Below are 72,089 nucleotides of genomic sequence, written 5' to 3' on the forward strand. Positions count from 1 at the left end.
GACATTATTTCTCACTAATTTAAATTTATGTCACCTGGTGTTTAATTTGAAATTATGTTCTGCTTTTGCCTGACCTATAGCATTTAATATTTTCTTTAACATGATGAGGTTCTCCCTTAGCTTGCTTTCCATTCTGCACAGCTGAAGTTTCTCCAGGACAAGGCAGCCCGCTTGATTGGCACCACATCCACAAACGTTCACTCCCTCCACCAACAAAGAACAGTAGCAGCAGTGTGTACCATCTACAAGATGCACTGCAGGAATTCACCAAGGCTCCTTCGACAGCACCTTTCAAACCCACGACCACTACCATCTAGAAGGACAAGGGTAACAGTTAGATGGGAATGCCACCACCTGGGAATTCCCCTCCAAGCCACTCACCATCCTAATTTGGAAATATATCGCTGTTCCTTCACTGTTGCTGGGTCAAAATCCAGGAACTCCCTTCCTAACAGCATACCTATACCATATGGACTGCAGCGGTTCAAGAAGGCAGCTCATCACCACCTTTTCCTGAGCAACTAGGGATGGGCAATAAATGCTGGCCCAGCCAGCAAAGCCCACATCCCGTGAATGATTAAAAAATCTTCCAGGCAGCAGCAATGCTGCATTGGATCAGGGGATTAGTCGGGTGGTCGGAAGGTGTGGGTGTGGGGAGAGGGGGCATGGTTGGGTGGTTGGATCTGGTTGGAGGCGTAGTCAGGTGGTTAGTGGGCAGTTGAGACCAGTCAGGGGGTTAGTCGAGTTTGGTTGTTGAGGTGGTGGGGTGGTCAAGGGGGTGATTGGGTTGAGGGGTAGTCAGGTAGTTGGAGGGTTTGTTGGGTCAGGTTAGAGGTAGCCAAGTGGTCTTGGGGGAGTGGTATTTGGTTCAGTGGAGTAGTCTCGTAGTCAGGGGTTGTAGTCAAAAGGGCAGTCGGGTCTAATCAGGGTGGTAGTCAGTTTGGGTCGGGTCAGGGGGGTGGCTGGGTGGTCATGGGGGCAGTCGGGTGGTCAGTGGTCGGGAGGTGTGGCTGGGTCTAATCAGTGGAGGTGATTGGGGAAGTCAGTTGTCATGTTCAGTTGAGTTACCTGGGGTTATCCGCTGAGTTAGACGAAGTATTAAACCGTCTAACATTTTCAGGGTAAGTATGCAGGCAAGTCCCACGTATCTGGCCCAAATCTCCGCCCTAAGTTCATGGTGAGAAATATTCATGAAGGGTCCCGAGCACCAGGGAATCAGCCCATTGGAAGTTTAAACTTCCCAGGCAATTTTCATGTACATCTGTGTGTTAGGAAGAACAAGGAGGGATAGCATGTCCTTGTCATAGTCACATGGGATGCCATTTGTGATTTTGCTAAGAGCCATTTTGGTACTGTGACCGTGGCAGAATCCTGATTAGAGAGGTTTAAACATGGGCCACGCTGTGGCGTGTCTCCCCCGACGAGCCATTTAAATCTCCATTCAGTTTGGCAGGACCACAATATCCCGCCGGGCAGCTGGGGCCATAAAACCCTGGCTATGGAGTTCTGGGAAAGATAAACATGGATTTGGGAGGTGACAACACCTTCAAGAGCCTTGGAGAGAAAAGGGAAGTTGGAGGTGGGGTGGCAATTCGCAAGGATATGGGGGGGTCAAGTTTTTTTTTAGGAGAGGGGAGATGATGACAGATTTAAAGGAGACAAGGACAACAAAATAGGGGCCAGGAGGGGAAGTTAGATGGTCAGCAGTTTAGTGGGAATAGGGTCAGGAAGGGTGTCATGAGAAGATGAGCTCAGAGAGCGCATTAGGGAGATAGGAAAGAAACTAGAGAAAGATTAAAATTCAAGGGGATCTTTAGAGTAAGTTTGACCCAGTGGGTTAGGGGAAGGGATGGAAATGGCAGCAGCAGCTGATTGGATGATCCCAATCTCAGTGACAAAGTTCATGAGCTGCTTGCACTTTTGTTGGAGCTGAGAGTGGAGGAGATATGGGAAAGTGATTTAAGAAATTCAAGGGATTTAAAAGGAAGGATTAAACTGCAGTGTTACTGTTGGATCCTGTACCCTGGTTTGTTGGGACTTAAGGATCCAGGTTACACACTTGTTTCGAGATGACCGAGTTGGCACCATAGACAGAGAAGATCAGTAGATTGTTCTTAGAAGAAACACATTCTGTTTATTTACAAAAGGAACTCAGCAGCTACACTTGTATGCTTACAACTCAAAACTCTGTCTTTACACTTCAGACTCTAACTCAAGACTACTGACTACAGAGGTAGCCCGCACAACTCTGCTCTTGGATACCAGGATCATGTGACCATCCATTACAACATTTGTCTTAAAGGTATATTACGCGTCAGATTACTACAGTTACACTCAATCCATTTGTCAGGCGTTCTTGATTAACTACTGAATGAATCAAGGAATTATTTGTTATTGAATTTATAACTATAGCCTGGGAAGTTGGAATAAGAGGTTTTTAAAAATTTTATTGCTCTGACGTTTAGGGTGTAAAGACATAATTCACGAAGCATAGATTATCTGATTATACAAAGCAATACAATTGATGAACTTAAAATACTGCAGAAATTAGCAATGCCGAAGAATGTCTCTTTGATTCTCCAGTGCTGCTGGAGAGTTGCTGAGTGTTAATATACAGTTGCCTCTCAAAATCAAAACACCAAGACTAAAGAAATTGTTTTGGACATTGCTGACTGACTGATGACCTTGGTTGCTTTGGGTTGTTTTGGCAGTCACTGCATTAATGGAGACAGGTGACGTCAGCACTGCAGTCACCTTGAACGGTCTAATCTGTGAAGCCAACACTCTAAATGCTTATGTAATTTACAGAATTTCTGTTATTAAGTTTAACAATGAGAGCTGCAGTCGGTGACCTATGCTCCCATTGTCACCACCATCCCTGACTGTCTTCCCCAATCATCCCCAATCACTCCCCGATCATCTCTACTCACTCTCCCAATCATCGCCACTCACTCCCCAGTTTCCATCCACTCCCTCAATCCTCTCCCACTCCCTCGATCCCCTCCCACTCCCCTGGACCCCTCCCACTTCCCGATCCCCACCAATTCCCCTATTCCTCACCCACTCCCCTGATTCCCACTCAATCCCCAGATCCCCATTCACTCCCCTGATCTCCATCCACTCCCCCGATCTCCACTGCGACCTTGCCACAATCACCAACATATCTTTTTTTCATTCTTTCATGGGATGTCGGCATTGCTGGCTAGGCCGGTACTTTTGTTGCTAATCCCTAATTACCCTTGAGAAGGTGGTGGTGAGCTGCCTTCTTGAACTGCTGCAGTCCATCTGGTGTAGGTACACCCACAGTGCTGTGAGGGAGGGAGTTCCAGGAATTTGACCTAGCGACAATGAAGGAATGGAGATGTATTTCAAAGTCAGGATGATGTGTGGCTTGGAAGGGAATTTGCAGGTGGTGGTGTTCCCATGTATCTATTGCCCCTATCCTTCTAGATGGTAGAGGTCGTGGGTTTGGAATACAATTGCTCCCATGCTCCGCAATTGTCGCACTGCCACAGTGCTGAATGTCAACTTGATTACATACTGATTTGTAAACAAAATGATGATCAGTTTGTATTGTTATATCTTGTATAATAAATAGATCAGCAGTAGAGCTGTGAAGTCATTCACTGTGACTTGCAGATTTCAGCAAGGCTACCCGAGAGGAAAAGGCAGAAACATAGTTGAGAAGAAAACAAAAGAAATTTGGATATTAATATGGGCCTTTTTGAGTCTGTTTTATGATAACGTTAGGAAGCATTCAGCAGCAGATTGAGGGACAAACGGATAAGAAAGAAATTTGGCACTTTCTCTTCACGCTCAACGCATGTCTTCGGAATATTTTTTGCCACTTCGAACACCACCTAAGTCAGAGGACAACAAAACAGTTGATCCAAGGGGTGAAACTTTAATGATTAATATCTCTGAGAAAAATAGCCAGGTGGCACAGAGTCCTGGGTAAGGATGCTACCAAGCCTGTGAGAAATGTAACTCATGTTGGCTAGAGGGAGCCAAACCCCTCACCTCTAGGGCCACTGATATTCCATAAAAAGTTTACCAACCTCGCCAGGACTGACAAGCTAACAAACTGGGCATTCTCCCCTTTTCTTCCTTGCCCATCCTGCCCCAGCACAATCTTCATGTTGTCAAATCAGCACTTCCACAATACACTATGGTAAAGGGTGACTCTAATTCTGATCCTGCACTATGACTACATAGCTCCCATAAATACTAATAACTGGCATGCACAACCCAAATCCCTTCCTTCACTAGGTGAGTCTTATAATCGACATCTCTGAGTCTACTTCCCTCATTCCCTTTTGCGCACACTCACTACTAACCTTACCTTCATTTGCTCAATCTTCTTGCAGGTCAAATTGTCACAGTCTGCCTGCCAAAAGCAGGCTACCAGAGGGGACCTCCCCTCCTCTATACCTTTTACCGCTTTCAAGGAAAAAGTTGGTGAAATATAGCTTCTTTGTTATCATATGACAATGATGATGAGGAAGAGGAGTTTGAGAACTGAGAACACTTTCTATGTGCAGCTATTGTATTCTGCCCTGTTCCCCTCTGTCTCAACCACTGCCCAGCTCCCACCTCATGGCGTTACTTCCTCACCCTGATTCACCAGCGCAGGTTATTTTCCGTGGGCAAATTAGTGATAGTGAAGATGTGACACTGGATCATTCACAGAATACAAGCGATTGGCTGAGTATGAGCTACCTTCCCAGTGAAGGCTGAGGGCAAAGCTGCATACAGATTTGGCATTATGGGACACAGAGCTCATGTAAACTTGCCCTAAAAGTAGGATCTTTGAGGAACATTATGTCTCCAAGCAAGCTCTGAGATCAGTCACTGAGGATGTGCAGAAATTCAGAATTGTACAGTTATCCTGTATGGCAACATCACGGAAACTTTGTCTTCCTTGCAGGCCCCAAGTGAGTGGCAGCTTCATTGGAACCCGCAACAGACGCCCAGCTATGAAGCAGTTGGTCGCCTACACCTCCATAGAAGCACAAGCTGCAACTCCAGAGGCAATAGGGGACAGATATGGAGTGCAGAACATGGTGAGAACTGTCTCTCAGGGCTTTCAAGTTCTGAAAACTTCTTATACACCAACTATTGTGCTGATTAGTGGGGACACAAATCCAGGGCCCAATGAAATGGTGGCCACTGGAGTCCACTTGCATGATACTACCATCATTTGGGATAGTGGTATCCCATCCTGTTCATGTAACTGAATTGTTGTTCTGTGGGTTCTACCATCAAAGCAATGTGGAAGCTTTGATTGCACCCTGAGCTTTGGGGAAGTCAGCTGCAGCTAATTTCTCTGCTGTCTTGCTGGAATTCTTTCTGGGCTACTATTCTGAACAGGACACCAGTGACCTGACAAACTTATGTGCATACTGATCCCTGGCTGAAACTCTTTCGAGTTATCAGCAGTCACAGATTGCAACTCTTTCGAGTACAATCACAGTTCTTGGTTTCCGGGATTGGGACATGAACCCACAACCCTCTGATTCAAAGGCGAGGGTGCTATGAACTGAGCCACAGCTGACACCTCGATCCCTGGCTGAAGTTGCACTGTCAGTTGTAGCTTTGAAAATGACCCTGTACAACAGAAGCTGAGAAGAGACAGAAATGTCTTTCACCTGAATTTCAAAAGTTTCCCATGTCAATTCTGCATAGTAATTGCATGAAAGTGGTGAGAAATGTCACCTCATATAAGTGTTGATTTGTGTTCCAAGACTCAGTTTGTTCAAGTAAATTCAGGTTTGTAGGGGTATATCCAGGGTTTTTCAGGGATTTTTCAGAAGAGTATTGCATAGCTGTAAACTTCAACTAGTTACGTACCTGCATGTTACAATGTACTACAGTATAGTGGAATAACTGATCACAGCTCATATGCTGCCACCTTCAGGATTATGTAATACTTGCTGTGGCATTTTTAGTCTGTGTCATCATTGCAATGTTTGAAGAATTGCTAATTGACCAATGAAGATCAAAGAGAGCTAGTTTGGCAGGAAAAACTGTAGCTGAACACTGGGCTACCTTCAAAGAAGAAATGGTTCAGACCGAGTCAAGGTATATTCCCTCAAAAGGAAGGGCAAACAAATCCAGAGCTCCCTGGATAATAAAGGAGATAGAAATTAAGTTAAAGAAGAAAAAATGTTCTTATGACAGGTGTCAGATAGAAAATACACTTGTGAACCAAACAGAATACAGAAGGTTCAGAGGGGAGGTGAAAAAGCAACTAAGAGAAGCAAAGAGGGATTATGAGAAAAGACTGACAGCCAACATAAGGGGAATCTCAAAGTCTTCTATCGGTACACAAATAGTAAGAGGCTGGTAAAAGGAGGCGTAGGGCCAATTAGGAACCAAAAAGGGGTTTACACATGAAGGCAGGAGGCATGACTGAGGTGTTAAATGAATGCTTTGAATCTGTCTTTACCAAGGAAGCAGATGCTACCGAGGTCACAGTGACAGAGAAGGAAAATCGGCCACTAGAAGGGTTCAAAATTAATAAGGAGCAAGTGTTGGATAAACTGTCAGTACTTAAAGTTGACAAGGCATTGAGGCCGGATGAGATGCATCCAAGTATTTTGAAGAAAGTAAGAGTGGAAATTGCAGGGGAACTGGCCATAATCTTTTAGTCTTCCTTTATCTCAGGGGAGGTGCCAGAGGTCTTGAGAATTGCAAACATTATGCCCTCGTTCAAAAAAGATTGTAAGGATAAGCCCAGCAATTACAGACCAGTCAGTTTAACTTCAGTGGTGGGGAAGCTTCTAGAGACAATTATTCGGGATAGAATTAGTAGTTACATGGAAAAATGTGGGTTGATAGGGAAGAGCCAGCATGGATTTCTAAAGGGGAAATTGTGTTTAACTAACCTGCTGGAGTTTTTTGAAGAAGTAACAGAAAAGGTCAATGAGGGTAATGCTGTTGATGTGCTGTACATGGACTTTCAAAAGGCATTCGATAACAGTGCCGCATAACAGACTTGTGAGAAAAGTTATAGCTCATGGAATAAAAGGGACAGTAGCAACATGGATACAGAATTTACTGAGTAATAGGAAACAGAGGATAATGGTCAATAGATATTTTTCGTGCTGGAGGAAGGTTTGTAGTGGAGTTTCCCAGGGTCGATATTGAGACCCTTGCTTTTCCTGATATATATTAATGATCTAGGTCTTGGTGTGCAGGGAACAATTCCAAAGTTTGTGGATAATATGAAACTTGGAAGCATTGTAAACTGTGAAGAGGACAGTATAGAACTTCAGAAGTTCTTCATTCCTGGAATCATTCTAGTAATCTCTTCTGTACCATCTCCAAAACCTTCACATCCTTCCCAAAGGATTCGATAACTCAACAGTCATGGGTAAAGTGGTCATGTATCAGCTGCAGAGAAAACATAAGAAATGCTACTGCAGATCCACTGTACTAATATACAGACATTGGAGACTGGAGGCTGGAGGACAGATAGGCCCTTGCTCTATCCTTGTCTGTCCAGGAACACAAGAGAATAAAAATAATCAACATCTATTTCCACTGATTTCAATTAGGTTGAATACAATGCTGTTAACTTTAGGTTGATCAAATGAGTGAATGAATGTGTTATCAGCCATATCTTCAGTAACACTGAACTCTAATCATTGCTATGGAAACCATGGGTTGCAAATCAGAAAATAAAATGCTTGAAATGAAGGAATTTCCTCATTAGTGTACAATTATGCAATACCATATTTACATTGGAATAAGAAATCATTCAGCTACTTATTCAGTGTTCCCTCTTGGTCTCCACTGAGCACTGACGTACAGAGCAGAATTAATGAAAGATTTAGAATGTGGAAATAGATGATGAAGATTTTATTACGGTATCTGGGGGAAGTCAGAATGGCACTACGCAGGCACCTGTTCGACAAGGTGAAGGAAATTAATGAAGAAAAATTCAACATTTTTTTCAGTAGAAAAAACAGGGACATTGGAACAGGAGTAGGTCATTTAGCCATTTGAACCTGTTCCACAATTCAATGGGATCACCGTTGATTTGGGACCTAACTCAATATACCTGCCTTTTCCCCGTATCCCTTAATACCGTTAGTTAAAAAAAATCTATTAATCTTAGTTTTAAAATTTACAATTGAACTGGCATCAATTACCGTTTTTGGAAGAAAGTTCCAAACTTCAACCACCTTTAGCTCGTAGAAGTGTTTCCTAAATTTCACTCCTGAAAAGTTTAGCTCTAACTTTTAGACTAAGTCCTCTAGTCCTAGACCAACAATTCTGCTCTCTCTACCCTATCTGTTTTTCTTAATGTCTTGAAAACACCAATCAAATCACTTCTTAACTTCCAAATTCCATCCTCATGATGAAACCCTTGGAGTCCTGCTATCATTCTGGTCATTTTATGCTGCACTTCATCCAAGGCCAGTATGGTGCTCAGAACTGCTCTTAATATTCTAGATGTGGTCTAACCAGGGCTTAATATAGCCTTAGCATAACTTCTACCCGACCACCCCCGACCATCCACCACCACACCCCCCCAACCCTACCAGCCCCTTGTATACTAGCCCTCCACATACAAAGGTCAGCTTTTATCTTTTTGATCATTTTATGTACCTGTTCATGATATTTTAATGATCTACAGATATGGACCTCTAAAAGTCTCTTTGGATTTCTGCTGTTTCTAGCTTTTTACCGTTTCGAATGTACTCTGCTTTCAGCTTCTTAGGAAACAGCCATAGGTGACCAAAAAAGTAAAGTACAACATAAAAGTAAAAGAAAAAGCAAACAAAAGTATACATTTGGGGAAGGGGTAACACAGTGGTCATGTCACTGAACTAGTAATCCAGTGGCCCAGGCTAATGCCTTGGGGACATGGGTCCAAATCCCACTGCAGCAGCTGGTGGAATTTAAATTCAATTAATAAAAAACACCTGGAATTGAAAGCTAGTCTCAGTAATGGTGACCATGAAACTATCATTGGTTGTTGTAAAAGACTTATCTGGTTCACTAATGTCCTTTAGGGAAGAAAATCTGCTGTCCTTACTTGGTCTGCCCTACATGTGACTCCAGACCCACAACAATCTGGTTAACTCTTAACTGCCCTCTGAAATGGCCTAGCAAGCCACTCAATTCAAAGGCATTAGGGATGGACAACAAATGCTGGCATTTGAGACCTGACTTTGAATCTAATCCTGAGGTGAACATCCTAGTTTTTTTTCCACAGATGCAAGGGGTTACTAGCAATGCCCACATCCCATGAAAGAATAAAGAAAAAAACAACAAAAATGCAAAAAATAGCACAGGTCCTGAGGACTGGAAGAAATACAAAGAACAGCAAAGGGTGACTAAATAGATAGCAAGAACTACAAACACAGAATGAAAGGAAACTTAGACATATCAAAATCAACACAAACATTTTCACAATTTTATTAGGAAAAAGACAGTGGTAAGAGAAGTGTGGGCCGCTTGAAAACTGATCAGTGATATTTTCAATGAAAATAAGCAAACAGCAGATGTGTTGAGTAATTATGTGTGTCAATATTTACATTATAGGAGCAGGATAGCATGCTGGGCATCCCAAGGAAAATAATACTGAATCTGGGTTAGGGTCTCATCAAAATTGATATACACAAAATAACAGAACGAAGAAAATAATGAGAGCTAATGGGCTGCAGAGCTGCCTGTCCTGTAATTGGGCCAGCAACATCGGGAAATGCCAGAGGTGGCCACTTAGGAGGCAGCCTTCAGGAAGGCTCTGCTGGTTTGGTTCCCAGCACCTTCGACCAAATGAACCCAACAACAAACACACCTCTAAAACTGACCAAACTGAACAGTCCTTTTTTTCTATTCATTCATGGCGTGTGGGTATCACGAGCTGGGCCAGCATTTATTGACTATCCATAATTGCCTTTGAGAAGGTGATGGTGAGCTGCCTTCTTGAATCGCTGCAGTCCATGTGGTGTTGTTACACCTACAGTGCTGTTAGGGAGGGAGTTCCAGGGTTTTGACCTAGCGACAGTGAAGGAACGGTGATATATTTCCAAGTCAGGATGGTGAGTTGCTTGTAGGGGAGCTTCCAGGTGGTAGTGCTCCCAAGCGTCTGCTGCCCTTGTCCTTCTAGATGTCAGCGGTTGTGGGTTTGGAAGGTGTTGTCTAAGGAGCCTTGGTGAGTTTCTGCCGTGCATCTTGTAGATAGTACACACTGCTGTGATTGTGCTTAGTGGTGGAAGGTGTGAATGTTTGTGGATAGGGTGCCAATCATGTGGGCTGCTTTGTCCTGGATGGTGTCAAGCTTGTTGAGAGTTGTTAGAGCTGCACTTTTCCAGACAAGTGGAGAGTATTCCATCACACTCCTGACTTGTGCCTTGTAGATGGTGTTCAGGCTTTAGGGAGTCAGGAGGTGAGTTACTCGCCACATGATTCCTAGCCTCTGACCTGCTCTAGTAGCCACTGTATTTATATGGCTAGTCCAGTTCAGTTTCTGGTCAAGGGTAACCCCCAGGCTGGTCAAGGGTAACCCCCAGGATGTTGGTAGTGGGGGATTCAGCAATGGTAATGCCACTGAACGTCAAAGGGTGATGGTTAGACTCTCTCTTGTTGGAGATGGTAATTGCCAGCCCCTTTATGGCACAAATGTTACTTGCTAATTGTCAACCCAAGCCTGGACATTGTCCAGGTCTTGCTGCATTTGGACATGGACTGCTGCAGTATCTGATGAGTCACGAATAGTGCTGAACATTGTGCAATCATCAGCAAACATCCCCACTTCTGATCTTATGATGGCAAGTCATTGATGAAGCAGCTGAAGATGGTTGGGCCGAGGACTCTACCCTGCAATGATGTCCTGGGACTGAGATGATTGACCTCTAACAATCACCTTCCTTTTAGCTATCTATGACTCCAAATAGCTGAGAGTTTTCCCTACCATTCCCAATTACTCCAGTTTTGCTAGGGCTCCTTGATACCACACTCGGTCAGATGCTACCTTGATGTCAAGGGCAGGCACTCTCACCTCAGCTCTGGAGTTCAGCTCTTTTGTCGATGTTTGAACCAAGGCTCTAATGAGGTCAGGAGCTAAGTGACCCTCGAGGAACCCAAACTGAGCTTCAGTGAGCTGGTTATTGCTAAGCAGGTGCCACTTGATAGCAATGTTGGTGACTCCTTCCATCACCTTACTAATGATTGAGAGTAGACTGATGGAACAGTAATTGGCCGGGTTGGATTTGTCCTGCTTTTTGTGTACAGGACATACCTGGGCAATTTTCCACATAGCTGGGTAGATGCCAGTACTGTAGCTGAACCGGAAAAGCTTGGCTAGGGACAGGCAAGTTCTGGAGCACAAGTCTTCAGTGCTATTGCTGGAATATTGTCAGGGCCCATAAACTTTGCAGTGTCCAGTGCCTTCAGCTGTTTCTTATTATCATGTGGAGTGAATCAAATTGGCTGAAGACTGGCATCTGTGATGCTGGGGACCTCAGGAGGAGGAGACAGTCTGGACAGACAAGAACTAAATATTGTTATTACAGATTTTTTAATAGTACACATTAGTTTTGTAGCACCTTCCTTTAAGTTTTCATCCAGACAAGAGCATAATATTACATATCCTCAAAAATTTGTCTGACAATAAAGTTAGGGATGAAAATAATCTGTAAATGCAATAATTTGAATTGACTCAAATTATGGCTCGAGTCTTTTTTATAAACAAATATTCTTCAGAACTGAAACATTTTCATAATTTTAATACCTTAAGTGGTAAAAGATATATGATAAGCTTGCAGGGCTATGGGGAGCCAGCATGGGCTGAATGGGCCAAATGGTCTCCTTCTGTGGTGTAAATGACCCTGATTCTAAGCAAATTAGCCTTAGTGGTAAACTGAAAACTCAATTTTGCACATACTTGAATTTCAGACATTATTAAAAATAGAACAAATCAAGAAGTATAATTTATCATCTTAAATGGAAAATATATAACCCTGTCCATACATCTACAGTAAGTCATCACTTAAAGTTGCATTTACATTCCTGAAACATGCAACTTTAAGAAACAACTTTAAACAGATCAGATTTTCCCATTAAAATCAATGTAAAAGTTGTAGTTAGGTTCTATAGGACCTTTCGCATCAGAACAAATCATTAAAACGTTTAAGTTGAAATACTTACATAGCTAAATTCCTATATTGGTAAATGAAATAACTTTTAAACTAAATTAAAAATTATAAAGGAACTATGCCAACTTTCTACTTAAATATGCTAACTTTCTACTTGCTGCCTCTTCCGCTCGCCAAACCTCCAGCTTACTGCACATCCCCCTCCCTGACCCTCCTGGTTGCTGCAGACCATTCCTCTCAGCAAACCTCCTGATGCCCACCTCTCCCGCTTGTCACTTCCGTCTCTTGAACCCTCGCTGTGAGAGAGGGCTCTAGAGATATGCAGTGAGAGGCAGGAAGAGCAGCTTTGACTTGCAGGGGGTAAGCCGCAAGCCGGAGGGTCAGCAGCAAGGGGCGGGAAGCAGCAGAGACTGAACCTGGAAGGTTGGCAGTGAGGAGAAGGGTCAGTGAGCAGCAGAGGCCGCTCCAAAAATGATGCCGATGGAGTCATGTGACCCCACGTCAGACCTGGCACGAAATGACTTTAAAATGTAATTCTCAATGCTAAATACGAATACTGACCCCGTCAACTGACCAATGTTAAAATGGAACAACTTAAATAGGACAACTGAAAACGGAGACTTACTGTATCAATATTTTGAGCTATATAATACCCCAAACTTTGAAGAGACCCTCATGCATTCTAACTAAACTTTTGCACCATTCTTTTTGTGGTGTGTGACCAAAGAGTACAAGAATATTTGGGTAGAATGCAGGCATCCTAGGGTATCGTGCAAAAGGCTCCCACTGCTTTTAAAAAGCAGAATTCGCATTGAGCTCACATTACTTATTCATCACTGCATCTGACAAAATGTTAGAATTCAATACAGCTGTTGTTTTGTCTTATGCTCTGCAAGATGACGAGCAGTGCACTTTGTTACAAGTGGAACTGACCTCAGCTTATGTTCCCTTGCCTAGCTTTGGTTCACATTCTGTGAGGAAAGAGCAAGAACAGTTCCATTTATAATCAAAACATGATTTTCAGTATCTTAATTTAAATTGGAAAATATAAACTCTGACATTTGAAACATTTTTTGGTATAAACACGTATTTTCAAAAACAATTATTGGGAATGCAGCTTTAAGAATGTGCTCCAAAAATGCTATTTGATTCAGATAAAATATTGTTGATAATTTGATACATTTTAAACAAAGCATTAGTTGCAACTCATCCCAGTGCATATCATGTACATCAGCATAATAACATCAGTGTTTCAATTTCATTCCAATCAGGGCAAACTGACAAAAGTTTAGCAAAAGTCAATGAATAGCGAAATACCTAGCAGCAATAGAGCGGGTGAAAAGAGGAAAAAAAAAATAAAAACAAAAAAAACTGCGGATGCTGGAAATCCAAAACAAAAAATAAAAAATACCTGGAAAAACTCAGCAGGTCTGGCAGCATCGGCGGAGAAGAGTACAGTTGATGTTTCGAGTCCTCATGACCCTTCAACAGAACTAAGTAAAAATAGGAGAGGGGTGAAATATAAGCTGGTTTGGGGGGGTGGGAAGAGAGGACCCAAAGGCAGTAACCAGCACCGAAAAGAGTGGGCAAAAAGAGGTCCCAGGGGCAGTAACCAGCACCTAGAAAAGTGGGCAAAAAAAGGACCTGGAGGCAGTCAGCAGCACATGGAAGAGCAGGCGAAAAGGGGACCCAGAGCCAGTAACCACCTTCAGAAGAGCGGGCAAAAGGAAGACCCAGAACTGTGTTTATTCCTCTGACTATACTGTCCTCAACTAGCACTACCTTCCTATTAACACCCCTGCCTGAATGGCTCTCTGTAACATGGTGCCACGGTCAGTTTACTTATCCACCCTGCAGCCGCCACTTTCACCCATACAGGTTGCAAGAACCTCAAGCCTGTTGGACAATTGCAAAGGCTGAGGCTCTTCCACTTCTACCTCTGGGTCCCCATACCTGCCTCACTCGCATACACAACCTCCTGTCCCTGACCACTGACCAAATCAGAAGACTCCATCCTAAGGGCTTTGACTGCCTCCTGGTATAAAGTGTCCAGGTAACTTTCCCCCTCCTTGATGCATCGGAGTGCTGGGACGAGTATTCAGGCGAGTCATATAACTAGAGCAGCAAAGAGAGCTTTAAACTAAATAGATCGGGAAAGGGATCAAGTTTGGGAAGGTGCTATAAATTAAATAGAGAAAACAAAGCAAAACAGCAAGATAGGAAAAAGGGAAATGATGATCAGAGCATGGCAGGGACAAACGAACATAAGAAATAGGAGAAGTAGGCCATTCATCTCTCGATCCTGCTCCACCACTCATTAAGATCATGGCTGATCTGTTTCTGTTTCAAATTCCACATTCCTATCTACCCCCAATAACCTTTGATTCCCTTGCCTAACGAGAATCTATCTACCTCCACCTTAAAAATATTCAATGACCCTGCTTCCACCGCCTTCAGAGGCAGAGTTCTAAAGTTGCACAACCCTCAGAGAAAACTTTCTCCTCATCTGTCCTAAAAGCACAATCAAATTTTAAAACAGTGCCCCCTAGTTCTGGACTCACCCACAAGATGTCACATCCTTTCCATTTTCATCTTCTCAATACCATTCAGGACCTTATATACTTCAATCAAGTCACCCCTCGCTCTTCTAAACTCCAGTGGAAACAAGCCCAGCAAGTCCAACCTTTCCTCATAAGACAACCCTTTCATGCCAGGTATCAATCTAGTAAACCTTCTCTGAACCACTTCCAATGCATTTACATCATTCCTTAAATAAGGAGACCAAAATGGCACACAATATTCAAGATGTGGTCTCACCAATGCCCTGTATAACTGAAGCATAACATCCTTACTTTTATGTTCAATTCTTCTTGTAATAAAGCATTCCATTCGTCTTAATTACTTACTATACCTGCATACTTTTTGTGACTTATGCGTTAGAACATCTAGATCCCTCTGCAGCTCAGAATTATGCAGCTGTTCTCCATTTAGGTAATACTCTCCTTTTTTATCCTTCCTGCCAAAGTGAACAACTTTACATTTTCCCAAATTATACTCTATCTGCCATATTTTTGCCAACTCAACCTATCAATATCCATCGGCAACCTCCTTATGTCCTTTTCACAACATACTTTCCTACCTATCTTTGTGACATCTGCAAATTTAGCTACCATGCCTTCAACTCCTGCACCTAAGTCATTGATTTTAATTGTAAAAAGTTGAGGCCCCAACACAGATTCTGCAGGCCTCTACTCGTCACATCCTGCCAATCAGAAAAAGACACATTTATGCATACTCTGTTTTCTGCCAGCCAGCCAATCTTCTATCCATGCTAATACACTACCCCCTACACCATGAGCTTCTATTTTCCGCAAAAACCTTTGATATGTCATCTTATCAAATGCCTTCTGGAAATCCAAGTACAGCACATCTACAGGCTCCCCTTTATCTACAGTGCATGTTACTCCTTCAAAGAACTCCAATAAATTGGTTAAACATGATCTCCCTTTCACAAAACTATGCTGTCTCTTCCAGATTACTTTGAGTTTCTCTAAGTGCCCATCTATAACCTCCTTAATGATCGATTCTAACGCTTCCCCACGAAAGACGTCAAGCTAACTGGCCTTTGGGGAAAAGCTAGATCCAGAGACAAATGGGCCTTAAACAAACGGAACAAAATTCCTGAATAACTGACATCTCCTTCAGATCTTTCACTTATTTTTCTGCCTCCCTCCTTGAATAGAGGGGTTATATTTGTTACTTTCCAGTCTGATGGATCCTTTCTAGAATCTAGAGAATTTTGGAAAATTAACATCAACACATCTGCTACCTAATTAGTCATCTCTTTTAAGACCCTAGGATGAAGTCCATCAGGACCCAGAGACTTGTCAGCCCACAGCTCCATCAGTTTGCTCAGTACCACTTCCCCAGTGATTGTAATTTCACCAAGTTCCCTGTTCCTTTCCACCTCCTGCTTTACAGCTATCACTGGAATGTTTTCCATATTCTCTATAGTAAAGACAGAAGCAAAATATTTGTTCATTTCATCCTCCATTCCCTTATTATCTACTATTTACTCCCCGTTGTCACTCTTGTTCTGTTCTGGCAGGTATTAATTGTTAGCCTGACCAAGTCCCAAGGGGAAACTTGGCCAAGCTATCACAACAATTTCCAATTTATATTTTTGTTACGAGAAGGTATGTGCACTGAAGTCAGAGGTAAAGATTCCACTACCACGTTGAGATTTTAAGTATTAAATTAAAACATTTTTTAAGAAAACTTAAAACACACAAGATTACGGTTACAGTTAAATTTGGTATTTATAACATTTCCCAAAAGATTTCTACTTAACTAGTCTCCCAAATTAACACCCTTTCCCAGGCAAATTTTTCTCTGAGGGTTGTGAATCTTTGGAACTCTCTTCCTCAAAGGGTGGTGGAGGTAGGGTCCATGAATATTTTTTAAGGCAAAGGTAGGTAGATTCTTGCCTAATAAGGGTGTCAAAGACTATTGGGGGTAGGTGAAAATGAGGAATTGAGAGCACAGTCATATCAGCCATGATCTTAAAGAATGGCAGAACAGGCTCGAGGGGCCAAATGGCCTAGTCCTGTTCCTAATTCATTTGTAAAGCTGCTTTTGTCCTGAATAAAAAGTATGATTCCCTGGTCCTTGCTGTTAATGATCTCAGACAGGCCAGAAACAGAGGTTCTGGGCTATGAAACTGGTGGAGGGAAATCAAATCAAGGTTTGTAGTGCTATTGCTATTCAGTCTTGCTGGGAAGTCCACGTATTTGAATGTCAAGGGAAGACATGATGAGGATCCACTGTGAAAATCTGACTGAATAACTAAACCTGTGAGACCTACCAAAGGCAGCCTGTACATGATAACACCACAAACTGCAAGTTTCCCCCCAACCAAGTCACACACCACCCTCACTTGGAAATATATCGCTGTTTGTTAATCCATCAAAATCCTCAAACATCCTCCCAAACAGTCCTCTGGGTGTAGCTACACAACAAAGACTTCAGTGCTTTTAGAAGGTGGCTCACCACCACATTCACAAGAGCAATTAGGGATGGGAAATTGGTTTTTGCCAGAAATGCTGGCATCCAATTAACAATTAAAAAAGCTTGCTGTCACAGTCTAAATTTAACACACAAAGAATGACCATTTGAGAAAAAGGTACTGAAGAGAAGAACATAGTGTCTTCAGAAAAGGAATAAAATTGGAGTAGACAAAAAAACTGAAGCTACTTGATGAGATTTTAATTTGAAAATAAAATTACAGCATTTTCCACCCCCCGCTCAGCTTCTGGATTTCTTGGGCCTTTCTCCTCTTCCAGATCCAGGATGTTTACCCCCTTTACCCATCCCATCTCCTCCTTGTCTTTTTTTCCTTTGAGTCAGTGCCTCCTCTTTTAAAGAATGTATCCACAAAGCATCAAAGGACCCAGGAGCCTGGTAGCCTGGCTCATTTGTATGCAGAATGTCTTTAGACAACAGAACGTAAATGGCAGGAAGGTTTCTTTTTACAGTTAAACTATCTAATCCTGCCTCTGAAACAATAGGTTCCCAGAGTTCTTCAACCTGTTTATAAAATAGTTTGGTAATTTGATGGAGGCCTTTTAATCTTCTCTTCATGATTTCCACACAGGTGATTGCTTTGCTGACTGCTTTCCCTGTGCCAGTGAAAAGGATCTCTCTGGTACTGGCTGATTCCATCTTTCCAATGGCATATCCCATGAGATTTCTTATTTTGCTACCTTCCTTCACCTTCATTTCAATTATATCTTTTGGAAGATTGGCAATTGGCTGCTGACAAGGGAGTTCTGTGATTTTTGTCTTCTGGTAGTTTTCCATTACAAGAAACTTCCTGTAATTCTGAGCTGATGGAAATCGGAACCTGTAATTATAAATACAAATTACTTTACAACTGCAAAACTAAGAATCTGGACAATTCAGTCTGTCACTCTAATTTACTGTAATCAAAAATGCATTCTATTCTTGTCCCTCTCCCAAAAGTGCTGACTCATCCTAAGAACAGACACTGACAACCATCCAGTAGTTCATCAGGTGGCTATTCCACATGTAATAGCAACTTACTTGACAATGAAGGCATCATAGCCAAGCCTGACTCTGTCCTCGCCTGACATCCATACGTGCACATCAGAACTGAAGTTAGGAGATAACAATCAGGTGTGACTGATGTTTCCTACCCTACGTAGGAGATTGTGGACAACAATGGTATCCATATTGTTGCAGGAACTGAGATCAGCCAGCAATACAGACAGCGGATTGAATTAGCTCTTTCTAATCCATTGTTCAGCCACAATCCCATGATGCATATATCCTTTAGAGGGCAAAACATTTCCTTGTGCCATAACTGTAGTAGAAATTGCTTTGTATATATTATTCACATTATATCCCTCTCACCCAGCCCATATTTTGAATTTTATGAATGTCGATTGTACCTCTGTAGCCATTGGAAAATGGCTATTTTCCAACTACAGCCAGTCCATTTCCTTTACATTTTCCCATATCCGACAGAATTAATGAACTTTATATGCCATCTATTTTATAGAAACAGCTGAGTATGAATTGTTCATGTTTTAGCTAGTCACGCTCCTGCCTTAGAGTCAGAACATCACGTGTCCAAACCCCAAAGAAGTGCAGGGATTTTCTCAGTTTTCAATTTCACACGGTGTTAGGGATCCATAATCAGGGAACTTATTGCCAACACTGTCAACCAATGAGCTGGAAGTGGGGCTTGACTTGAATCAGTGTACAACAACAAAGTCTACAGAGTCTACTGGGAAAGATTTTTCTGCAAAACACTGAAAAGAGAGCTCATCACCAAAACTGCAGCAGCTCCTCCCGATACAAGCAGGGTGATTTCATCAACAAAATGAAATGGAGAATAATTATGCACAATTACATTCGTAAAACAGTAAATCTCAGTCAATTATAGCTGTGTTCTCCAGGCATGGTTAACAGGAGAATTTCCCAATCATTTCCATTCTAGCCAGGAATAGTGGTGTCCCTATATGACGCTGCAAAGATTGGCATGGAATCCTTTACCTCCATGGGAGCAGCCAGGGTCTTGATTTAACTTATCCGAAAGACAGGATCACTAGATCCTTAGACAGTACCTTCCAAACCCATGGCCGCTATCATCTAGAAGGACAAGGGCAGCAGATACATGGAAAAACCACCACCTGGAAATTCCCCTCCAAGCCACTCATCATCCTGAAACAAAACAGAAAATGCTGGAAAAACTCAGCAGGTCTGACAGCATCTGTGAAGAGAGAAACAGAGTTGAAGAGAGAAACAGAGTTGGCATTCGAGTCCGTATGACCCTTCTTCAGAGCTACCATCCTGACTTGGAAATATATCGCCGTTCCTTCGCTGTCGCTGGGTCAAAATCTTGGAACTCCCTCTCTAACAGCACTGTGGGTGTACCTACACCACATAGACTGCAGCAGTTCACGAAAGCAGCTCACCACCATCCTCTCAAGGGCAATTAGGGATGGGCAATAAATGCTGGCCTAGCCAGCAAGCCCACATCCTGTAAATGAATTTTAAAAACTCCCTCAGTGCTACACTGGACCATCAGCCTAGACATTACACTCAAGTCATTGGAATGGGAGTGGAATCCACATCCTTCTGACTCAGGTTGAGCCATGGTTGACACTTAAATAAAAGTGCTGTGAATACTGTATACCAAAAGTAACATATAATTTTGGAAATACTCTGCAGGTTAGGCAGTATCTGTAGGGAGAGAAACAGAGTTAACATTTCAGGTAAATTACCTTTCGTCAAAACTAGCAAAAGTTGGAGATATAACAGGTTTTGAGCAAGTTTCGAGGCAAGGAAAGGGGATGAGAGCAAAAAAGGGTATGTGTGATAGGGTTGATGGCAGGAGATTAAATAACCAAAGGGGTGATGATGCAAGAAAAAGGGAGTGATTTTGGAACAAATAAAGAAATAAATGGCAACAGTGAAATCATTATCAATTTGTTGTGTATGAAAAAATGAGAGCTATGCTTACGATCTGATATTGATACAGCCAGAAGGCAGTGAAGTGCCTAATCAAAAAATAATGCGGTGTTCATCGAGCCTCATTAGAACAGTGTAGGAGGCCTGAGGATAGAAAGGTCAAAGTGGGAAGGAGAATTAAAATGACAGGTAACCCAAAGTTTGGGGGTCACGCTTGTGGGTTGAAAGAAGGTTCCCCAAAGTGGCCACAATCTGCACCCGAACACCATAGTGTGGAGACCAGCAATTAGTGTGTTAAACTGAAATAACCACATGTTAATCCTTGTTTCACCAGGAAGGCGTTTGGGGTTTTGGACATTGGGAGGGGAGGAGACAGAGTAGCTGTTTGAGGTGGCGATTAAGTGGATCAGGATGTTATTTACTCCTCCTTTAGACTCATCTTTCGCTTCTTTACTTATCCTATTACCATCTCCCATTTTCTTGCACCATGTTCTCTTTAAGCTCTCCCACCTTCACCCCATCACAGACCTTCCCTTTCGGGTTTTTCCCCTCCCTGCCTCATCACTTTCCCTGACTCTGCTTCAATCCTGTTATATCTCCAACTTCTCCCACTTCCGATGTCCTGAAACATTAATTCTGTTTCTCTCTCTGTCGAGCATTTCCCGTTTCGGTAACCAGTCACCATATTCAACAGTTGCTGTTCCAGTTATTGAGTGTTTCCTAAGGATTTCTTCACCTTACTCCAGTCCCAGGCTCCACTCCACTCCCCTCGGCCCACCTGCAGGAAACCGTTTAGCGTGCGCGCCCCCGCCTAGTGAATGCGCGCCCCGACGCTCCGCCCCGACCCCCGGCTCGTCCATCTGACGTCATTTCCTGTGCGCCAGCGAGGGAGGGCCGGAAGTGGCAGTGACAATGGCGGAGCTGAAGAAGCTGCAAAATCGACTGGAGAAACTCGAGACTCGGCTGTACGGAGAGAGAGTGAAACAGGCCGGCCAGGTAAAAAGGGGAAGGAGTGGGGTGGAGGCACAGGCACAGGTGGAGGCGGGTACAGGGGAAGGGAGGTGGAGGCACAGGTGGGTACAGGGGGAGGGAGGTGGAGGCACAGGTGGGTACAGGGGAGGGAGGTGGAGGCACAGGCGGGCACGGGAGGGAGGTGGAAGCACAGGGGCAGGTTGGCAGAGGTACAGGGGAGGGAGCTGGAGGCATGGGAGGGAGGTGGAGGCACAGGTGGGTACAGAGGGAGGGAGGTGGAGGCACAGGGGCAGGGAGGTAGAGGCACAGGTGGGTACGGGGGAGGGAGGTGGAGGCACAGTGGGTGGAAGCACAGGCGGGGACAGGGGAGGAAGGTGGAGCCACAGGCGGATACAGGGACATGGAACTGCGGGAGGAGCAAAGTTTACAAAGTATCCAGCAAGGGAATTTGATGAGGTTAAACTGTTTATACTTCAATGCAAGGGGTATTACAAACAAGGCAGATGAGTTAAGGGCACAGGTAGACACATGGCAGCAAGATGTCATTGCTATAACGGAGATCTGGCTAAAGGAGGGACAAAACTGGCAGCTTAATACCCCTGGTTATAGAGTCTTCAGACGCGATAGAGTTGGAGATAAAAAAGGAGAGGGGGTAGCACTAATGGTTAAAGAATCAATTCCAGTTGTGAGAAGGGATGATATACTAAATGATATACGAACGAGGCTTTATGGATTGAGCTTAGAAATAAAAAAGGGGCAGTCACACTACTGGGAGTATACTACAGACCCCCAAATAGTGAAAGGGAGATAGAAGAACAAATATGTAGGCAAATTTCTGCTTGTTAAAACAAAAGGGCAATAATAGTAGGAGACTTCAACTATCCTAATATCAACTGGGATTTAAACAATATAAGGGGCACTGAGGGAGAAAAATTCATACAGTGTGTCCAGGAAAATTTTTTCAACCAACTAGTGACAAACCCAATGAGAGGAGTTGCAATTCTAGACCTCGTCTTGGGGAACGAAGAGGGTAAGTGGGTGAAGTGACAGTTGGCGACCATATCGGGGACAGTGATCACAATTCAGTTAGATTTAGCATTACCATGGAAAAGGACAGGGATAAGGCAGGAGTAAAAGTCTTGAACTGGGGGAAGGCAAATTTTGCAGAAATGAGAAGGGACTTGGCTGAGGTGAACTGGACAAAACTGCTGGAAGATAAAACAGTGGAAAACCAGTGAGAAACACTAAAAAGCAAGATCCTAATTGTACAAAGTAGACATGTCCCCTACAAAAATAAGAGTGGTACTGCCAAATCTAGACCCCCCTGGTTGTCTAGAGGAATACAGGGGAAGATCAAACCGAAAAAGAAAGTGTACAATAGGCACAAAGAACTAAGCACTGCAGATAGCCTAGACGAATATAGGATGTGCAGGGACAAAGTAAAAAAGGAAATCAAAGAGAGGGCATGAAAAAAGATTAGCAAGTAACGTTAAAGATAACCTAAAGATGTTTTACCAATACATTAATGCTAAAAGGTTAGTTAAGGAAAAAGTGGGACCTATCAGAGATGAAGATGGAAACTTGTGTGTAGATGCAGAGGCTGTGGGAAGGGTTTTGAATGAATATTTTGTCTCCGTGTTTACAAAAGAAAGGGAGGATGTAGATATAGTAGTCCAGGAGGAACACTGCGAGATATTGGACGGGATAGTCATAAAGAGAGGAAGTACTCGAAGGGTTGAAATCCTTGAAAGTTGATAAGTCGCCAGAGCCAGATGGATTGTTTCCGAGGCTGCTGAAGGAAGTCAGGGAGGAGATAGCAGATGCTCTGAGGATGATTTTCCAACCTTCACTAGATACAGGGGAGGTACCGGAGGACTGGAGAAATGCAAACGTAGTTCCATTGTTTAAAAAGGGATCAAAGGAAATGCCAAACAATTATAGGCCAGTTAGTCTTACATCAGTGGTGAGCAAATTAGTAGAATCAATCCTGAGAGATAGGATTAACTGTCGTGCGGAAAGGCATGGACTAGTCAGGGATGGTCAGCATGGATTTGTTAAAGGAAGGTTTTGCCTCACAAATTTGATTAAATTCTTTGAGGAAGTGACAAGAAGGGTTGATGAAGGTAGTGCAGTGGATGTTGTGTACATGGATTTTAGCAAAGCATTTGTCAAGGTCCCACATGGCAGATTAGTCAGGAAAGTAAAAGCCCATGGGATTCAGGGTAATGTGGATAAAAGGTTGGCTTTGTAACAGGAAACAAAGGGTAATGGTCGATGGATGCCCTTGCGAATGGAAAGTTGTCTCAAGTGGTGTTCCACAGGGCTCGGTGTTGGGACCCTTGCTGTTTGTGTTATATATTAACGATTTGGATGTGAACGTGGGGGGGCACGATTGGGAAATTTGCAGATGACACAAATATTGGCCGAGTAGTGGATAGTGTAGAGGATAGCCATAATCTCCAAAATGATACAAATGGGTTGGTGGAGTGGGCGGTAAAGTGGCAGGTGGATTTTAACATAGAGAAGTGTGAGGTCATACATTTAGGGAGGTCAAACAGTTACAGGGATTACACAATAAATGGGAATATATTAAGAGGGGTAGATGAAGTGAGAGATCTTGGTGTACAAGTACACAGGTCCCTGAAGGCAGCAATTTAAGTAGACAAGGTTGTAAAGAAGGCATATGGAATGCTCTCCTTCATTGGCAGAGGTATCGAATATAAAAGTAAGGATATAATGTTGGAATTGTATAAAACGCTGGTGAGGCCACAGCTGGAGTATTGTGTGCAGCTCTGGTCACCACATTACAGGAAGGACATAATAGCTCTGGAGAGAGTGCAGAGGAAATTTACAAGAATGTTGCCAGGGTTAGAAAAGTATAGCTACGAGGAGAGATTGGATAGGCTGGGGTTATTTTCCTTAGAACAAAGAAGGCTGAGAGGTGACTTGATTGAGGTGTACAAAATTATGAGGGGAATAGATAGAGTGGACAGGATAAAATTGTTTCCCTTGGTGGAGAATTCTAGAACCAGGGGTCATAGATTCAAGATAAGTGGCAGAAGGTGTAGGGGGGACATGAAGAAGAACTTTTTTACGCAGAGGGTAGTGGGTGTCTGGAATTCGCTGCCCAAGTTGGTGGTAGAGGCAGAAATTCTAAACTCTTTTAAAAAGTACCTGGATCTGCACCTAAAGTGCTGTAAGCTGCAGGGCTATGGACCGGGTACAGGAAGGTACAGGAGGAGTGGATGGAGGCACAGCTAGGTACAGGAGGAGTGGATGGAGGCACAGCTAGGTACAGGAGGAGTGGATGGAGGCACAGCTAGGTACAGGAGGAGTGGATGGAGGCACAGCTAGGTACAGGAGGAGTGGATGGAGGCACAGCTAGGTATAGGAGGAGTGGATGGAGGCACAGCTAGGTACAGGAGGAGTGGATGGAGGCACAGCTAGGTACAGGAGGAGTGGATGGAGGCACAGCTAGGTACAGGAGGAGTGGATGGAGGCACAGCTAGGTACAGGAGGAGTGGATGGAGGCACAGCTAGGTACAGGAGGAGTGGATGGAGGCACAGCTAGGTACAGGAGGAGTGGATGGAGGCACAGCTAGGTACAGGAGGAGTGGATGGAGGCACAGCTAGGTACAGGAGGAGTGGATGGAGGCACAGCTAGGTACAGGAGGAGTGGATGGAGGCACAGCTAGGTACAGGAGGAGTGGATGGAGGCACAGCTCGGTACAGGAAGAGTGGATGGAGGCACAGCTAGGTACAGGAGGAGTGGATGGAGGCACAGCTAGGTACAGGAGGAGTGGATGGAGGCACAGCTAGGTACAAGAGGAGTGGATGGAGGCACAGCTAGGTACAGGAGGAGTGGATGGAGGCACAGCTAGGTACAGGAGGAGTGGATGGAGGCACAGCTAGGTACAGGAGGAGTGGATGGAGGCACAGCTAGGTACAGGAGGAGTGGATGGAGGCTCAGGCGGGCACCGGGGAGGGAGTGGAGCCACATGTAGGCACCGGGGAGGGGCTGGAGCCACATGTAGGTACAGGGGGAGGAGGTGGAGGTACAGGCGGGCACAGGGGGATTTGGGGTAGTGGACTGGTGTCCTGGCTAGGTGGTGGGGGGTGGGGTGGGGTGGGATGGGGTAGTTGAGGCCAGACATGGAGGAATAGTGTGTGGTGGGTTGGGCGCTGCAACAAGGAGGAGGAGTCCATGGTGGGAGACGGCCGGATAAGCCAAGTCATGAGGGGTAAAGTGAGAAGAGACGGAAGTTGAGTTGGAGCTGTCTGTTTTCAAACTAGGTAACACAGCTTATTGTTCATTCTGACTAACCTGTTAAAGTTCACTTGCTGTTATATAGTCTAGTTGTTCAATGAAATCATCTGATGTAGTTTTTAATCTGAGTCCAGATATTGAGATATACATTTGGATGGTGCTCAGCTGGGTGTAGTTTAGCTAAAGAAGCTGATTATTAAAATGTTTTGTATTGAGTTTTTCTATTTTCCCTAGTTCTATTTGGGGTTAAAAGGGTAGTTTTTTTTTTAGATTGGCAGAAGATGGGAAGTGGGGTCCGACAAGAATTAGTGCTTTCTTGCATTTATAGCCTCTAGTTTCTCTGCCTTCCCATCAAGTGTGGATACTCTGGATACCTAGGTGAAACTCATTGTTGTGTAATCTATCAGAATTCAATTGAGTTATCTGTTAGATTGGTTGATAAATCCTTACTTAGAACACTGTGCTGTGTAAGTGAGCTCTTGTCTTTGGTCTGACTTTCATCACTAATCAATTTATATTTCAAAAGAAAAAAGAATGCTAGTCAGCATGACAGAATTTGGAAACTTAATTGAAAATAGTGAAATTGCCTATGTTTAAACACATTCCCAAGTACGACGGGCTATTTGTTTCTGATATATTTTCCAAAATATTTACGATATATTTCAGGAGCTAAAATTTCTTGGAGTCACGTCATCTGTTTTCCTTACGGAGTAGTACATTTTACCACAGGGTACTTATTTCTTTCAGATACTTAGTCTAAATGTTAATGTCAGCTACCAATACCAATTTTATTGCTGTAAAAGTCTCTTCCCAGTTATATTTATTTAATGGAAAATCTAGCTCTAATAGCTTTTTTTTGGGAGCCTCATAGTTACATGTTACTATCTTTAGGTATGAGATTTATTGCATAGAATGCCATTGCCTCATCAGGATCTTGGCCCTGATTGTTTACTATGTAATGTTCATAGATTTCACAAGACTTTTCAATGTAAAATTGCTCTAACTTGCTAAGAAAAGTTTCTATATCACTTCCGTCCTCATCTTTCTCAACTGAAGGCTACCAAATATTTTCAGTGGCTCGTTGTACATTGGTAAATTAGTATGACAGCCCTAATATATTGTGGATGCTTCCTGAGATTTGATGCAATGTCAGAATTTTCCAAATTCTCTTGAAGCTTTTCCTGTTACCTGCTAAATTAACTGCAATCTCTAGTTTGCCTGGGAAAGCACATTTTGGATAATAGACTTGTTGAATTTATGAAGGCTCTATTACTGGATAAGAAATAGGAGCAGGAGTAGACCATTCAGAGTTTTAAGTCTGTTCCCCTATTCAATACAATCATGGCTGATTTTTGGCCTCAACCCCACTTTCCCTTCACTCCACATCCCTTGATTCCTGAGAGATCAAAAAACAATCCTTCCAGCTTTCGCTATACTCAATGGAGCACCCACGATGTTCCGTGGTAAAGAATTTCAAAGTTTCACAAAATCTGAGTGAAGTAATTCCTCCTCATCTCTGTTCTAAATGATCAATCCCCTTATCCTGAGACTGTGCTTCTGTGTTCTAGATTCCCCAGTGAACACTGTCTACCATATTAACCCCTTCAGAATCTTGCATGTTTAAACTCCAGAGAATATAAGCCCAATTTACTCAGCCTCTTATCATAAGACAACCCTCTCATCCCAGGAGCCAATCTAGTGAACGTTTGCTGTGCAGCCCCCAATGCAATTCTGTCCCCCTTGGAATATTTTTCTCAACCTTGGCTGCCTTATAATCATATCTCTGTAATGGTAATTCAATCAAGCCCATTGTGTTGCTAGTTTGTTTATCTTGTTGTGAATGCTTCATGCATTTAGATAACCCTTTTCATTTGATTTTTTAAAGTGTTCTTTTCATGAATTTTATTTGCCAATGTGCTGTTGCTGTTAGATCCCCTGGCTCTTCTTGTCCATTTTGCTCATCTTTATACCCAAATTGCTACACTGCTCCATTTCCCTACACCTGACCCTCTCCCCATCTTGTAGTTTAGAGCCCTATTCACAGCCTGTTATACTAGTAATATGTTATTTGTCAGGACTTGGATCCCAGCCCAATTCAAGCGGTGCTCATCTGAACAGCTCCCTCTTGGATACTGCTGCCAGTGTCCCACAAATCAAAACCCCTTCTTCCCTCTCCAATCTGCTGTACCTTGTGCCAGTCCTGAGATTGACCGTTTGAGATTCTGCATTTTAATTTTAACCTTGGGTTCTGCTGAGAAGCTGTGTTGTTGGCTCTCATGTCGGCTGCGATAACTGGATCCTCCCACTGAGAGTTTGTCTCCAGCGGCAAAGACATGCCTTTAAACCTGGCACTTAGCAAACAATACAATCTTCAGAACTCCCAGTTGCAGCTATGAAGAATGGAATTCCCTGTTCACACACAACTTTGGATAGATTGCCTGGATGAGTGCAGTTCCCACAACCCTCCAGAAGCATGACACCGTCCAGGACAAAGCAGCCCACTTGATTGGTACCACATCCAGAAACATTCACTCCCTCCACCACTGACGCACAGTAGCAGCAGTGTGTACCATCTACACGATGCACTGCAGCAATTCACCAAACCTCCTTAGACAGCACCTTCCAAACCCACGACCACTGACGTCTAGAAGGACAACGGCAGCAGATGGAGGGGAACTTTCAGGTGGTGGTGTTGCCATCTAAGTCACTCACCATCCTGACGTGGAAGTATATCACCGATCCTTCACTGTCGCTGGGTCAAAATCCTGGAGCCCCTCCCTATAACAGCACTGTGGGTGTACCTACACCACGTGGACTGCAGCAGTTCAAGAAGGCAGCTCACCACCACCACCTCAAGGGCAACTAGGGATGCGCAAAAATTGCTGGCCCAGCCAGTGAAGCCCACACCCTGTGAATGAATAATAAATAAAAGATTAATTGATTGTCAATTTAAAATGTGACTTCAGTGAAAGGTTTCTTTATGATACATAATTACACAGGGATGTTTATATAGACTGATTTTTGCAAGCCATATTCCAGGAGATGATGCATTTTCCGATTTCTTGTTTGTTTGCTGACTCGCATTACATTCCGTTAATTCTGAAAAGAAGATTTTGTTCATCTTGTTTGCAGATCGCTTGCAGGCTCTTGTGGCCAAAGCTAAGTATTGCAGCTTTACAAGATTATATTCATTTGTCAATTTATGATCTTTTCAGCACTTGGGAGTCATAGACCAGTATGCCTCAACAAATAATTCCGGAGGAGGAAACTAACTGCGCTTGAGAATGAGGAACCATTCATGGATCACGTTATAGTGCTATTTGGAAGACTATAGTCTAATTTTGAGACTCATAAGTTCACAATGAAATGGAAAGGGATGAGATACAATTTTGGTAATATCAGAAGTATAATTACCATTAAACAGTAATTCTGTTAAAGGATTTTCAATTGAATGAGAGCCTTTTCTTAGAAAGTCCAGATTGTAGTACAGAGCTCCTTATTAGTTTCAGAGCCAGCATGCATTTTGAGTTTCAATCTTTTTCTATATCTTACTAATGGAATAAATCAACAAAATATGAAAAAAATAGAGATGTTAAATGTTTGCAAACTAAACTTAAGAAATAGAAGCAGAAGTAGTCTGTTAGCTCCTTCTAATTTGCGCACCCTTGTCATTACCCCTTCCCAGAGCCACAGTAGGGTTCCCCACATCCTTATCCTCTGCCCCACCAGCTTCCGTATTCAATGAACCCTCTGATATTTCTCCCACACTCATTGTGATGCCCCTAACAAACACATCTCCCTCTCTGCTTTCAGTATTCTGATGGGACACCCTGGTCTATCCCTCGGTCACCCTCAACATTCTCACCCTTTCTTGTGGCAGGCACAACACCTGTCCTTTTATCTCCTTCCTTTCTCACCATTCAAGGCCCATACACTCTCTAAGCGAAACAGTTATTTACTTACTATTATTATTCAATTCAGAGTACTGTGCTTGCTGCTCAAGATGTGGTCTCCTTGACATGGGGGAGACCAAACACAGACTGGGTGACCACATTGCAGAACATTTCCATTCAGTCTGTAGTCTTGTCCATGAGCTTTCCTGTCGCCTGTCGTTTCAATTCTCTACCTTGTTCCCACTCTGTCCTTGGCCTGCCGCATTGTTCTGATGAAGCTCAACGCAAGCTCAATGAACAGCTTGGCACTTTACAGCCTTCTGGACTCAACAGTGGGTTGAAAATTTTAGATCAAGCTCAGGCCCATTTTTTTCCTCTGGTTCATTTTCTTCTCTTAATCCATTTACTTTGCATTTGGACGCCTGCTATCCTGCCACTTGCACCTCACCTAGACACATCTGTTGTTTCTTAACTTGTCCCATTGCCACTTCCCTTGACTTTTCACAATGAAACGGTTTGTCAGTTAACCTGATCTGCCCTCCAACCTATCACAGACCAAAGAAGTTCGGAAGAAGAGAGATATTGGAGTCAATGTTAACTCTGTTTCTCTCTCCACAGATGCTGCCAGACCTATTTAGTTTTTCCAGCGTTTTCTGTTTGTATCACAGACCTTCCCTTTTACTCTTCTTTCCACTCTTTCCCCCTTTCACGTGCTCAAAACTTAATACATTTCTAACTTACCCAGTTCTAATGAAAGGTCACAGAGCTGAAACATTACCTCTGTTTTTCTCTCCTTTGATGCTGCCAGATCTGCATATTTCCAGCATTTTGTTTTTATTTGATTTCTAGCATCCACAGTATTTTGCTTTTGTATAATATTAGGCCATTAGATACCTTGAACCTGCTTTGCTAGTAAATATGATCCATGGCTGATCTTGTACCTCAACTCCACTCCACCTAATCCCCATATTTCTTGATGACCTTAGAACTAGTGCAGTTGTGGAGCAGGGTGGTGGGGGGAGGTTTTGGACAAACATCAGTCTCAGCTTCTAACTAAAAGCACAAGAAAAGCCCAAATTTAATGTTACAGTTTTTTTTAAAAATAGTCTTGACCCAAAATTTATGGTGTGCTTATTCAGCTAGTATGCTATGTTGTTTTCCAGTTTACAGATGCTGTTGTAAAAGTCCAGGCTTCTCTGGGGAATATTTCCAGCAAAAGAGAGAGGATAAAAATCTTGTATAAGAAGAGTAAGTACAGACTACTGTGTTTAAAGCAAGATTGAGCTACATAGATTATGTTTGTTAAAATTTACATTTTTCACATGTTTATCTTGTCTGTAAGCATTTTTTTCAAGGGCTTTTTTGCTCTTTGTTTTGAAACCCTAAATTTTATGCTAGGAAAAGTATCTCCAGATCCATCCTTTTAAACGCCTTTTATTTTTCAAAGCTAGGGTGAAAAGCAATGGGCGCACTGCAGGACACCACCTGAGTTTAAAAAGAGTAAATTTAAAAAATTAAGAAAAGGTAAATTAGGAATTAGTAATCAAGTAACTGTGAGTTTGAGTATGAAGACCTGATGGAAGTGTAGGCACAAAAGACAGAATGGGAAGGAGTTCCATAGTGTGGAGATCCTGAGGAAAAGAAATTGGGAGTCTGTGCAGTTGAATGGTGTTAGCCTCCTTAGACATGAGACCAACATTGGCCAGTTTTCGCCTTTATAGGGAACTGAGTATTGGGGACTGAACTGTTGGTGGCAGCTTTAACAGTGGAGCAGATGTTAGAAATCTGTTTATGGTCAGGAGATAGTACAGCTAAGAGCAATAAATTTAAAAGGGTTACAGTTGGCACCATCAAAGGTAAGACCTGGCTACTGTTAGACTTGCTAGAGATGTGAAGAAACTATCTTTGCAGAGTTGACACACAGTTTTCATTGCGCCTTTGAAGAGATTACGATGTCATGCTTCAGCTGTTCAGCTGCAAATGTCCATGATTTGCAGGAGGCTTGTGTGGAGTGAAATTAGCTGCGATAGGCAAGTAGGGTTGGAGAATACCTTCAATCATCACAGCAATGACCATAATATTCTTAGAAATAAAAACAAAAAATGCTGGAAATACTCAGCATCCGTGGAGAGAGGAATAAATAACATTTCAGGTCTGTGACCTTTCATTGGAACATCCAGAGATGCTGTCTGAACTGCTGAGTATTTCCAACATTTTCTGCTTTTATTTCAGATTTCCAAGTATTTTGCTTTTGCATAATATTATTAGGTTCACCTTGATCGGCCAAAGCAAAGTTACCAAAAATTTAATGCTTGTTCTGGAGTTTCAAAGGTGGCAGAAGACTTGAGCCAAGTAAATTGGGTAAGACTAAGTGGGAATATTACAAACACAAGAAAAATGAAATACCTGTATGATGTTGCAAAGGAAGTTATCTTAGAAATTGAGCTCTTGGATTCCTCATGGCAAATTCAGGTGAGAACTGCAGATACAGTAAATGCTCAGTTAATTATGCATTGTACAACTGATTCAAGTTGTGTGACAAAGTGGATACAATTATAGCCCTACGCAGTACAAGGCATCTCGGAGACTGAGCCTTTCAGGATTCATTTAATGCTCAATGAAACAGGAGCTAATGTGTACAGTTTCTCTTTGTCCATCTTTATCTAAACCTATTGTCATCTTGTACACCTCTATTAGATCTCCCCTCTACCTGCTTTGCTTCATGGAGAGCAATCCCAGCTTCTCCAACCTAACCTTGCAACTAAAAGCTCAATTCCCTCATCCTTGGAACCATTCTGGTAAATCTCCTCTGCGCACTTTCAAGGACGTTCACATCCTTTCTAAAGCGGTGACTAGAACTGGACTCTATGCTCTAGCTGTAATCTGGCCAGAGCTTTCGTAACGTCCCTGCTTTTGTACTCAATATTTCTATTTATGTAGTCCAAAATCCCATATCCTTTGCTAACTACATCCTGAATATGTCCTGCCGCCTTTAAAGATTCAGGCACATGAAATCCCCAGGACCCTCTTTCCCTTAACACTCTTTGGATCTATGCCATTAAGTCTATATTGCCTCTCATACGCTTTTGTCAAAATGCATCACTTCACACTCCTCTGTATTAAATTCCATCTGTCACTTGTCTGCAAATTCTGCTAGCCAATAATGTCCAGGTGCAGTTGATTGGTACTATTACTGTATGGCACACCTAAAAGTTTGGTATTAATGGAAATTTTTCAAATTTAGTTTGTATCCCCATATCTAGTATATATCAAAAAAGCAGTGGCCCTAGCACTGACCCTTGAGGAACACCATATCTACCATCCTCCAGTCTGAAAAATAACCAGTTACCACAACGCACTATTTTCTCTCAAGCCAATTTCTTATCCAAGCTGATACTAAGCCTCCTATTCTATGCGCCTCAATTCTATTAACAAGCCTATTATGTGGTACTTTGTCAAATGCTTTCTTAAAATGTGTATAGACAACATCCATTTCATTCCCTTTGTCAACCTCCTCTGTTACTTCATCAAAAATTTCAATTAGATTAGTCAAGCATGATCTGCCTTTTACAAATCCACACTGGTTTCTTTAATTAACTCAAACCTCTCTAAGACCCTACTGAATTTTTTTCCCCTGATTATCGTTTCTAAAACCATAACCACTAGTGATGTTAATGTAATGGCCTGTAAATTACTAGGAATGCCCTTACAATCTTCCTTGAATAAAGGTGGCACATTTGCCACACTCCGATCCTCTGGTGCCTCCACAAATCCAGTGAAGATCGAAAGATTATGGTAAGCCCTTCTGTCTCCAGCTCCCCTTCCTTTAGCAACTTGGGATACACGCCATTCAGCCTGGGCAATTTATCCACTCTAAGCATTTCAAGCCATTCCACCACACCCTGCCTATCAGTTTTTACTCCATCCATTACCTCGGCCATCTCTACTTCCACCAATATTTTGTGAGCATCCTCTTCATTGGTAAACACTGATACAAAGTACTCGTGATGTATTCTAGCCTTCCCCTACACCTCTAAGTGCATTTCACCCCCAGCCTCATACGATCTGCCGGTAAAGAAGAGGGACTCACTGATGGCTCAGAAATGCCTGGTTGTCTGTCTGATTATGGAATCTCTTGTAATGACTACGTTCCTGCTGTTTTGCACCCCGAACTCTGTGTAGTCCTTTTCCAATTTGTGCCATGTCTGGGCTGCACTCCTTCAAGTGTCTTCATTCTTAGTCTCCAGTGCTGATTAAAGGTTTGATACTAGCACACACAGCACTTGCTCTGCTTCCTTCTCTTCTGGATGGCTATCCATCAACTATTCTGAGCTCTCTTTGCCTGTGGGGTGGCCACCTCTTAAAACATACAACCCAGTAAATTCTCAGTCTCCCTGTGATTCCTTTTGGCCCTCGAGTTTGGAAATCTGAGCTTGAGCTCAGGCAACTGGATAAACTTCCCACACATGTGGTCTCCCAACACACATGAAGTGACCGGAAGTTCCCACGTGACACAGGAATTGTAAGCAACTGGTCTCGGCTATCCATCCATGATCTAAAGGAGAAAAAAAATCTCCATTTCCTCTCTTAGATTCTAGTTAGTACCTTGCTTAAAAGCTTTTATCAAGCTACTTCATAATTAGCTATTTTAGTAGATAGTTCAGATTTTTCATACAGGATACTATTTTGTGATTTTTTCAGTTTCAGCACTGCAATGTTTTGCAGTCCAATGTAGAACAACAATTTATCATAAAATAACCTCTGGTAACTAATTTTTATTTTACAATGTATATTACTGCTTATTCATTTTATTACAGCTGTTCAAATAGTGGTATAACAGTTGGACTATCTTGTGTTTGTGATGACTGGGGGTTCTCACCTTCATATTTAGAAGTGCTCATTATAAGTTAATTTTGTCCAATTTGTTGGATTTTATTTTTGAGTTTTTACATACATGTTGATATGGGATTTCTGGGGAGGTAGAGGAAGCTGCTGTGCACGGTTTTGGTCTGCATGCTATTCCTGGTCTGAATAGGTTCGAGGGACTTAATGGCATTCTCCTGATCCTATGGTAACCTAGAAGCATTTGTTCATCAATGCAAATGAAGTTTTAGCTTTAGGTTATGTTACGTAATCAAACAAGTGACTTTTCAACTCCACCTTGTCGCCTCTTGTAGAAGAGTATTTCTGCAACATCTTGGCCACTCAGCTGTCATTGTCTAATGTCAGTTTGGGTGTCTTTGTATGGTTTGATCACACTTCATTAAATCTTGAGTTTGCTGTTTGAAAATCATTTATTTGAAAGCACCTTTGTTCCCAGAAACAGATTTTGTTACAGCTTCTGTCGAATACAAAATATTACTTATACCTTTTCCCTTTAATGTCAGAATTTAACTGGTTATTGTATTATTTCTATATTTTCAGTTGATGATCTTATAAAGTACTTGGACCCTCAGTACATTGACAGAATTGCTATCCCAGATGCCATGAAACTAGAGTTCATCTTAGCAGGTAACTATACTAGCAGGTATCAGTCAGAAAAATTAAGCATTCATTGAGCTAAGTAGAGCAGAAATAATACTTAGGAATCTGATCTTTTTCATCTTTTCAAGATTAGAGGTATATTTTGAGAGAAGAAATAGGTACAGAAAGAAAATTCCTATAGTGCATTTAAAATTTTTTTTAAAATCCAGAGGTACAATTTTTTTCACACGCTCACTGGATGTGGGTGTCGGTGGCTAGGCCAACATTTATTGCCCCATCGCTAACTGCCCTTGAGAAGGTGGTGAGCCACCACCTTGAACAGCTGAAGTCCATGCGGTGTAGGTACACCCACGGTGAGGTGAGGAAGGTAGTTCCAGGATTTTGACCCAACAGCATTGTTCCAAATCCAGATAGTGTGGAGCTTGGAGGGAAACTTGCAGGTGTTGGTATTCCTGTGCATCTGTTGCCCTTGCCCTTAGGTTCCTAGTCAGAGGGTTAAGAATCTTTGGAATTCTTTACCCAAGAGGGCTGTAGAAGCTCATTGAGTATGTTTAAAGCAGAGATTGACAGATTTCTAAATACTAGTGACAAAGGGCATAGTGTGGGAAAAGGGCATTAAAATGGATGGTCAGCCATGATTTTATTGAATGACAGAGCAGGCTTGATGGGTTGAATGGCCTACTCCTCCTATGTTCTAGGGGATAGAGGTCGTTGATTTGGAAGGTGCTGTCGAAGGAACCATGGTGAGTTGCTACAGTGCATCTTGTAGATGGTACTCATTGCTGCTGCTGTGCATCGGTGGTGGAGGGAGTGAATGTTGAAGATGGTGGATGGGCTGCCAATCAAGTGGGCTGCTTTGTCCTGGATGGTGTCCCGGGACTCAGATGATGGACCTCCAACAATCACAGCTGTCTTCCTTTGCGCTAGATATGACTCCAACCAGTGGAGAGTTTCCCCCCCTAATTCCCATTTACTTCAGTTTTGCTAGGGCTCTTTGATGCTACACTCTGTCAAATGCTGCTCTTAATGTCAAGGGGCAGTCATTCAACTGCACCTCTGGAGTTTAGCTGTTTTGTCCATGTTTGGACCAAGGCTGTAAATGAGATCAGGAGCTGAGTGGCCCTGACAAATCTCAAACTGAATATCAGTGAACAGGTTATTGCTGAGTAAGTGCTGTTTGATAGCACTGTTGATGACACCTTCCATCACTTTGCTGATGGTCAAGAGAATGATGGAATGGTAATTGGCTGTTTGAATTTGTCCTGCTTTTTTTGGACGGCCGTACCTGAACAATTTTCCACATTGCTGGGTAGATGCCAATCTTGTAGCTGTACTGGAACAGCTTGGCTAGTTATGGAGTGCAAGTCTTCAGTACAATTGCCAGAATGTTGTCAGAACCCATAACCTTTGCCGTATCCAATGTATTGAGCCATTTCTTGATATTACGTGGAGTGAATTGAATTGGCTGAAGTCTGGTATCTGTCATTCTGAGGAGGAGGCCTAGATGGCAATCTGATGGATCATCCACCTGACAATCCTCTGCAATCACGCATTCACGTTGAACTTTGCTTTCAGAGGTGAAAATTTGTGTACTTGAGTTTACTTCAAATTAAGTTCTAGCCAGTTATTGTTTGATCCTTCAGATTCACAAAAAACATTGAAATAGTGAATAAAAAGGCTTCTACGTGAATCAAAATGCACTGATGACTTATAAGAACAAACATATCAAGGGACATTAATACGGAGCTAAGAAATAGCAGCAGGAGTGGGCCACACTACCCTTAGATCCTGCTCCACCATCCTGTAAGATCACTGCTGATCTTCTATTTCAACTCCGCTTACCCGCCATGTTTCCATATCCCTTTATTCATCTACTACTTAAAAAATTTACCAATTTCGGTCCAGAATGTGTTCTTCGAATGTGAGCATCCACAACTTCCTGGAGTAGGGAATTTCAAAAATTCACATTTCGCATCTGAGACCCAAATGGCCAGGCCCTTGTTCTGAAACTATCACCACTAGTTCTAACAGCTGCCAAGCCTCTTAAGAATTGTATATGAAACAAATGTTCATTTATAGGACATTCATGTCCTATCACTGTATTTGTGGCTTTATAATCAGCAAATACAATGCACGGCCTGTACCAGGATTACCATGAACCAGTAAGATCCTTTTTAGCAACCTACAGTCAATCATAATTTGACAGTGGATTTACTCAGAAGGCTTATTAGTTCTACTTGTGATGTTATGGCTGGGCCTATCTGAGTGTTCAGTGACAAACTTGCACCGTAAAATGTCATATCCATTGACATTTCAGTTATAGTCAGAGTGCTAATTACTTCTGTAAATTCATTGTCCACTTCCAGATGTTAGAGTTCAGTCGGTGAAATTGAAGGGGGCAGTGAACTGATAAGTAATTGTGGTAGTAGTGCTGCTAGTACAACATAACTTTGAGGTATATAGCATGTGTTCATTCACTGTTGGAGCACACTACAGCTAGGGCATAATGTATTGTAACTTTCCAATATCTCACCTGATTATTAAACAGAAGTGCCAACATAAAACTTGCATTCTAGTCATTTGTGGTTCCAGTGACTATTATGAATAAAACCTAGATTTCCTGGATTCTATCCAAATGAGGGAATGATTTTAAATCTGAAAATATTTATTTGGTATTTTATTCTGAGAGAACAATGTTGTGAGGAATTTGGGATAAACTTTATTAACTTTGTTTTCCTTGCGTTATAGAGGAGCAATTTATCCATTCCCAAGTGCGTCTTTTAGAATCTGTGAAAAAACATCAGCCATATCTCGAAAGTGACCACATTAAGGGTAAGTTTGAGTAATTACTAGAAAAACAATCTTATCCAACACTTTTTCCTGTCAGTCTTTTTTATCATTGTCTGGACAAATAAAGCAGTACTGTGTCTCTGATTTTCTGACACTTTACTGTCTCCTGCATACTAGTTTGCTCTTAAAACCCACAATTTAAGGATGTGAAGAGGGTGGTTAGAAACTGACCTCACCCTCTCCTAGCCTATCCTTCAGCCCCCTGTCCTCCTCTTGCTCTCATTTCCACACCCATATTGCTGTGGATATTTGGGGATTAAGTCCCCTGAACATAACAGGAAATAAATGTGTATATTGGTATTTTTTGCAGCTGTTCCAAACTATTCCTCAAAGGTGCAAGCACTGACCCAGGTTCAAATTCAGGAGCAGGTACTGTATGCACTGCAAATATTTAGCATTTCTCTAAATGGTTTTATTGTATAGCAAGAATTTTAGTGAGATACGGTAGACTTTCTAATGATATCTGTTTTGTATTAAATCCTATTTGAAATTTTTTGAACTAATGTAAATGCAACCAAATAGATCAAATAATCTGCCAGTTCTTTAATCATTTTTATTGATCATTTTATTTTACTTTGAGTAGATATTTTTTTAATCCTCTGTCCTACATTTTTTTCTCATGGTTTTTATGTAGGATCAATGTAATGCAATCACAGAAGATGTAAGCAAGATGCTTGATGAGTATAACAAAATGGTATCCTTTGGTTTCTGCAATCCATATTTTCATATGATCCCTCAGATTATGTTAACTGCATACTGTTCTTCATTCTACGCAGTAGCATTAACCCCTCTATACAGTTTGAAGGAATTTTGGCTGCACTTTTATGAGTAACTCATCTAGATTGGGGGTGCACTGAGTGCTGTCTTGGACTGCATTTGCGTGTTTCAGTTGGAGTTTGGTGAGTGTGTGTGTTTTAAGGGTTAATTTCTAACTGCAATCTAGTCTGTCTTTAAGCAATTAACTAAAAGTTGCTCTTAGGGTTGGGAGAAGGTGAGTTTTAGTCCAGTTTTAAAGCGGGGCTCATTCAGGCTCTGCTTGCAGCTAGTTAATTGGATAACTGGCTTAAACAGGTTTTCAGAAGCTAGATTCAGGGAGCATAGAAGCAGGCCATCTACAGTGCTGCCTTGACTGCACTGAGTGCTGTCTTTGGCTGCATTTGATTGCTTCAATTTGAGTTTGGTGAGTGAGGGAGTTCTGTGAAGAGGGAGGGAGATGATTCTTTCATTTCCTACATTTCCTTGAAGAGCAATGGCCTTGGTATGTAGCACTTGGTGAGTATTTCTAGTGTCCTTAATATCCTCTAAACTAGAGGAAATAAAAGTAATGGGAGTAATTTAAGGGTAAGCCAGTGGAATGTTCCTCCTGTGCAACGTGGGAAGTCAGGGACACTTCCAGTGTCCAGGGTGACCACGTGTGCAAGAAGTGTCTCGAGCTGCAACTACTTGAAATCTGCATTTTGGATCTGGAGCAGTGGCTGGAGTGACTGTGGAGCATCCACGGGGCTGAGATCTTTGTGGATAACACATACAATGAAGCGGTCACACTGCAGGTAAAGAGTGCACAGGCAGAAAGGGAATGGGTGACCGCCAGACAGAGTAAAGGCCGTAGGCAGGTAGTGCAGGAGCCCCCTGGTTCCATCTCCCTCTCCAACAGATTTTCCATTTTGGATACTGCTGGGGGAGATGGTTTCTCAGTGAAATGCAACGAAAACCAAGTCTGTGGCACCACAAGTGGCTCAGCTGCACAGGGAGGTAGAAAAAAGAGTGGGAGAGCAATAGTGATAGTGGATTCTATCGTAAGGAGAACAGATAGATATGACACCAGAATAGTATGTTGCCTCCCTGGTGCCAAGATCAAGGATGTCACTGAGTGTCTGCAGGACATTCTGAAGGGGGAGGGTGAACAGCCAGAGGTTGTGGCCCATCTCGGTACCAATGACATGGGTAAAAAGAGGGAGGAGCTCCTGCAAGCAAAATAAAGGGAGCTAGGAAATAAAAAGCAGGACCTCCAAGGTAGTAATCTCAGGATTACTCCCAGTGCCATGAGCTAGCGAGATCAGGAACAGAAGAATAGACAGGATGAATGAATGGCTAGAGAGATGAAGTAGGAGGGAGGGATTTAGATTCCTGAGGCAAGGGACTGATTCGGGGGAAGATGGGACCTGTACAAGCTGGACAGGTTGCACCCCAGCAGGACCGGGATCAATACCTTCGCAGGGGTATTCGCTAGTACTGAGGGGGAGGGTTTAAACTAGAGTGGCAGGGGGATAGGAACCTGAGTGGGAAACAAAGATAGAAATGAAAGTGGAAGACAGAGGAAACAAAGGCTAGCAGCAAATAGGGCCATAGTACAAAAAATATGAGTCTAAAGGCAGTGTATCTGAATGCACGGAGCATTCGCAATAAGGTAGACGAATTAACAGTGCAAATAGATGTAAATGAGTATGATATAATTGTGATTACAGAGACATGGCTGTACGGTGACCAAGGCTGGGAACTAAATATCCAAGGGTATTCAGTATTTAGGAAAGACAGGTAAAAAGGAAAAGGAGGTGGCAAGGCATTGTTAAGGATGAAATCGGTACAATAGTGAGAGGGGATATTGGCTCAGAAAATCTATATGTAGAATCAGCCTGGGTGGAGCTAAGAAGCAACAAGGAGCGGAAAACATTAGTGGGAGTTGTCTATAGACCTCCAAACAGGGGTGGCATTGAATAGGAAATTAAAGATGCATGTAATAAGGGTGCTACAATAATCATGGGTGACTTTAATCTACATATAGACTGGGCAAACCAAATTAACAATAATACTGTGGCAGGTGAATTCCTGGAGCGTGTATGAGATGGCTTTTTTTTAGACTATACATCAAGGAGCAAACTAGCAAACTGGCTATCCTGGATTTGGTTTTGTGCAATGAGAAGCAGTTAATTAATAATCTTGTTTTGCAGGGTCCTTTAGGGAACAGTGACCACAACATGAAAGAATTCTTCCTTAGGTTGGAAAGTGAAGTAGTCCAATCTGAAACTAGGGTCCTAAATCTAAACAAAGGAAACTACATAGGTATGAGGCGTGAGTTGGCTAAGATAAATTGGGGAACTTCATTAAAAGGCATGGTGGTGGGAAGGCAATGGCTAATATTTAAGGATCAAATGTATGCATTGCAACAGTTATATGTTCCTTCCTGGTGCAAAAACACAACAGAAAAAGTGGCCCAACCATGGCTAACAAAAAAAATTTAAGATAGTATTAGATCCAAAGCGGAGTCGTATAAAGTTGCTAGAAATAGTAGTAAGCCTGAGGATTGGGAGCAGTTTAGAATTCAGCAAAGGAAGACCAAGAGATTGATTGAGGGGAAAAAATAGAGTATGAGAGTAAACTTGCAAGGAACATAAAAGGACGGTAAAAGCTTCTATAAGTATGTAAGAAGAAAAAGATTGGTGAAGACAAATGTAGGCCCCTTACAGTCCAAAATGGGAGAATTTATAATAGAGAACAAGGAAATGACAGAGCAATTAAACAACTACTTTAGTTCTGTCTTCACGGAGGAAGACACAAATAACTTCCCAGAAATGCCAGGGAATTGAGGGCCTAGTGAGAATGAGGAATTGAAGGAAATTAGTATTAACATAAAAACAATGCTGGAGAAATTAATGGGACTGAAAGCCAATAAAACCCCAGGGCCTGATAATCTACATCCCAGGCTACTAAAGGAGGTGGCCATGGAAATAGTGGATGCGTTGGTTGTCATCATCCAAAATTTTGTAGATTCTGGAACAGGCCTGGCAGATTGGAGCGTGGCAAATGTAATCCCACTATTTGAAAAAGGAGGGAGGAAAAAACAGGGACTTGCAGACCAGTTAGCGTAACATCAGTAGTAGGGAAAATGCTAAAGTCTATTATAAAGGATGTGATAACAGGACATTTTGAAAATATCAATGGGATTAGACAAAGTCAACATGGATTTATGAAAGGGAAAGCATGTTTGACAAACCTACTGGAGTTTTTTGAGGACATAACTAGCAGAATAGATAAGGGAGAACCAGTGGATGTGGTGTATTTGGATTTTCATAAAGCCCCACATAAGAGGTTAATTTGCAAAATTGAAACCGTGGGATTTGGGGTAGTATATTGGCATGGATTGAGAATTAGTTAGCGGACAGGGAACAGAGAGTAGGAATAAATGGTTTTTTTTGGAGTGACAGGCAGTGACTAGTGGGATACCGCAAGGATCAGTGCTTGGGTCCCAGCTATTCACAATATATATCAATGATTTGGATGAGGGAACCAAATATAATATTTCCAAGTTTGCTGATGACATGAAACTTGGTGGGAATGTGAGTGGTGAGGAGGATGTTAAGAGGCTTCAAGGTGATGTAGACAAGTTGAACAAGAGGTCAAATACATGGCAGGGTGCAGCATTACTTGGATAAGTGTGAAGTTATCCACTTTGATAGGAAAAGAGAACGGTACAGTATTATTTAAATGGTGATAGATTGGGAATTACTGATGTACAAAGGGACCTGTGTTTGCCTTTGTACACCAATCACTGAAAGCAAGCATGCTGAAGCAGCAAACAGTTAATAAGGCAAATTCATTGCATGAGGACTTGAGTACAGGAGCAAAGGTGTCTTACTGCAGCTATGCAGGGCCTTGATGAAACCACACCTGGAGTATTGCGTGCAGTCTTGGTCTCCTTACCTAAGAAAATATATACTTGTCGTAAGACGGAGTGCAGCGAAGGTTCACCAGATTGATTCCTGGGATGGCAAGATCGTTGTATGAGAGAGTGGGCCACCTAGGCCTGTATTCACTGGAGTTTAGATGAATGAGAGGGGATCTCATTGAAACATATAAAATTCTGACGGGGCTGGACAGACTGGATACAGGGGTGACCATTCCTCTAGTTTGGGGGTCTAGAACAAGGGGTCACAATCTCAGGTTACATGGTAGACCATTTAGGATTGAGATGAGGAGAAACTTCTTCACTCAGGATGGTGAACCTGTGGAATTCTCTGCCACAGAAGGCTGTGGAGGCCAAGTCACTGAATATATTTAAGAAGGAAATAGATTTCTAGACTCTAAAGGCATCAAGGGTATGGGAGAGAGGAGTACGGCGTTGAGATAGTGGATCAGCCATCATATTGAATGGCGGAGCAGGCTCGAAGGGCCGAATGATCCTCTCCTATTTTCTGTTCCTGTTTTTGGGCTGGGGGGTTAGATTTTTTTAGTCTCAAACCTGTCTTGAGGCTTATAACTTTGCATTTCGTACACTTAAGACAAACTTTGGGTCAGCTTTGTGTTCTAGGGAGAGACTGATCATCCTATGTTTTGTATTCAGGTTGAAATATTAGTTTTTAATAAAAGATTTTTACCTCAAATTATTCCTGAATTCCTTAGTATTGTAGTTACTTTCCCCTTCACCTAACTCAAATTTTCTGCATGGTGTTTTTGAATTTAAGTACCTGTCATGTGACTAATTTGGAAGTGAATGTCTCAACAATAAAATATATTTCTAGATGGTTGTGAATATGTATTTGTATGATTCTGTTTAGAAGGCTGCTGGATTGAGAATTGGCAGCTGGAATTGGCCTATGCACCTCTGGTGGGAAATGATGGGCGGGATCCTTTGTGGTCTCAAATTTCAATGAATCTCATTGGCAGCTATGAGACAAAATGAAAGGTGCATTTGAGCTTTGGCCCAAATGGCAGGCGATATCATTCCAAGTGTTTGTTAATGATGCTGCCTTTAGTGAATCTGTCCCGATGGCAAGCTTCAAGATTAAATTGTAATTAACATATTTCTGTTTGGCATTATCTGTGCTGAAGCACATGAATAAGTGAGGAGCATTTTTTCATCAACTTGGTTTATTGAATATTGGAGTAGACATTCAAAATTTACAATTCAAATACTTTCAGATTCTGCAGATACCTTCACCTTAACAATGACCCTCAGATTCTGCTCCTCTCAAAGCAGTTTGTTCAATGGGAAGAACTGCTAACCAAGCTTGAAGCCGCAAAGCAAATAAAGCCACTCTCCGACTGATATCACATAGCATGGGAGGATCAAAATGTTATGTGGTAGTGGAGCAATCCATTCTTTTTGCTATCTATATAGTATTGTATATGTAATTAGTAATATTGGAAATAATATTGTTTGAAAATATATTCCCTACAATTATATATTTTAAAATCTCCTGCAATGGGAGAACTAGCATTGTATGATAGTAATCAGTGGCAGGATGAATGCCCTGATTCTGAGTGTCATATTTCTAGGTTTACATTCTAATATTTAAAACTTAAACGGACCATAAAATGTAATTTTATTCATATTTGAAAAAGAACAGGTTATGCATAGTTGCTAATTATTGCCATTCTTTTACAGTGTTTAAAGACTGGGTGATTAGTGCAGATATGATGCAAAGCTCTTTTTGTGCAATCTATGTAACATAGAATTTTTGCAGTTTACTATCTCATTGGATTAATTTGTCAAGAGGATTGTATATACATATACTAAATCCTTATCTGTTTTGTGGATTACTTTGGTAATTGAGTATTCTGTGAGAAGTAAGTACAATGGTATGGGCAGAAGAAATGAACACCAGTCGTAGTAGTTGTGGACAGACACCAGAAGGGTCTACTGAGTATAATATGAAAGTGTTGGTTTTGGACTGAGCACACCACCACCAGAATGCATCAAGCATTTCTCTTAAAATCTTGAGCAAAAATAGTTAACAGTCACCAGGTAATGCTAAGAAAGGGTCGTCTTTGAATTAGCCACTCAATTAAAAGATTCAGTATTGTCAGCTCCCATGGGAATATGAGGTGCCTCTCCTTATGGAGGACTCCTCTGTAAATCACAGAGTTAAAAGTCATCTGCACCTGAAATTCCTAGGCAGTTTCCCATCTGGGTGTTAACTAGTCTGACCTGAGATCAGAACAAGCATTCTCCAAGTAGCAGTCATAGGCTAACATGCAAAGGTCCTATTTTAAATTAGGCTTGTGGGAATCGTGGAGTTAATCCAATCTTACTGTGACACATCAAGTGTTTCCCATTAAGATGATATTAAAAGCTTGTGAAGGGGTTATGACCCACAGAGGCTAATTCTAAATAAAACAAATTAAATATAAAATAACTAAACCAAATCATTATAAGAATTCCATGAATCCTAGTGGTCACTGAGGAATTCTGTCCACTGAATTGCCATGTCTCCTTTTACAGGACTGCCATTACAAGAGTTCTAGGCAGTAAACCATGAGGCATCCATTGAGCTTGTGGGTGATACAGGTTGGCACTTTAAGGTCATCTATGCACATATGAAAAAGGATAAAGACCAGCTGGCCAATTGAGCTTTCATGTATACGGGCTTAGTGTAACTTCTGCAGACCATCATCCCATCCCCAGCCAGGCAGCCGCCTTAAGAAATAAGAGACCACAACCTGGACTCCCCAGAGCATGAACAGGAATCCATGAAGCCCTGGTCATTGCATTTACCTCCCTGCTTAATTCTTTCTCTCTCCCCTGTACCTGCCCCATCCATTAAAACACACAAAGTATAATAAAATACATGAAGAAACATCAAAGGTGCAAAGGAGTGATGCCACAGTAGGATGTCAGTCCCCTAGCAACTGAAGCCTTAATTTAAAACAAACTATCCCTCATTATTAGAGTTTCTTTTCTGTTTGGAGTTTTTTTTTTTAAATTAAAGGTTCTTACTGCTGCTTCTAAAGCTTCTCATTTCTGAACAAATAAATGGTAACCTGTGAACTGCAATGGCAAGTGTCAATATTTATATTGTAACAAAGCTGCCAACTCTGCCTTGTTCCCACCATCCCCTCCCAAACAATTTGTACAAGGAGAACTTGAGGCAGTGGCTGCAGTTTTAATGGTGAGTTTTACCTAGAAGCTGTAGGCTTGTGTGTTAATCTGGCCCTGCGGAGATAATTTAGGGGGGGGAATACTGGAAAATTCCTTGCTGATCTTAAAGGTGATCAAGTAAGTTACAGGAGACTGTAGTGACTGTGAAACACAAGCCCCCATGACCCACTTTTTTAATTTATTCCTTCAAAGGATGTGGGTGTCACTGGCTAAGACAGCTTTTATTGCCTCTCCCTAATTGCCCCTTGAGAAGGTGGTGCTGAATCACCGCTGCCTTGAATCATTGCAGTCCATGTGCGGTAGGTACACCCACAGTGCTGTAAGGGAGTTCCAGGATATTGACCCAGTGGTAGTGAAGGAACAGTGATACATTTCCAAGTCAGGATAGTGAGTGGCTTGGAGGTGGACTTGTAGATGGTGGTGTTCCCAGGCATCTGCTGTCCTTGTCCTTTAAGGTGGTAGAGGTTGTGAGTTTGGAAGGTTCTTTTCAAGGAGTCCTGGTGAGTTGCTGCAGTGCATCTTATAAATGGTACACACTGCTGCCACTGTGTGTCGGTGGTAGAGGGAGTAAGTGCTTAGATGATGGATGGGGTGACAATTAGGCAGGCTGCGTTGCCCTGGATGGTGTCAAGCTTCTTGACTGTTGTTGGAGTTGCACTCATCCAGGCAAGTGGCGAATATTCCATCACACTCCTGACTTGTGCCTTGTAGATGGTGGACAGGCTTTGGGAAGTCAGGAGGTGAGTTACTCTCCTCAGAATTCCTAGCCACTGACCTGCTTTTGTAGCCACAGTATTTATATGGCTGGCCCAGTTCAGTTTCTGGACAATGGTAATCCACAAATATTGATAGTGGAGGATTTGACAATGGTAATGCTATTGAATGTCAAGGGCAGGTGGTTAGATTCTCTTTTGTTGTAGATGGTTGTTAGTTGGCACTTGCGTGGCACGAATGTTATTTGCCACTTTTTAGCCCAAGCCTGAACGTTGTTCAGGTCTTGCTGCATGTAGACACACACTGCTTCAGTGTCTAAGGAGTCGCGAATGATGCTGAACATCGTGCAATCATCAGTTGACCACCCCACTTCTGACCTTATAGTTATGATAGTTTTATGGTCACCATTACTGAGATGGGCTTTGTTTCAGGTTTATTAATTGACTTTACATTTCACCAGTTGCCAGTTTGGGATTGTCCCCCATGTTTTGCTTTTTCAAAAAAGGTGCAATGACTGAACATGCTCCTTTTGCCTGCAGTGAACAAATCCCTGCATATGAGTATATGTAGCTTCTTGTAAACGACAAGTGAGCTACGTTGTAAGCCCAACTGATGATCTTAAATTGGTTGTTAGTATAATTCTTAGCACACTCGGGGTTGTTCAGCTGTCCAATAGAGGAATTGCATCTAACTTTAGACATTGTGTTCTGAGTTTTGCGAGCACGGGTTAGTTGAGTACAGTCAGTGCTCTGTCTATTGAAAACAGCTGAAGGGGATGTGCTGATTGGTACAATCCATTGCCAGTCATTGGGATGTACAGCCTATGTACCTAGCATCATTTGTGTGGTAGGCAGAAGGTCTTTTTGGCTTGCTGGCAGCATCCTGTTAATGGAGAATACCATTCTTGTTGCCACTGCATAGTAGCAGCTGAAATGACTACTTTCACCTGTTGCTCAAATTTTTGGGATACTTTACCCTTCTAGGGTAATTTGAGGTAGACTGGACACTTTTTATGTCTGAAAGCGACAGCCCCTTTGGCCCATTCATCAGCATGCACTACATACAGCAAGCAATGATCTGATCAGGGTAGACATTGTCCCGCAAGATATTTTTGATTATTTTATTTATCCATTCACAGCTATGCCAGCATTTATTGCCCGTCCCTAATTGCCCTTCAGAATGTGGTGGTGAGCTGCCACCTTGAATCGCTGCAGTCTATGCAGCCTATGTACACCGACAGCAGTACTAGGAAGGGAATTCCATTGTTTTGACCCAGCAGCAGTGAAGGAACAGTGATATACTTCCAAGTCAGGAAGGTGAGTGGCTGAGAGGAAAATTTGCAGGTGCTGGTGTTCCCATGCACCAGCCTTTGACCTAGGTAGTAGAGGTCTCCAAATTTGGAAGGTGCTGTGGAAGGAGCCCTGGTGTGTTGCTGCAGTACATCTTTTAGATAGTAAACACTGCTGCTACCGTGCGTTGGTGGTGGAGGGAGTGAATGTTTAATGGGGTGCCAATTAAGTTGGATTCTTTGTCCTAGATGGTGTTAAGCTCCTTGAGTGTTATTGGAGCTGCACTCACCCAGGCAAGTGGGGAGTATTCCATCAGACCCCTGACTTATGCTTTTGTAGCCAAAGTATTTATATGGCTAGTCCAGTTCAGTTTCTGGTTAATGGTAATTCCCCAGGATGTAGTTAGTGGGGGATTTGGATGCTTCAGTATCTGAGGAGTTGTGAATGGTGCTGAACATTGTGCAATCATCAACAAATATCCCTACCTCTGACCTTATTATGGAGGGAAGGTCACTGATGAAGCAGCTGAAGATGGTGGGACCGAGGACATTGACCTGAGGAATTCTGCAGCGAGGTCCCGGGACTGCGATGATTGACCTCTAACAACTGCAACCATCTTCCTTTGATGTGCCCTATTTCGGTGTCAAGTCTGCACAGTGAACAACTGGCTCGGGCCCTATTTATGAGATTGCTGATAAGGCCAATCCTTTAGCGCATGCAGCTCTTAGGAATCCCAATGTGTACAATCACAGAATCACATAGTGCAGAAGAGGCCCTTCGGCCCCTTGAGCCTGTACTGACACGTGAGAAACACCTGACGTACCTATCTAATCACATTTACCAGCACTTGGCCCATAGCCTTGAACGTTATGACGTGCCAAATGCTCATCCAGGTACTTGTTAAAGGTTGTGAGGCAACCCGCCTCCACCAACCTCGCAGGCAGTGCATTCCAGACTGTCACCACCCTCTGGGTAAAAAAGTTTTTCCTCACATCCCCCCTAAACCTCCTGCCTCTTACCTTGAACTTGTGTCCCCTCATGACTGACCCTTCAACCAAGGGGATCAGCTGTTTCCTATCCACCCTGTCCATGCCCCTCATAATCTTGTACACCTCGATCAGGTCGCCCCTCAGTCTTCTCTGCTCCAATGAAAACAACCCAAGTCTATCCAACCTCTCTTCATAACTTAAATGTTTCATCGCAGGCAACATCCTGGTGAATCTCCTCTGCACCCCCTCCAGTGCAATCACATCCTTCCTATAATGTGGCAACCAGAACTGCACACAGTATTCCAGCTGTGGCCTCACCAAGGTTCTATACAACTCCAACATGACCTCCCTACTTTTGTAATCTATGCCTCGATTGATAAAGGCAAGTGCCCCATATGCCTTTTTCACCACCTCACTAATGTGCCCTTCTGCCTTCAGAGATCTCTGGACACCCATGCCAAGGCCCCTTTGTTCCTCAGAGCTTCCTAGTGTCATGCTATTCATTGAATGCTTCCTTGTCAAATTACTCCTTCCAAAGTATATCACCTCACTTTTCAGGGTTAAATTTTAGCTGCCCATTTGACCATCCCGTCTATATCTTCCTGTAGCCCAAGACACTCAACCTCACTGTTAACCATCCGGCCAATCTTTGTGTCATCCACAAACTTACTAATCCTAACCCTCACACAGTCATCTATGTCATTTATCTAAATGATGAATAATAGGGGACCCAGCACAGATCCCTGTGGTACGCCACTTGACACTGGCTTCCAGTCACTAAAGCAGCCTTCTGTCATCGCTCTCTGTCTCCTACAACTAAGCCAATTTTGAATCCACCTTATCGAATTACCCTGTATTCCATGTGCCTTTGCCTTCTTTATAAGTCTCCCATGGAGGATCTTGTCAAAGGCTTTGCTGAAATGCATATAAACTACAACTGCACTACCCTCATCTACACACCTGGTCATCACCTCAAAAAATTCAATCAAATTTGTTAGGCATAACCTCCCCCTGACAAAGCCATGCTGACTATCACTGATCAAACCTTGCCTCTCCAAGTGGAGATAGATTCTCTCCTTCAGAATTTTCTCCAATAGTTTCCCTACCACTGACGTGAGACTCATTGGTCTGTAGTTCCCTGGCTTATCTCTACAACCCTTCTTAAATAGTGGAACCACATTAGCTGTTCTCCAGTCCTCTGGCACCTCCCTCGTGGCCAGAGAGGAATTAAAAATTTGGGTCGGAGTCCCTGTGATCTCCTCCCCTCCCTCAGCAGTCTGGGACACAAATCATCCAGACCTGGAGATTTTAAGCCTGCCAACACCTCCAATACCTTGTCACTCCCTATATCAATTTGCTCAGGAACCTCGCAGTTTCTCTCCCCGAGTTCCATTCCTTCATCCTCATTCTCTTGGGTGAAGACGGATATGAAGTATTTGTTCAACACTCTACCGATGTCCTCTGGCTCCACCCATAGATTTCCCCCTTGGTCACTAATACGCCCTACTCTTTCCCTGGTTATCCTCTTCCCATTGATATACTTAGAGAATATCTTCGGATTTTCCCTAGTTTTATCAGCCAGAGCTTTCTCATATCCCCTCTTTGCTCTCCCAATTGCTTTCTTAAGCTCCACCCTGCACTTTCTGTACTCCACTAATGCCTCTGTTGATTTGCTCCCCTTGTACCTGCTAAAAGCCTCTCTTTTCCTTCTCATCGTATCCTGAATATCTCTGGTCATCCATCGTTCTATGGGCTTGTTACTCCTTCCTATCACCCTAGAGGGAACATGTTGAACCTGTACCCTCCTCATTTCCTTTTTGAATGACCCCACTGCTCTTCTGTAGATTTCCCAAGTAGCTGTTCCCAGTCTACCTTGGCCAGATCGTGCCTTATTTTACTAAAATCCGCTCTCCCCCAATCCAAAACATTTTTTTGCAAGTTGTCTATTTCTTTGTCCATAACAAGCTTAAATTGTACCATGTTGTGGGTGTTATCACTAAAATGCTCCCCAACCACCACCTCAGCCACCTGTCTGGCTTCCTTCCCCAGAATTAGGTCCAGCACTGCACCGTCCCTTGTTGGACCCTCTACATATTGACCTAAAAAGTTCTCCTGTACACATTTCAAGAAATCCACTCCATCCAAGCCCTTAACACTATGTCTATCCCAATTAATGTTGGGAAAGTTGAAATCACCTAATATAATTACCCTATTATTGTTTTTACACACCTCTGCAAATTGTGCACATATTTGCTCCTCAATTTCCCACTGACTATCTGGGGGTCTATAATAAACACCTAACAATGTGGCTGCCCCTTTTTTATTCCTAAACTCTACCCACAAAGCTTCATTTGATGCCCCCTCCAAGATATCATCTCTCCTTACTGCAGTAACTGACTCTTTAACTAATAATGCAATGCCGTCTTTTTTACCCCCTCCCCTGTCTCACCTGAAGATTCTATATCCCGGAATGTTGAGCTGCCAATCCTGCCCCTCCCTCAACCACATCTCTGTGATGGCTACTATATCACAATTCCACATGTCAATCCTCACCCTTAACTCATCCATTTTACTTGTAATACTCCTGGCATTAAAGTAGAGGCCATCCAGCCTTGCCTTACTCCCTTGAAACTTAATGCAGCTGTACTCCCTCTGACTTGATTGTGTATTGACCAATGAAGATAGGCTTCTGGTAGATACCAGTAGTGAACCCATTAGTAGATATGTCAACTAGCACATTGAAGAAAGGGAACTTGTTAGATTGATCCTTTTCAAAGGTGTAGAACCATAAAAAAGTTATGGTGCAGAAAGAGGCCATTCAGCCCATTGTGTCTGTGCTGGCCAAAAAGAAAAATGAAACTAGCCATTCACGCTAATCCCACTTTCCAGCACCTGGTCTGTAGCCTTGCAGGTTACAGCACTTCAGGTGCAGATCCAGATACCTTTTAAATAAATTGAGCCTTTCAGCCTCAACCACCAGCTTAGGCAGTGAATTACAGATGCCCACCACACTCTGGGTGAAAAAGTTTTTCCTCATGTCCCCTCTAATCCTTCTACCAATCAACTTAAATCTATGGCCCCTGGCAATTGACCCCTCAGCTGGATGAAACAAGTCTTTCCTGTCTATCCCTGTCTAGGATCCTCATAATATTGCACGCCTCAATTAGGTCGCCCTTTAGCCTCCTCTGTTCTAAGTAAAACAACCCTAGCCTATCCAATCTCTTCCCATTGCTGTAATTTTCAAGCCTTGGCAACATTCTTGTAAATCTTCTCTGCACCCTCTCCAGAGAAATTATGACCTCTCTGTAATGTGGTGACCAGAACTGTGTACACAATTTGAGCTGTGGCCGAACCAGCATTTTATACACTTCCATCATTACATCCCTGCGTTTGTATTCAATACCTCGTCCAATAAGAAAAGCATTCCATATGCTTTCTTGACCACCTGTCCTGCCACCTTCAAGGACCTGTGGACGTGCACTCCAAGGTCTCTCACTTCCTCAACCCCTCTCATTAACTTCCCATTTATTGACTATTTCTTGCTTTGTTTGCGCTCCCCAAATGCATTTCCTCACACTTTTCCCAATTGAATTCCATTTGCCACTTCTCTGCCCACTCAACCAAAACCATTGATATCATTCTGGAGTCGACAGCTATCCTCTTCACTATCAACTGCATGGTCAATTTTTGTGTCATCTGCAAATTTCCCAATCATGCCACCCACACTTAAGTCTAAATCATTAATATATGCATCAAACAGCAAGGGCCCCAACACGGAGTCCTGTGGAACACCATTGGAAGCTGTTTTCCATTCGTGAAAACATCCATTGACATTGAGCACGGTATGGAACACATTAAGGTGTGGAAGGAAACACTTTTCCGATGTAATGACTCCAAAACTTCTACATGTTTCCCATTTGTAGATGACACATTTGCTATATATGAATTTGCAGATTTTTTTTTTTTGTTCAAGAGATGGGACAGGCTTGGCCAGTATTTATTGCCTATCCCTAATTGGCCTTGAGAACTGAGTGGCTTGCTAGGCCATTTCAGAGGGCATTTAAAAGTCAACCACATTGCTGTGGGTTTGGAGTTATATGTAGGCCAGACCAGGTAAGGATAGTAGAATTCCTTCCCTGAAGGGCATTAGGGAACCATATGAGGTTTTATGACAATCAGCAATGGTTTCATGGTCATCATTAGACTTTTAATTCCAGATTTTGTTTTGAATTCAAACTCACTTTTGAATTTCACCATCTGCTGTGGTGGGATTCGAACTCAGGTCCCTAGAGCATTACCCTGGGTGTCTGGATTGCTAGTCCAATGACAATACCATGACATCACCGACTCCCCCGTACACATCTTAATGTGTTCCATCCTGCTCTCAAATTCACCTTTGAAATGGGGGCTGCCACTTTGAATCTGAAAAGTGGCCAGTCTACCTCAAATTAAGCTGGAAGGGTAAAGTATCTCAAAATTTGTACAATAGATGAAGCTAGCTATTTCACGCTGCTACTATTCAGTGGCAGTACAAGTGGTGTTTTCCACTAACAGGATGCAGCCAAAAAGACGTTCTGGCTACCACACAAGTAAGTAACGCGGTATATGAATTTCAGTGCCGATGCGATGCCAGGTACATAGGCCGTACATCCCAATTGAATTTTATCAAAGAGCACATCCCCTCAGCTGCTCACAGGTAGAGTACTGGCCGTACCAACTTGTGTTTGCAAAGCTCAGAACGTAATGTCTAACATGAATTCACTCATGTGAATTATCTTTGAACTACAGTCATTTGGGTATAAACATCAGCCATTTGCACACAGTATGCAAAATAAATAAATGAATGTCTAGTTAATCAGTTTTTTTTTTGGTGGTGTTGGTTTAGATTAAGAATGTTTGTCAGGACAGCCCCCTGCACTTCTTCATATAGTGCCATGGGATCTTCAGCATCTCACCTGAAGTTCTGAAAATGCATCACACCCATACTGGTATACTGATCGATCTTGTTGTGTGTTAAGTCCTGAAAGAAGAGTTGAACCCTCAACCCTCATGCTGAGTGCTTGCAACTGAATCAAAACAGAACAATATTACTATCAGAAGAACCATTAAGCATCAATATTATGAAGAAAAACATTCTGGATGCTGACTGTGAGAAAATATTGCAGTGGACATTGATAGCTCATTACTATTGATAACTTAAAAATCAGAAGTAATATCAGTAAGAGACAGCTCACAATGCTTGCAACATCTGTACATAAAGTTCAGGTAGTTTTTAAAGCATTTGATTTGTTTATTTTCATAGATTTATTTTTCCTAGTTTGAGACTCACCAGATGTCCATCAACAGGAAAAGTTGATCTTTAGAAATTGGAACAAGAATTTCCTCTGGTGGACTAGTTGTCAAATGCACTGCACAGGGTAGCATAGGCAGACCTAGAAGGTTCTGGATTCAATCATCAATCTGCTTCATTAAAGAGGGATAAAGAAAATCCTGTTTTCCTCTTCTGTTCTATATTGATATTTGTGCTAGAAAAGGCAAATTTTGCATGAGGACAGCAACAGGTTGAGCTGTGAATCCCTCCCTGCCTCCCCAGTTGGACTGTCCACATACCCCTTCTGTCATTACAGGCATCAAGAATGGTTGAAATACTCAGTGTGATCATCAATGGCAACATAGTGTCTAATGTAGTACAATTTCCCAAGGCACTTCACAGGATTGTTATCAAATGATCAGTATCTTCAGAGAACAATGAGAGAAAATTGTGGTAGGGCAAGAAGAGGAGAGCAGGAGTTGTACTCCCAATGTAAAACTGGAACAAAGATAAAGATCTCCAATCTTTATATTACAGACTTCTAATGTGTGGTTCTTTGCCTTCCTTGAGCAACTAATTATCTCCCTTGAAGTTAATATTTGCAGGATTTGTCATTTTATGCTCTTGGGTGTAGCAGTCTCACTATCACAGAAAAACAGAATCACAGAAATGTTACTGCGCAGAAGGAGGCCATTTGACCCATTGTGTCTGCAACAGCTGTCCGAATGATACACTTAGTGCCATTCTCCCACCTTCTCCCAGTAACCCTGCATATTCTTCTGTTTCAGAAAACAGTCTAATTCCTTTTTGAATGCTTCAATTGAACCTGCCTCCACCATAGTCTCTTGCAGTACATTCTAGATCTTAAACACTATCTATGTGAAAAAGGTTTTCCTCATGTTGCTTTTGCTCCTTTTACCAATTTCTTTAAATCGGTGCCCTCTCTTTCTTAATCCACAAATAGGAACAGATTCTCCCTATCTACTCTGTCAGGATCCATGATTTTGAATACTTCTAATTAACCTCTCAACCTTCTTTTCTCCAAGGAAAACAATTTCAACTTCTCCAATCTGAATTTCCTCATCCCTAGAACCATTCTCATGAATCTTTTCTGCACTCTTTCTAATGCCTTCCTAAATGTGGCATCCAGAACTGGACCCAATACTCTCACTGAGGCTGAAGTAATGTCCTATATAAGTTCAACATAACCTCCTTCCTTGTGTACTCTATGCCCCTGTTAAATCCTAGGATACTAGATGCTTTATTAACCTCTCTCTCAACCTGTCCTGCCACATTCAATGACTTATGTATATATACACCCAGGTCCCTCTAACCCCTTTAGAATCATGCCTGGGTAGCATCTTCTTCCTTGGTAAAGACAGATGCAAAGTATTGACTTAATGCCCCATTTTGGTACCCAATTGGCCCTACACCTCCTTTTACCACCTTTTTACTATTTATTTGCCCATAGAAGACTTTGGGATTCCCTTTTTTTATTGGTTGCCAGTCTCTTTTCATACTCCCTCTTTGCTTCTCTTATTTGCTTTTTCAACTCCCCTCTGAACCTTCTATAATAAGTCTGATTCTCAATTGTATTTTCTACCTGACATCAGTCATAAGCACACTTTTTCTTCTTTATCTTAATTTCTATCTCTTTCATCATCCAGGGAGATCTGGCTTTGTTTGCTCTCCCTTTCGAGAGAATATACTTTGACTGTGCCCGAAATACCTCGTCTTTCAAGGTAGCCTATTGTTCATCTGCTGTTGTTCCTGCCAATCTTTAATTTATTTGGCCCAGATCCACTCTTCCCCCATCTAAGTTCACTTTCCCCTAGTTAATTATTCTTACCCTGGATTGTTGTCCTTTTCCATGCCAGCCCAAAATGTATGATACAATGATCACTGTCCCCTAAATGTTCCCCTACTGACACTTGATCCACTTGACCCACTTCATTCCCAAGAAACAGGTCTAAGAGTCTCTTCTTTCCTGTTGGACTGAAAACATAGTGCTGTAGAAAATATTCCTGAACATACTTTAGAAATTTTTGCCCCTCACTGCCCTTTATACTATCATAGTCGATATTGAAACAAAGTCCCCGTTATGACTATAATTTTTGCACATCTCCATCATTTCCTTGGAATTTGTTCTTCTACATCGTTCCCACTAGTTAGTGGCCTATATACACCAAGCAATATAATTGCACCTTTTTTGTTCCTTAGCTCCAGCCGAATTGACTCTGTCGTCGACCCCTCTGGATCATCCTCTTTCTCCAGCACTGCAATACTCTCCTTAATCAATACCACCACCCCTCCCCCTTTTCTACCTTTCCTATCTTTCCTGAGCACCTTGTATCCAGGGATATTTAACACCCAGTCCTGCCCTTCTTTGAGCCAGAAATAGCCATAGCATCATATTTCCACATGGCAATCTGCACTTGTAATTCATCAATCTTATTTACCGCACCCCATGTATTCACATAGATGCACAGTAACCCTGCTTTAGACTTTATTATTCTGTGAGCATCATTGTCAGTCTTAGTAGGGGTTGTTCATGATTTGGCCTTACAGATACTGCTGGAGGCAAGGCTGTTGGTACCTTTTTTATTGAACATTATACTATATACAATATAGAAACATAGAAAATAGGACAAGGAGTAGGCCATTTGGCCCTTCGAGCCTGCTCCACTATTCATTATGATCATGGCTGATCATCCAACTCAATAGCCTAATCCTGCTTTCTCCCCATATCCTTCGATCCCTTTCGCCCCAAGAGCTATATCTAACTCCTTCTTGAAAACATACAATGTTTTGGCCTCAACTACTTTCTGTGGTAACGAATTCCACGGGCTCACCACTCTCTAGGTAAAGAAATTTCTCCTCATCTCAGTCCTAAATGGTCTACCCCGTATCCTCAGACTGTGACCCCTGGTTCTGGACTCCCCCACCATCGGGAACATCCTTCCTACATCTACCCTGTCTAGTCCTGTTAGAATTTTATAAGTTTCTATGAGATCCCCCCTCATTCTCCTGAACTCCAGCAAATATAATCCTAACCGACTCAAACTGTCCTCATATGTCAGTCCTGCCATTCCAGGAAACAGTCTGGTAAACCTTCGCTGCACTCCCTCTGTAGCAAGTACATCCTTCTTCAAATAAGGAGACCAAAACTGCACACACTATTCCAGGTATGGTCTCAGCAAGGCCCCGTATAATTGCAGGAAGACATCCCTGCTCCTGTAATCAAATCCTCTCACTATGAAAGACAACATACCATTTGCCTTCTTTACCACCTGCTGCACCTGCATGCTTACCTTCAGCGACTGGTGTACGAGGACACCCAGGTCTTGTTGCACATTCCCCTCTCTCAATTTATAGCCATTCAGATAATAATCTGCCTTCCTGTTTTGCTACCGAAGTGGATAACCTCACATTTATCCACATTATACTGCATTTGCCCACTCAGCTTGTCCAAATCACACTGAAGTATCTCTGCATCCTCTTCACAGCTCACCCTCCCTCCCAGCTTTGTGTCACCTGCAAATTTGGAGATATTACATTTAGTTCCCTCATCTAAATCATTAATATATATTGTGAACAGCTGGGGTCCCAGCACCGATCCCTGCGGTACCCCACTAGTCACTACTTGCCATTTGGAAAAAGACCAGTTTATTCCTACTCTTTGTTTCCTGTCTGCCAACCAGTTTTCTATCCATTTCAATACACTACCCCCAATCCCCTGCGCTTTAATTTTACACGCTAATCTCTTATAAGACCATCAGACATAGGAGTTGAAATGAGGCCATTCGGCCCATCGAGTCTGCTCCGCCATTCAATCATGGCTGATTAGTTTCTCAACCCCATTTTCCCGCCTTCTCCCCGTAACCTTTGATCCCCTTACCAATCAAGAACCTATCTATCTCGGTCTTAAATACACTCAATGACCTGGCCTCCACAGCTTTCTGTGGCAATGAATTCCATAGATTCACCACTCTCTGGCTAAAGAAGTTTCTCCTCATCTCTGTTCTAAAAGGTCTTCCTTTTACTCTGGGGCTGTGCCCTCGGGTCCTAGTCTCTCCTATTAATGGAAACATCTTCCCCACGTCCACTCTATCCAGGCCTTTCAGTATTCTGTAAGTTTCAATCAGATCCCCCCCTCATCCTTCTAAACTCCATCGAGTATAGACCCAGAGTCCTCAAACGTTCCTCATATGTTAAGCCTTTCATTCCTGGGATCGTTCTCGTGAACCTCCTCTGGACCCTCTCCAGGGCCAGAACATCCTTCCTGAGATACGGGGCCCAAAATTGCTCACAATATTCTAAATGTGGTCTGACCAGAGCCTTATAAAGCCTCAGCAGCACATCCCTGCTTTTATATTCTAGTCCTCTCGAAATAAATGCCAACATTGCATTTGCCTTCCTAACTACCGACTCAACCTGCAAGTTAACCTGAAGAGAATCCTGGACTAGGACTCCCAAGTCCCTTTACACTCCAGATTTCTGAATTCTCTCCCCATTTAGAAAATAGTCTATGCCTATATTCTTCCTACCAAAGTGCATGACCTCACACTTCCCCACGTTGTATTCCATCTGCCACTTCTTTGCCCATTCTCCTAACCTGTCCAAATCCTTCTGCAGCCTCCCCGCCTCCTCAATACTACCTGTCCCTCCACCTATCTTTGAATCATCTCCAAACTTAGCCAGGATGCCCTCAGTTCCTTCATCTAGATCATTAATGTATAAAGTAAAAAGTTGTGGTCCCAACACTGACCCCTGCGGAACTCTACTAGTCACTGGCCGCCATCCTGAGAAGGACTCCCTTATCCCCACTCTCTGCCTCCTGCCAGACAGCCAATCTTCTATCCATGCTAGTACCTTGCCTCTAACACCATGGGCTCTTATCTTACTGAGCAGCCTCCTGTGCGGCACCTTGTCAAAGGCCTTCTGGAATTCCAAGTAGATAACATCCATTGGCTCTTCTTTGTCCAACCTACTCGTTACCTCCTCAAAGAATTCTAACAGATTTGTCAGGCATGATCTCCCCTTGATGAAGCCATGCTGACTTTGCCCTATTTTACCATGCACTTCCAAGTATTCTGAAATCTCATCCTTAATAATGGGCTCGAAAATCTTACCAACGACCGAAGTCAGGCTAATCGGCCTGTAATTTCACGTCTTTTGCCTCACTCCCTTCTTAAACAGGGGGGTTACATTAGCGATTTTCCAGTCCTCTGGGACCCTCCCTGATTCCAGTGATTCCTGAAAGATCACCATTAACGCCTCCACAATCTCTTCAGTTACCTCCTTCAGAACTCTGGGGTGTAATCTATCTGGTCCAGGTGATTTATCCACCTTCAGACCGTTCAGTTTTCCTTGGTAATGGCCACCATACTCACTTCTGTCCCCTGACTCTCTTGAACTTTGGGGATATTACTCGTGTTTTCTACTGTGAAGACTGACGCAAAGTACCTATTCAGTTCCTCCGCCATTTCTTTGTTCCCCACTACTACTTTTCGAGCGTCATTTTCCAGTGGCCCAATGTCCACTTTTGCCTCTCTCTTACCCTTTATATATCTAAAAAAACTCTTGCAATCTTCTTTTATATTACTGGCTAGTTTACCCTCATATTTAATCTTCTCCCTCCTTATTTCTTTTTTAGTTGTGCTCTGTTGGTCTTTGTAGGCTTCCCAATCCCCTGGTTTCCCACTGCTCTTCACCGCATTGTATGCTTTCTCTTTAGCTTTTATGCTGTCCCTGACTTCCCTTGTCAGCCATGGTTGCCTCGTCCTCCCTTTAGTATGCTTCTTCTTCCTAGGGATGAATTTTTGCCGCGTCTCCCAAATTACACACAGAAACTCCTGCCATTGCTGTTCCACTGTCTTTCCTGCTAGGCTCATCTCCCAGTCAATTCTGGCCAGCTCCTCCCTCATGCCTCTGTAGTTGCCTTTATTCAACTGTAATACCGTTACATCTGATTCCAGCTTTTTCCTCTCAAATTGCAGGGTAAATTCTATCATATTATGGTCACTTCCTCCTAAGGGTTCCTTCACCTTAAGCTCCCTTATCAAATCTGCCTCATTACACATCACTAAATCTAGAATTGCCTGTTCCCTAGTGGGCTCCACCACAAGCTGCTCCAAAAAGCTATCTCGTAGACATTCCAAAAATTCCTTTTCTTGGGATCCACTACCAACCTGATTTTCCCAGTCTACTTGCATATTGAAATCCCCCATGATCACTGTAACCTTGCCTTTCTTACACGCCTTTTCTATCTCCTGGTGTATCTTGTGCCCCACATCCTGACTACTGTTCGGAGGCCTGTACATAACTCCCAACATGGTTTTTTTACCTTTGCGGTTCCTCAACTCTACCCACACAGATTCTACATCATCTGACCCTACATAATTTCTTGCTATCGATTTAATTTCATTTCTTACTAACAAAGTAACCCCACCCTCTCTGCCAACCTGCCTATCTTTTCGATAGGACGTATATCCTTGGATATTTAGCTCCCAGTCCTGATCCCCTTGCAGCCATGTCTCCGTGATGCCCACCACATCATACCTGCCATTTTCAATCTGCGCCACAAGCTTATTTACCTTATTTTGGATACTGCGTCCATTCAGATACAACACCTTCAGTCCTGTATTTCCCGTCCCCTTTCTCATTGTCACCCCTTTATCTGATGTGCTTGAAGTTAGATTCCTAGCCCTTTCCAAACACTCTGTCCTATTTTGTGTTCTGGAGACTTTAATAGCCTCTCCTGGGCTCTCCTTCCTTTTCAGTTTTTTCATAATTTTCCATGAAGTTGAATCCACCCCCGCCACATGCTAACCTGCTGCTTTGTTTCCCATTAGTCATATTTCTTGGAGTTATACCCTTCCCTTCCCCCCTACTTTCTAGTTTAAAGTCCTGTTGACCACACTATTTCCCCTTTTCGCTAGAACATTGGTCCCAGATCGGTTCAGGTGGAGACCATCCTAATGATACAGATCCCTCCTGTTCCAATACTAATGTCAGTGCCCCATGAAATGGAACCCCTCTTTCCCACACCACTCCTTTAGCCACATGTTCACTTCCCTTATTCTCACGTCCCTATGCCAATTTGCACGTGGCTCGGGTAGTAATCCGGAGATTATAACCCTTGAGGACCTGCTCTTTAATTTAGTTCCTAGTTCCTGATAATCCCCAAACAGGTCCTCTTTCCTAGTCTTACCTATGTTATTTATCCCGACGTGGACCACAACAACTGGACCCTGCCCCTCCCTCTCCAATATCCTTTCAAGCCGGTCAGAGATGTCCCTCACCCTGGCACCGCAGGCAACATACCATGCAGGACTCTCGATCCTGCTTACAAAGGATGCTATCAATTCCCCTAATTATAGAATCCCCTACAACTACCACTTGTGGGACTTTGTCGAAAGCCTTCGGAATGTCCAAATAAAGCACATCCACTGGCTCCCCCTCATCAACTCTACTAGTTACATCCTTGAAAAATTCCAGTAAATTTGGCAAGCATGATTTCCCTTTCGTATACCCTTGCTGACCTTGTCCGATTCTGCCACTGTTTTCCAAGTGCTCAGCTATTAAATCTTTTATAATGGACTCTAGAATTTTCCCCACTACCAACGTCAGGCTGACTGGTCTATAATTCCCTGTTTTCTCTCTACCTCCCTTTTTAAATAGTGGGGTTACATTAGCTACCCTCCAATCTGTAAGAACTGTCCCATAGCCTATAGAATCTTGGAAGATGACCTGCATTTCAGTGCATCCACTATTTCTAGAGCCACTTCCTTCAGTACTCTGTGATGTAGATTATCAGGCCCTGGGGATTTATTGGCCTTCAATCCCATCAGTTTCCTCAACACCATTTCCCTACTAATGCTGATTTCTTTCAATTCCTCCCTCTCACTAAACCCTGTGTTCCCCAACATTTCTGGTATGTTATTTGTGTCCTCCTTTGTGAAGATAGAACCAAAGTATGTATTTAGTTGGTCAGCCATTTCTTTGTTCCCCATTATAAATTCCCCTGTTTCTGACTGTAAGGGACCTACATTTGTCCTCACCAATCTTTTTCTCTTCACATACCTATAGAAACTTTTACAGTCAGTTTTTATGTTCCCTGCAAGCTTACTCTCGTACTCTATTTTCCCCTTCTTAAGCAATCCCTTGGTCCTCATTTGCTGAATTCTAAACTGCTCCCAATCCTCAGGCCTGTTGTTTTTTTCCGGCCTATTTGTATGCCGCTTCCCTGCATCTAATACTATCTCTAGTTTCCCTTGTAAGCCATGGTCACCTTTCCTGTTTTACTTTTGCGCCAGACAAGAATAAACAATTGTTGCAATTCACCCATGCGCTCTTTGAATGTTTGCCATTGCCTATCCACTGTCATCCTTTTAAGTAACGTTTCCCAATTCATCAAAGCCAACTCGTGCCTCATACCATCATAGTTTCCTTTATTAAGATTCAGGACCCTAGACTCAGAATCAACTACGTCACTCTCCATCTTGATGAAGAATTCTATCATATTATGGTTGCTCATCCCCAAGGGGCCTCGCACAACTAGATTGCCAATTATTCCTTTCTCATTACACAATACCCAGTCTAGGATGGCCTGTTCTCTAGTTTGTTCTTCAACGTATTAGTCCAGAAAACTATCCTGTATACATTCCAGGAATTCCTCCTCTACAGTATTGTTACCAATTTGATTTGCCCAATCTATATGCAAATTAAAGTCACCCATAACTACAGATGCTCCTTTATTGCATGCGTCTCTAATTTCCTGTTTAATGCCATTCCAACATCACCACTACAGTTTGGGGGCCTATATACAACCCCCACTAATGATTTTTACCCCTTAGTGTTTCTCAGCTCTATCCATATAGATTCCACATCATCGGAGCTAATATCTTTCCTCACTATTGCGTTAATTTCCTCTTTGACCAGCAATGCAATTTCACCGCCTTTTCCTTTTTGTCTGTCCTTCCTAAATACCGAATACCCCTGGATGATCAGTTCCCATACCTGGTCACCCGGCAGTAATGTCTCCGTAATCCTGACTATATCATACCTGTTTACATCTATTTGCACAGTTAATTCATCTACTTTATTGTGAATGCTCCTCACGTTAAAATACAAAGCCTTAAGGGTTGTCTTTTTAGCATTACTTGTCCTGTTCCCACTATTTTTCACTAAGGTCCTGTTTGATTCTGGCCCTTGATTTCTCTGCCTATCATTTTTCTTTTTCCCCTTTCTGTCTTTTGTTCTTGTCATTGATTCCCCTTCCTCTGACTCCTTGCATAGGTTCCCATCCCCCTGCCATTTTAGTTTAAACCCTCCACAACCACTCTAGCAAATATTCCCCCTAGGAGCTCAGTCCCGGTCTTGCCCAGGTGTAACCTGTCCAGTTTGTACTGGTCCCATCTCCCCCAGAACCGGTCCCAATGTCCCAGGAATCTGAAACCCTCCCCCTCACACCATCTCTTCAGCCACGTATTCATCCAATATATCCTGCTATTTCTACTCTGACTTGCATGTGGCACTGGTAGTAATCCTGAGATCACTACCTTTGAGGTCCTACTTTTCAACTTACTTCCTAACTCCATATATTCTGCTTTTTGGATCTCATCCCTTTTTTCACCTATGTCGTTTGTACCAATGTGTACCACAACCACTGGCTGTTCACCCTCCCCCTTCAGGATGTCCTGTAGCTCTCTGAGTCACCCTTGATCCTAGCACAGAGAGGCAACATACCATCCTGGAGTCTCGTTTGCAGCCACAGAAATGCCTATCTATTCCCCTTACAATTGAATCCCCTATAACTATTGCATTCCCACACTTTTTACTCCTCACCTGTACAGCAGAGCCAACCGTGGTGCAACGAATTTGGCTGTTGCTGCTTTCCCCTGAGAGGCCATTCCCCCCAACAGTATCCAAAGCAGTATATCTGTTTTGCAGGGGAATAGCCACAGGAGATTCCTGCCTACTCCTCTTGCTGTTCCTGGTGGTCACCCATTCCCTTCCTGCCTGTGGACTCTTAGCCTGCAGTGTGACTACCTCTCTATACGTGCTATTCACGATACTCTCCACCTCACAAATGCTCCATCGTGTCCCCAGCTGCTGCTCCAGCTCCAAAACCCGGGCTTCCAGGAGCTGCAGCTGGAGACACTTCCCACACACATGCTGGCCCCGGGCACTGGAAATGTTCCCGGCTTCCCACATAGAGCAGGAGGAGCACACCATGGCTTTGAGCTTTCCTGCCATGACTTACCCCTTTAAATTAAATTAAACTAAACCTTTTGGAAGATACTTAATGTCAAATAATATCAATTACTCCAGTGCCCTTCTTCCCTGTTCCTCATTGTTACAGAATAGAGCCCTTACAAATGATGAACCACAAAATAAGACCTTAAAAACTATTTACGATAAAAGTAGTAAATACTTACCTGACCATACTCACGGTACTCAAAAGATCACCTTGTTGCCTCCTCACCAAACTCCCTCAGTCACCAAACTCCAACTTAAGCACTCTTCTGCAGCCTAAAGCAGCACTCCAGTGCAGGCTCAGTGCAGTATAGACTCAGCATGAGGCTCTACATAGAACTCTTTCTCATAGGATTCAAGTTTTCCATGTTTTCAAACTCTGTAGGGTAATATGTGAATCATCAGTGACTATTGGCTTTCTGTTCAGGTCGTCTTCCTGATCATATGGATAGTTAGTCCATTTCACGGATTGCCTTTCTTCTTGCAGAGATAAGTGATTTTCTATTTCTTCTCACTATTCCACTTTCATTTTCAACAAAATAAGATGTCAGACTTTGTGTCTTTTCCAGTACTTGGTCTTCTCAATTCTGGTCTCTAATCCAGATTGATTCACCTGTTGAAGTTCTAGTAAATCATGTACTCAATGGTGTTGATTATAGTTTCTGGTTTGATTTGCACAATACTCATCCTCCTCCTTTACTTTCTCTATAAGAGTTGCTTTTAGACATGACATGAGGGTGTGAGAAAGAATAGGAAGTTGAATTTGTAGTCTTCTTCATTTCAGAAGTTCTGACAGAGCTAAGCCTTCCTAAAGTGATGTGGAATGGTAGCTCAACAATGCTAAATTGACATTATCACTCTTTTTCAAAAACGCATTTGCTGTTCTTATTCCTCTTTTAGTCTTTCCATTTGCTTGTGAGTACCTGGGTGAACTAGTTGTATGGACAAGTCCATATTATTCTGCACATTTCTTGAACTATTCATTCGCAAGCTATGGGCCTGTGTCTGGAATGGCAGAATCTGGAATGCCAGAATGGAATATGCAAAATTTCTTTTAGCGAATTAATGACTGCTTCTGATGTTGTATACATACATCTGAACATACAAATTAGGAGCAGGAGTAGGCCACTCAGCCCCTTGAGCTTGCTCCTCCGTCATTCAATAAGATTATGGCTGATCTGATTGTAACCTCAATCCCACATTCCTGCCTACACCTGATTTCAGCCACTTGTTAATCATGAATCTTCTAGCTCTGCCTTAAAAATATTCAAAGACTCTGCTTCCACCATGTTTTGAGGAAGAGTTCCAAAAGCTCACTACCCTCTGAGAGAAAAAAAATTCTCCTCTTCTCTCTGTTAAATGAGTGTCCCCTTATTTTTAAACAGTGACCCCTAGTTCTAGATTCTCCCACAAAAGGAAACATCCTCTCCACATTCACTCTGTCATGACCTCTGTACCATGAAGACGTTTAACCTTAATCCATCTTGAGTAATGGTCAACAACTATGAGGAATGTCACCCCTTAAGCTCAGAAAGGTCCATTCTGAGATGTTCCCACTGTCTGGATGGGAATGAGGATACCATTAGCATTTTCTTTTTGCTCTTGGTGATGGATTCCACAGGTGATGCAACTCAAAATCATTTCCTTTATTGATTTTGAGATTCCTGGCCACCAGACTGAATTTCACGATCTAGAATGACACTATGTAATGCCCAGGCGTCCTTGGTGTATTCAATGAAGGAGCTCAAGTCTAAGGACTCTTGGTATGACCAACCTCTCATCAAAAATTCATAAGTCATCCATGACACTGATGTGTCTGTGTTGCTCGAAGTATTGTTTCAGAACTTGAGTATTGCTGAAAAAAGACATGTTGTTGAAGCTTTTCATCTTGCACTCATCAGGACAATTCACAAGAACGCTAAATGCAAAAGGAACAATAATGTATACTTCATGAGAAGAGAGTTATGATTGGTTGGCATTATGGTAGAGGCGTCGCTATGGAGAATGCATCAGTTAACCGATGACTGACAACCGTCAAGTTTTGTTTAAATTCAAACCAGGCCGGTTGTCCTGGGGAATGAACCAGTGAATGACTGCCGCCTATTTTGTTTATTTGAAATAGGCGCAATGTGTGTACATGTTCTTTCTGTCTAAAAAGAACAGGGCCCTGTGTATTAATAAATGTAGCTTCTAGCACATATAAGTGCTCCACACTGATGAGCCTGACTGGAATCAGCCACACATTCAACTGCTTTATCTTCTTAATTCTATACCCACTGCCTGGTGGTGACCCAATCCTTGCATACTGTTAAGACGTGGGGTGACCACATCTATAAATGTGCTATCAAAGCGGATCTCAACCTCATGGATGCACTGTAGCGATGCCAGCAGCTGCTCAAGTATCGAAACTGAGAGCTCAGGTTGCCGCAGCTGATTACACTTCCTGCACAAATAGTTACCAGGACATGGAAAACATCCTAGAGGTCCCACATAGCACAGGATGTGTACTTTAAAGGTCAGAGCAGCCATGAACATTTCTCTATTTATTAGTTAACCTTGCTACTGATAATAAATTTTACCAATACTAATAAACTTTACCATTATTAATAAACCTTACTACTATCAATAAATCTTACTAATACTTAACACACCTTACTAGTAGTAATAACTCTTGCTTAAAAGTAAAAGGTAATACTCACCTAATACTAAATAATGATTTATTTTTCTGTTTAGAACTGAACCAAATCGGTTATAAGTGTTCAGTTCCTTTTTTTTGGAGGAGGGTGAGGAAGCAGTGATATTATAAATTAGGAACAAAAGTGTCATGTATTTTTGGTTTCAGAACAGAATCAATTTAGCCATGATTGGCTAATTGATCTTCTAGCCTACAACAAATACCTTGCTTCAAACGAAAAGTAGAAAAGAGAGGACCATATTTGAATGGCTTAAAAAGCAATTGCTGGCAATAGGGTTTCTGCAGGTGTTCTCCTATGCCCGCACCAGAACTTTGACAAAAAATGCTGCAGAAATGATGGCCCAGCAACTGCTGTAGCTGCCTATCTGATGGCGAGTGCTGTGAACTGGATTTTTTCATCTCACTCTTTCAATGATATCTTTGCGCTGAAAATTGCTGAAATGCAAATTGCTAACAATGTGTTGAGGTCAACAGGGAACCTGGTGATTCCTGATCTCCTGATCATCAAGTCCAATGGTGCGACTCCCTAACCAATGTCATTTCAAAATGGAGAATGAAATAAAGGGAACAGTGAAGAAGTAAACCGGATGAATTAGACTCAAAACAGATAAAGAAAGAAAGGAGATTGAAAGAGAAAAAAAATATAGAAAAAGTGAGATTTTAAGAAAACATTATACTGACAATACATCTATGAAAAATTTATTACCTGCAGTTGTGACACTCCGTCATTTCAGTTATTCTCTTTCTGGGCCTCCAGGGTTGAATTTCATGTCAGGACCAAAAATCACATCATTGACCAGGTCATTACAAGCCCTAAATGACTGCAGTGAGACTTATTAATATTTATGGTGCAAATCCAGCAATTTCTTGACATTCGTGAGGGAAATTGATGGCAAACTCCCGCTTTTGGAAGGCTAATGGCGGGGTGGTGCAAATCATTCACCAATTTGTGGCAATTCACAAGTCATCGGGTTTCTCTTGTGCACCAATTGCTGTTTTTCTTGATGCGCAACATGAACCTACCATTATATTCCCAGCAGTTTCTGGGTTGGTATTTCTCCAGAATTTCCACCAGATTTACAACAGTAGGTTGGATAAACTCCAAAGCCCACATAACTTTCCAATGCAGTTGTATAATTACTGTACTGTTCATTTAATTCAAAAAGTGAGTGTTGGATGCACATGGGACATTATACAGTGAAGGCCCAGCTGACTGCTTAATGTTTTCTCTTTGATTGTTGTACTTGCCTTTATTAATAAAAACATTCCAATAAGAAGTTAACCAATTAGTTAATTTAGCCTTCCCTTTAGTGGGTGAAAGAATTTTGCTACAAACCATGTAATTTGATTCCCGTGTGAAATTTTCTATGTTATGGAAGAACTGCAATCAAGTAGAAGTGTTTCATCTGCACCATTAAACAGTTAGAGCAAAGGTAAGCAATTGAGGAAAGGTGCTGCACAATGTAATATGTGTTTATGGAGATCTGAGAGAGTGCCAAATAACCCAGAAGTTGTCAGAAGACAATGCCTAAAAAGGAGACATTTGGAAAAAGATAAACAACTTTGGAGCTGTCAGAATATCAATATGCTTCTACATCAAGTGCACTCCAGTTTTCTACCTTTGTTCACCCATTATGTATTTAAAAGTAAACTACGTAAACACATAAGGGAGAAATTGGTGGAAGTTTATGCTGAACAGGCTAGGTGAAGAGAGGTGAGGTGAAATCAGTTGAAAATTCCAACTGGGCACAACTGATTTCTAGCAGGAATAACAGGTCACAACTGGTTTTAATGGAATGCAACTGGAATAGCTGAAAATTATAAAACCAGTTGGTATCCCCTACTTGTCCAGCTGGCTTTAACTGGTGCCTTTGACTTGATTGACTTGTTTCCCCATTCAACTGTATACAACTGGAATAACTGAAATTTATAATAGGAAACCAGTTGTGATTCCACTTATCCAGTTGACTTCAGTTGTGACTGGTTTTGGAACCAGTTGACTTCTGCGGAAACAAGTTGACAGACAAACTGGAACCAGTTGAAGTTAAGTGGAGCCAGTTGCCATGTAGCTGCTTCAATGATTCTTTGAACTCAAAACTGTACCAGTTGAAGACAACTTGAGTCAAAAGACTACCTGAGTAAATGTGCAAGGCAAAAGACATTGGAATGTCAGTACACATTTTCACATTAAGTTTGCAATGTATTACAAAGAGCACAATGATATTTATCTCCTCACTGCATATATATGAATGTGTTACACAGTTACAAGTTTATTAATGCTGTACATTTAACCATTTCAAGCTTTTTTGGTTTTCTTTTTTGAGTACATGCAGTCATACACACAGGGTCAAATAATGGCAAAGCATAAACTGTGTTATATTGAAAATTTCTCAGTATGGTGGGGAGGGGGGAAAAATATCAAAAAAAATTTTCTCATCAAGAAGCATGAAATAACCATTGCCATTATAAGTACCTTTGTTTCCGTGATATAGCTCAATGGTAACATTCCTTACACCCTCTTGAAAATTATTTGGAAATAACCTCACATTCTCTGATAACCCCGGTTAGAAATGGATAATGGTAAAATCTATGTGGACATCAATTAAGAGCATAAGTTGAAAATGATAAATGTGAGTGGATCAAAACTCAAAAAATGAAGACACAAATACAAGAGGTGAACATATGAAATAAACATATATTTATATTCGGGGATCTGAACTCCAATTTTGCTACGGCTCCTTGATGCCACACTCAGTCAAATGCTGCCTTCATGTCAAGGGCAGTCACTCTCACCTCACCTCGGGAGTTCGGCTCTTTTTTCCCGTTTGAAACAAGGCTGTAATGAGGTCAGGAGCTGAGTGGACTTGGCGGAACCCAAACTAGGCATCAGTGAGCAGGTTATTGCTCAGTAAGTGCCGCTTGATAGCACTGTTGATGACCCCCTCCATTACTTTACTGATGATGAAGAGTAGACTAATGGGCCGGTAATTGGCCGGGCTGAATTTGTCCTGCATTTTGTGCACAGGACATACCTGGGCAATTTTTCATATAGCCAGTTAGATGCCAGTGTTGTAGCTGTACTGGAACAGCTTGGCTAGGGGCGCGGCAAGCTTTGGAGCACAAGTCTTCAATACTATTGCCAGAACATTGTCAGGGCCCATAGCCTTTGCAGTTTCCAGTGCCTTCAGCCATTTCTTGATATCACGTGGAGTGAATCGAATTGGCTGAAGACTAGTATCTGTGATGCTGGGGGCCTCCTGAGGAAGTTTATTATGATGGATCATCCACTCGGCACTTCTGGCTGAAGATTGTAGCAAATGCTTCAGCCATATCTTTTGCACTGATGTGCTGGGCTCCTCCATCATTGAGGTTGGGGATATTTGTGCAGCCTCCTCCAGTGAGTTGTTTAATTGTCCACCACCATTCATGGCTGGATGTGGCAGGACTGCAGAGCTTAGATCTAATCCGTTGGTTATGGGATCACTTAGCTCCGTCTATCACTTGCGGCTTATGCTGTTTGGCACGCAAGTAGCCCTACGTTATAGCTTCACCCGGTTGATACCTCATTTTTAGGTATGCCTAGTGCTGCTCCTGGTATGCCCTCCTGCACTCTTCATTGAACCAGGGTTGATCCCCTGGCTTGATGGTAATGGTAGAGTGGGGGATATGCCAGGTCATGAGGTTACAGTTTGTGTTCGAGTACAATTCTGCTTACAGCAAGATTACACAAACAGAAATGGGACAAATGACCAATTAATTCATTCTTGGTGATGCCATTTCTAGAGAGAGGAAGGGTGGGCAGTAAACCTGGAGAACTCTCTGTTCTTCAAATCATGTCTTGGAGTTCTTAAACACTCATCTGGACCACCAGAAGAGTCATTCCCAACTTTGTTTAATGTCTCATTCAAAGAACAGCATTAAAGGACAACTCAGCTTTCCCTCAGTACTGCGTATGTGTCACTTTGGAAATCAAGGTTCTAGTGGGGATTTGAATCAATAGCTTTCTGACTTTGATGTAACTGCTATCAGCTGTGCTAAGCAGACAAGAAAGTCCAGCTTTATATAGAATTCACAGCACAGGAACAGGCCATTCAGCCCAACAGATCGATAACAATGTTTATGCTCCAAATGAGTCTCTTCCTACCTTACTTCATCTAACATTATCAACATATCCTTGTAATCCTTTCTCCCTCGTGTGCTCGTGTGCTTACTTATTAAGTGTATTTATTCTATTTCCTATCCCCACTCACTCCATGACATGGTGTGTTTCATTTTCTAGCCAACCTCTGGTTAAAGATGATTCTCCTGAATTTCTTATTGGATTCATTAGTAATTGTTGTGTATTTATAACCCATAGTTTTAGCTGTGACCTGGAAGTTTGAAACAGCACTAACAACAAGTTGCATTAATACAGCAAATTTAATGTAGTAAAATGACCCAAAGCACTTCATAGGAACATTATCAAACAAAATTTGGCATAAAGGGCCATATTTTCACTGAGTCGGGATGACTTAGAAATGGCGGGCGGGTCCTGATTCCAAGATTCCTGACCCTATTCCCAAGCTGCCTGATTTTTAGGAGTGCTTTTAAAGGGCGTGGGCTGGTTTGGGTCAAAAGCCTACATCCAGCACTCCCGACCTGGCCCGCTCCATTGCAGAGATAGGCATGTCCTACTCTTCAGCAATTTTCATGCAGTTGGGCCAGGTTTTTAAAGAGTCGTGGTTCACGACCCCTCAGAGAACTCGTTGCATGAGGGGACTTTTTAAAAGATGAGTTCAATAGATCCTCCTCATGCCCCCACCCCCCCCCACCCCCACCGACCATGCCAAGGTAAGATCTCCCTCATGCCCCCTATGCTCAGCCATGCCTGTCCACCCACCCCCATAGCCCCTCATGCCTCCAGTGCCAAGCTATGTTCCTCCACCCACCCTTATGCCCCAATTCAAACTATACCCCCCCATCCACCCCCGCCTCCAGCCCACCACCCACACCCTGCCCCTGGCAATGAAGATCTCACCTTTGCAGGCACGTTCTCCCAAGGTGGGTGGGTCGAGCTGGGAATTTTCTTGACTCCTGCTATGTGCTGCAGAGATAAAAATGCAGGCTAAAGTCACATAAGAAATGTGATGATTCATTTTGGTTAGAAGAACATGGAGTGACAATATAAAATAAAGGGTACAATTCTAAAGGGGTGCAGGAGCAGAGAGGCCTGAGCGTATATGTGCATAAGTGATTGAAGGTGACAGGACAGGTTGAGAGAGTGGTTAACAAAACGTACAGTATACTGGGTTTTATTAATAGGGGGCATAGCGTAAATGAGGAAGAAGACTAAGTTGAACTTGTATAAGATAGTAGTTTGGCCTCAGTTGGAGTATTTTGTCCAG

General features: G+C 42.4%; 2 protein-coding genes across 2 annotated transcripts; one reads left to right on the forward strand and one right to left on the reverse strand.

Annotated features, from left to right (window-relative positions):
* Nucleotides 1-17,354: 17,354 nt before the first annotated feature.
* rpp25l (ribonuclease P/MRP 25 subunit-like) lies at nt 17,355-20,936 on the reverse strand. The gene is made up of 2 exons (XM_078551495.1): nt 20,842-20,936; nt 17,355-18,012 (listed from the first exon to the last, which is right to left on the reverse strand). Exon 2 carries the CDS (start codon nt 17,967-17,969, stop codon nt 17,415-17,417), a length of 555 nt encoding a protein of 184 aa, XP_078407621.1. The 5' UTR covers nt 17,970-18,012; nt 20,842-20,936; the 3' UTR covers nt 17,355-17,414.
* A 39-nt stretch (nt 20,937-20,975) lies between these two features.
* Nucleotides 20,976-44,105, forward strand: dctn3 (dynactin 3 (p22)). The gene is made up of 7 exons (XM_078551507.1): nt 20,976-21,101; nt 30,401-30,485; nt 34,662-34,748; nt 37,470-37,553; nt 37,882-37,940; nt 38,206-38,265; nt 43,525-44,105. The coding sequence occupies exons 1-7, from the start codon at nt 21,018-21,020 to the stop codon at nt 43,612-43,614; spliced, it is 549 nt and encodes a 182-aa protein (XP_078407633.1). The 5' UTR covers nt 20,976-21,017; the 3' UTR covers nt 43,615-44,105.
* The last annotated feature ends 27,984 nt before the right edge of the window (nt 44,106-72,089 follow it).

The sequence above is a fragment of the Cetorhinus maximus genome, chromosome 1 (assembly GCF_964194155.1).
Source record: "Cetorhinus maximus chromosome 1, sCetMax3.hap1.1, whole genome shotgun sequence".
NCBI classification, from domain to species: domain Eukaryota; kingdom Metazoa; phylum Chordata; class Chondrichthyes; order Lamniformes; family Cetorhinidae; genus Cetorhinus; species Cetorhinus maximus.

Coding starts and splice junctions, on each gene's coding strand:
- rpp25l (XM_078551495.1), bottom strand. CDS start 17,969: ATGGAAAACTACCAGAAGACAAAAATCACAGAACTCCCTTGTCAGCAG.
- dctn3 (XM_078551507.1), top strand. CDS start 21,018: ATGGCGGAGCTGAAGAAGCTGCAAAATCGACTGGAGAAACTCGAGACT. Junction 30,486..34,661: donor AAAAATCTTGTATAAGAAGA/GTAAGTACAGAC, acceptor CTATATTTTCAG/TTGATGATCTTATAAAGTAC. Junction 37,941..38,205: donor AGGTTCAAATTCAGGAGCAG/GTACTGTATGCA, acceptor GTTTTTATGTAG/GATCAATGTAATGCAATCAC.